Source organism: Sorex araneus, chromosome X (assembly GCF_027595985.1).
Source record: "Sorex araneus isolate mSorAra2 chromosome X, mSorAra2.pri, whole genome shotgun sequence".
NCBI lineage: Eukaryota > Metazoa > Chordata > Mammalia > Eulipotyphla > Soricidae > Sorex > Sorex araneus.
In genome coordinates, this window is record NC_073313.1 from 365835742 (window position 1) to 365907830 (window position 72089).

A 72089-nucleotide genomic window follows, 5' to 3' on the forward strand; every position below is an offset into this window, starting at 1 on the left:
GAGAAATGTGTGCCTCCCTCTGTACTCTCCAACAGGCAGTAGGGGCCAGAGACCAAGGGAGAGTTTCAAGCAGCCAGGCAAGATCAGGAAAACCATATCAGGTAATGGCAGCAATGGGATGGCTAGAAGGTCAGAGAGAAATAGGTGGGGATACTACCTAATTGTTTTGTGCATGGACCAAGAAATAGCAGATAAGGCCCGTAACAGATGGTGGTTGGAGGGTAGGAGGTACCAGAACCCCAAATGGAGTCTGTCTTATTTTACTTTGCTCTTCCAGCTACCTAGTAGACTGTTTGGCCTGGGACAGCTCCACTCAGGAGCTGCAGGGCAGCGGATGTCTGGGAACACTCAGGGTGCTGGTGCCTGGTATTGGCCAGTGTTAGTTCACTGCCTGCCTGAGGGTTTCTCCTCACCTCCCTGTGGACTTGTATTTTCTTCATCCCTTACATGGTTCCCAACCCTGAGGAGCTGAGAAATTGCAGGGAAATGAGGAGGGGAAGCTGAAAGAGGTGACTGAAAAGAAATGAATGTTAAGTCTTCTGGGTGGGAGGGGGGTGCATCAGTAGATGTCTGTGCTGTTGGGGGAAGGTAAATACCCATTTTTAGACCCAAGGATTATGTCTGACCATTCCAGGCAAGACATACAAACATTACTCACAAAAGCGGGACACTTGACTTTATTTCGATCGAATGTGAAGTCATAGCTGGTGGACTTCCAATCTACAGGTTCCAACTGGAGAGAGAGAGCGAGAGAGACAGAGAGTATAGATGAGTTCTCTTCAATGCTGGAAATGGAACCTACCCACAGGCAGGCTTACATCATTCCATGATTTGGCAAAGAAGGGGTGTAACCAGCAAAGTTCAGGATGAGGACTTAGACCAGCAGTCTGGACTAGAACTGAACCAAATTTCTATCTCACAAAGTGACAGGTCAGCAATGGATGGGAACCAGGTAAGATCCCAAGTGTGTGCATTGGACTCTTCCAGGAAGAGCCTGATTACTAAGAGATTTTGACTAGTCAGAATGTGTAGAAGTGTAGAACCTTCAAGTTCCATGCACTGCTTTCCTCGGTGTTTTCTAATTTTTTCAGTGTCACAGCCACAGAATTTTTTCAATGTTATACAGAGGTGATAATTATATGTAACAGATCCTTAGAATGCTTGGGATAGTCTATTTCAGAAAAACTCTGAAAACTTTAATTATTACCATAGCATGTTTATGACACTTGGATTGCCAACCTTGTGAAATCGGAGATTTCTTGTAAAGTTTTTAATATTTTTCTTAGTATTGAACTTGTGGCGCCCATTTTGTACTCAGATGGCCTGGGAGCTTTCCCAGTGATACAGGGCTGCAAGTTCAAGTGTGATTGTAGAGTGTTCTGCCTGGATATGTTGTGCTCTTCGGGCTCAATGATGCTGGGAGTTTTCTTGAAAGATTCTGAGAGAGCAATTAGGATTACAAGAGCACCTGAAAAACTCTAATAATGACCCAGAAGCTGCCCACTCCCTTCCCCCAGCATATAGACTTGTAGATAGAGAAGATTAGGAGATTGACCACATGCCAATTTGCAGAATTTTCTCTGAATGCTGAGGTTCTATCTTTCCTGTAATCGTCTACCTTACATAGCTTGACCTATCAGCTCCTAAACCCCAATTTCTGCCCAGGAGGGCAGGGAAAGTTGTCTGCCAGCTAATAACAGCTCTGGAACCACAATCTTGCTTTTTTCTTGTTGCAAAGAATTTTTCATCTGTCCCTTGGTGATAGTGGAAAGCAAAGTCTATTCTATGAGAGAGAACAGAATGAAATAAGCACATCATGTTTAGTCTGAGACCTGCAAAACATAAGCAGTATGGAGCAAGGCAAGAAAATTAACTGACTCAAGCAATCAGGCATGCCACCTAATACTTTCTGTTAAATAATGAGTTGCTTGGAAATCAAGAATAGGAAGAAATTAAGGCATTGGGTTAATACAATTTGGTTCAAACCTTCCAGATACTTCCAGTGATACTTTAGAAGAAATGCCAAACCTATCATTGTCAGACATTTGGTGGAAAACATAGACAAATTACAGAACAGGCTGTTTGGTTACACTGTTATTCTGTGAGTCAAGGAATCAACCGACGTGGACGGAGAGCCCATCAGTCTCTCATTTCTGTTACCATGTCCTCAGGAACAGTCCTGTTATCCCTTATAAATTATGTATCCTCTACTTCATGCCGTATCTTTTCCAGGCACTTCTGACAATTCCAGTAAGAGCTGTTGAGATTTACAACGAGCAAAGCCTGGCTGTAATTTGTGTCTCCTCTATTAATCTAATCCATCTTTAGTCTCTATTATTTGACCTAAGTTTTGATCAAGATTAATAATAGTCACCCCATTACCAGATACTATGCTTTTATTTTCTTCCTCTATCTTCTTCAACATTTCTGTCACACTTATCAAAGTCTACTCCCTGGAAACACACTCATTATCTAACTTGCTGGATACACCACTCTTAAAATTTCCCCTCTCTTTAATTAATATCAAAAATGGCAATAAGTCTATATGCTTACCAAGAGGGTAGGCTGGAAGGGAGGAAGTCAGAGATGTAAAGGGACCTGGGAACATCAGTGGAGGTTAGTTTACACTGGTGGGGGTATCAGTGTTGCAATATCATATGTCTAAAACTCCATTATAAATAATTTTGTAGGTAATGGTGCTTTAATAAAAATTTTTAAAATACTTTTTTCCTTGGATTTGTATGTGGCAAGGTTAGGATGACAGAGAAAGTGATGCCGTAAACTCACCAGAATCAAAATGAGCAGATCAGAGACAGTTCACAATGTGCAAACGATGGCAGCACAAAATGATGGTAATAAATCCCACGATCTCAATAATCTCATCAACATTAATGGCCTTAACTCACCAACCTAGAGACATAGACTGGCAGTGTGGATCAGGCAACTAAACCCCAACTTTCTTCTACCTATAAAAGATACATCTACATACTCACGGTCAATTCAGGTTCAAAGTAAAAGGCTAGAACACCATCTTAGAAGAAAACAACTGCAAAAAGGGATGGAAAGTGGGGCTGTGTGGCAATGCATATATCAAACAGCATAGATTTCAGTTAAAACAAATAGGTACTCAAAGTAAGAAGATTCTTCATTTCAAAATAAATGGTTACAAAAAGAAAAAAAAACACAGACCAGACTGGGAGAAAAACATATGCTCACCCATTCATATGAGAAAGAACTGATATTCAAGGTATATAAAGCAATTGCAAAAATTAGCAACAAAATAAAAACAAGCAATCCAATTTAAAAATTGGAAAAAGGGGGTTAGAGTTAGTACAGCACTCAGATTTTATCTCTAGCACCCCATACAGTCGCACAAGCCCTGCAAGAAGTACTTCTTGAGTGAAGAGCCATGAGTAAGTGCTGAATATATATCAGAAACAAAAATAAATAAATAAATAAATAATAAATAAATAAAGCATAAGGGACTGATGAGGGAGAAAGAAAAAAGAGATTAACAGACACCTGTTTAAAAAAAAACAGCAGTCAACAGGTATGTTGAAAAATGTGCTGTATATCACTTATAATTAAGGTCATGAAAATAAAAATAAGAATATATCATCCCACAACAGTGAGATTGAAACACATTAAAAAAAGAACAAAACAGCCAGACTTACGTGGATAGGCAAAAAAAAGTCACCGTTTTCCACTGTTGTTGGTAATGTGGACAGGTTCCGACTAAGGAGCAGAATAACAAAAGCAGAATAATGTATATAAGAAATCATCTAAGAATAGCAAAAGAAAAAATAAGCATAAGGAAAAAGAAAAAAATTTCAAGGAGCTATGGGACAGCTTTCGAGAAGTTATATCCAAATTATAGGAGGCCCATAAATTAAGAAAAAATATGGGAGGAGAGATATTTTGGTGAGAACAGTTCTAATAAAAAGAGTCCCAATTTAAAGATCAAATTAGACTTTAAAACTGAGGAAGCTCAAAGAAGTATCAATCACAATAGTCCCAAGCAGTAGAACATCAAAACACGTGGTAATTTAACTGGCAAGAGCCAAAGATAGAGATCCTGAGTGCAGCAAGAGAAAAACCTAAAAAATAAAATATATGCCGGTTCCCATAAAAATTGTAGCAGATTGTTCTAAAGAAATCCTAAAAAGAAAATAATGAATGAAATATCTAATATATAGAATAAAATAGGTTTCCAGTCAAGAATATTTCATCCAAGTTAAGTTATTATCCAATCCACCTTGTTGCCTACTCTTTCCATCTTGGTGTGCTTGATGCTCAGAGTGCTAAACAATAATCTTTCCCCTCAAATATCAGGAAGGCAGTCATGAAAAACCATCAGAGATATAATTATATTCTTTTGAAAAAGGAACCCCCTCATTGAGGACAAAAGGTTTGTCCAGGAGTCTATGGTCAATGGATCTGAGTCCTATTCCAGATACTGAGATATTTAAGAGCTCAGCTCAAAAACATTCATGGTTTATCTGTATTACATGCTGCAGGTGCAAAGATGAATGCCAAGTCATCCCTGCCCAGATTTAAGCAAGTATACTTCAGGTGACTAAAAGTCAATATGAATGATCCTGTGACCCCTCTCTAGCCCTGTATCTTAACATTTGCCCTTGGGTAATTGCATTTCCTTTCACACCACCCTATCTGAGAAAGTGCTGTCTGCTTTCTATACAATCAGGGCACCTTCTGCTCTTTCTCTTCTAAGTGAAGCTTACCCTGGTCAAGAATGAAAGGAAAACAACCCTCTTCCAAAATAGGTCCTTAAGAATTCCTTTTCTTGCTTGAATTTCTCCCCTTCTCTTTTTTAACTCTAAACAAATTATGTGCCATATTAGGATATTTATTCTCCAATTCCTTGATTTGGCTGTAAGCTCTGTAAAAGAACGGATTTTTTTTTTTTTAAAAAGTGAAAGAATTTGAATCTGCTCTTTTTCTCAATCCTAACCAACCCAAGGTTTCATTCAGTTTCAAGGACCACCATTCACCTATAGCGAATATTTGTTAATGAATTTCTCATAACTGAATCCTTTTCTGATTCCCTAGGGCTGGGATGCCACACTGATAAAATTCCCTTGCTTACTCATTGATCTCATTAATGAGTCAGTCTGAAACAGAGAGGATCTAATACTAACTCATCCCTGGAAGCTATCCAAGTGATCTTTTGTGTTATGCCCTTGCTTTCCTCAATCCATCTCTTGCAGAAGCAAGATGAAGCAGTGGGGTCAGAGCGACCTCTCTGAAGACTTCCCTGGGCATTCAGATCAGGTTTCCTGGAGGAGTTTCACCTATATGAGTGCCAAGGTGGGAGGCAGAGGGGCAGCGTATAATATTGATGATTATGTAGAGAAATGTAGAAAGGGATGTACAAGACATGGATTAGGAAGAGAAAATCCACAGTAATATAAAGTAGCCTGTATTTCACTCTCTCTCTTTTTTAAAAAATTCATTTGAAGTAAGAACATTATAATTGTAAGGAATTTTCTTGAAAGATGTAGGGAGTCAGCCTATACTTTGTGATGGCTAGGTGATATTGAACTTTGAATATGAAGATAAAAATCTCTTACTCAGCTACAGGTTGCCAGAAAACCACTGAGATGCACAATGAAGACAAACTTTGGACCTTTCATAAGAAGCAGATGTCAACCAAAGTTGCTGTTTGGAGGAGGGGGGGAATGGAAGGTTTATGTGGTTCAGATCAGTGGCAGGAGCAATAAGCAAGGCTTCACTATAATGCAGGGGTTATTAGCACAAGGTCTAGTCCAACCGTTGTTGAGTAAAGAGCATTCCTGTTAGGGATCATGGAGGGCCAGTGAAAGAAAGCACACATCTGTTTGTTGTTGCATTGTGGATGCCAAGCTGAATGTTCTCAACTTGGTCATTGTAAAGAAAGGGGAAAAGGGTTTTCCTGGACTAATTGTTACTACAGTGCCTTGCCTGCTAGGGCCCAAAAGAGCTAACAGAATTCACAAACCTTTCAATCTCTCTAAAAGATGAAGTCTGCCAGTCTAGATAACAGTAAAAACCCATGAAGAAAATTATCCAAGTTTCAGCATCTTGTTAGTTCATGTGTCCTACAAAATCTGAGTCTGCAGTAGAGTATCAGCACATCAAAAAAAAAAAAAAACAAGTGAGAGTCTGCAGGGCACCGAGCACATAGGGCATCCACATCTCGTCTCAAGGTGTGTACTTTCATATCTAATGCTGGGATGTGTGTGTGTCTCTCTCTGCCTTTGGAGAAGCCGCATTCGCTCTTAAGCACTTTATTCTCTCAGTCTCTCTCTCATTGTCTCTTCCTCCTTTCCTTTCAAGAAGTGTCCAAATAAAATCTGTTTTGCTTCACTATTGTCTACTATGAAATTCTTTTCTGTGAGGTGACATAAGAATCCAGGGTAGCAGAGGCGGATCGGGAGAAAATGACTGTCTCTTCCTCCCCACCTCATATATGCCACCCATGAAGTTCACTGAAATCAGTTCTGTGGAGATGAGGCCCAGGCACTGAGATTGATTTTAGACAATTTTCTTGGGTCAGGAGAGCTGGGGCTGTTTGGGCCACAGTCTGCATTTCTCAGGTAGAATTCCTGGTTCTACACATGAGTCACCCCAAGTTGTTCTCAGGGGCCCATACAGTGCTGGGAACTGAAATTTGGATTGCAGAAACTGTGGCCACATGCGAGAAACATGGCTTACACCCCATGCCATGACTCCTGGCAATCAAACACTGGTGCTGCACTTTATTTGAAATGGAAGCTAACACACATAGAACCACAACTTCTGATCAAAAGGATCTGGTGGGAATTTGTGATAAAGGGAACTAAAAGGCACCTAACTAGCATCAGGAAATACGTCCAGAAGAGTCCCTGACTTTGAAGTCTCGTGAGACCTGATTTCAGTATGACTCACCACAAAGGAAAATTATTTTCTTTGTTCTTTATTTTCCCTTATCCTTTGGGCCATATCCAGTTGTGCTCAGGGCTTAAGCCTGGGTCTGTCCGCAGGGATCAGACCCGGCAATGCTTGTGGCTCTATATGTGGTGCTGGAGATGGAACATTGGTTGACCAATGCATATAAGTGCCTTACTCAGAGTACTATTGCTCTAATTCCTAATTTGCATCATTTTTGAAATTTATAAATGCATGTTGTTAGGATTTCTTTGTATCTCCATACACATTTCATCAGAGGAAGGTATACAGAAAACATCCTGCTATTGGGGAACATTTTGGTTGATTTATATGAGGAATATAAAGGATATGGCCAAGACAATCATTATACACATATTTTTTTTCTTTTTTGGAGGGTCACACCAGGTGATTCTCAGGGATTACTCCTGGCTCTTCTCTCAGGAATTACCCCTAGTGGTGCTAAGGGAATCATATGAGATGCTGGGAATCGAACCCAGGTCAGCCGCGTGCAAGGCAAATGCCCTACCCACTGTACTATTGCTCTAGCCCAATATACACATATGTTTGTGAGAACAGATATCTCCTTAATGTGAATATACCTAGGAGGAAAAAGTAATGCCAGAAGGAAAACATGGATGGTCAGGTTTTACATATATCAACAGTTTTTCCAAAGAGCTTGTTGGCACCAATTGTACTTCAAATCTTATATAACTCTAATGTTTAGCTAAGGCTGAGAACTGCTACATTATATGCTATAAGTCTGAAGAGAGAGGGCCAAATAGGAAGCTAGCATCACTGGGGCCTGAGGAAACTCACATGTTTCGGGGAGGGGTGTCAACAGAAGATAAAACTGGCAATAGAAAAGGAACAAGTATCAGAAAATACAAGTAACATCTGATACTGTGGTGTTTCTAACTGGCTTAGAAAAATCTCCAGGGGCTGGAGAGATAGCACAGCGGGTAGGGCGTTTGCCTTGCACGCGGCCGACCCGGGTTCAAATCCCAGCATCCCATATGGTCCCCTGAGCACAGCCAGGGGTAATTCCTGAGTGCAGATCCAGGAGTAACCCCTGTGCATCGCCAGGTGTGACCCAAAAAGCAAAAAAAAAAAAAAAAAAATCTCCAGAGAAATTATCAATGGACAGTATGAGAGGTTCAATTGAGGTTTGGTACTCGGGAGCACATGCTCTCAGTGTAGATTGTAGCTATGGAGATGCCATAGCATTACCACGTGCTGCTCTGGAGGCACCCAAGCACTGTCAGGGTGGCTGTGGTTCTCCCCAGGAGGGTAGGTAAGGTATTTGGCAATTTCAGCTTCTGGCAGAAAGGAGTTCTGTCAACCTAACATGTGGGTCCTAATGGAAAATAGCATGGACATCTGTGGGCAGCTCCCCTGGCACTGGGGCACTCACCATGTTGTTCCAGAGTCCAATGGACATCTCGTTTTGCATAAGTGCTGAGAAGGTCAGACAATCGTCAGAGAAGTACATAGAGTCACTCTCCCCATCCTGCAAGCAAAGGGATGGTGACAACCTTCATGAGCAGAAGGTCCCATCACTGCCATATTGCAGATACCCTTTGTGTTTCCACTTTCATACTTTTCTGAGGCCCGATGTGAATGAACTGGTTCCATTGATGGGGAAACTTGCCAATTTGGAATATTTAGAAGCAGAATGGAATGGTCAGGCCCCCCAAGCCCCTAGAACATACATCCCCAAGCAATCTTTAGCATCCTGGCCACCAAATATTGTTATCTAGTCTATTATACCTTACACGGTAAACACCAGAACCCTGCCTCAGGAGGATGGGAAATGCCGATTTACTCCACATCTTTCCCAGTGAAGTATGCACTTAGATAGAGGCAGGGGTAGGTGCAGCAATGAGCTTAGAAAAGTAATAATACCATATATTACTTTGGAGATATTACTCTAACACTAGTCCTAAAGGAGCTCCAAAACATGTATTTTGGACGCAACTTACGGACTTAAAAATGGAAATAGATAAGATTCTAACTCGTAGTAGCACCAGCTCAGAGGTTAGAAATTCGTCCAGAGAGGAAAAGCTCAAGCAGGAAACCAATAACCAGAAGCTGAACCAACAAAACCTTTAAGCTCTTCCTCTTGAAAATAAACTTACAAAAGACTTCACTCATTTATATAGAAAACCCCATGTAAGGAATCGAGAGAAGTTTGGGAAAAAAGCTATACAACTGTGCAAATGGAGAGGATTAACCTCCACACTCATCTCTCAACTCAATGACCATCTGTCATTGCTTTTTTAACTTTATGTAATCTACTTAGCTTTCCCTTGGAGAAGGCCCCATTGTCTTGGCAAACTATATTTTCCTTCTTATAATCTCTAAATAAAGCTGTTTTGACCTCACTATACTATACCTTCTAAATTCTTTTCTGAGAGGAAATGAGATAGACCTATAGAGAATTATGCAATGATTAAGACTGATTTTCCTTCTCTGCAAAGAGCAATTCCTCCTTCCACCCTGGATTCTATAAGATCCCTGAGACTGTGGGTTGAAGAAATTAATTATCACCGGATGTAGATTAAATTAGATTCTGTGCAATGTGATAATTGCTAAATAGAACTGCTGAAATGCACCTTCCATTCCTCACAGGTGTTCCTGGCAGACTTGATCAGCCCTGACCCACCCAGGCACTTCCCTGAGTGACCAAGTTAGGTCAAGAAGAAAGCAGTAAACTTCACTCTCTATGCTGCTTCCTTTCTGCATGTCATTTCACATAAGCTACCTGCAATAACAGGCTATCAAAGCTCCACCAACAATCAAAATAGGAAAGAAAATAGAAGAGCAAAAGTGCAAACCCTTGAGAGACTCTTTTCAAACCATGTTCCCACCATCACATGGCCACTAACGGTGTCTACAGAGGTCCTCCCAGAACCACCTGCAACATACTGTGTTCCGTGGCAAATCAGATCTTCGGAGGAAAGGCTGCGTGACCACCACAAAGTCCTCACGTGCGTCAAATGCATCACTATAGGTATATTCGGAGAGCATTTTCTGCAAGGGGAAGAGAGGAATTCTTTGCAAGGGTGTATGGACAATCTCTGGTCCTGATTCCTGGCATGGACTGTGGCATACCAACCCCTTTTAGATGAAAGAATTCTTGTGGTATCTCCATGGGTAAACAGACCCAAAAGCACCCAGTTATGTGCTTACATTTCTGAGAAGCATTTCTTCTCACTTAGCAAAGAGATAATTTAGAATAGTAAACAAATAAAATCTTGTTTACATGGAGAATCATTTTCTCACCAGCAGCTCAGGTTCCCATGGCTTGGGGTTGCATAGACATGGTCATTATATTTATTGTGCCAGGGTAGGGACTGTAAAATAAATACATTGAATGTGCTTATCCTCAAGTAGTGGACGATTCCCATGGGACAGTAAAAGATCCGAAACTAAGAGAATCAAAATGGAAATTTCAGATAATTGTCCTATACAGAGGAGAAAGTGTGAGAGGAGATATTGGTAGGGAGTTGAGTTTGGAGAACATGATTAAAGATTAAGAATATGTACATGAGCTTATCCCTTATAGAGGGATAAGAAGTGAAGGCTCTTAAGGAAGCAGGTAAGAGTTGAGAAAAGTTCGGGTGGAGCTTAAAAGAGCAGAAGGGAACCTCATGCTCTTCTAAAGAAGGAAGACCTTCAGGGCAGTGGACACCATCACTCCTTCCTCTGTTTCAAGGGTGCTTACCTGTTCACCCCCTGAACTGACAGATGGGGTTTCTCCCAGTATCCCCACTGCAATGTCATTTGGACCCGATCCTCTCAGACCTGGTATTTGATTTCCTGGGGGAAATATTTCAGTGACTGCACCTTCGTTTAGAGAGCTGTGCAGCTGCAGTTAACCCCAGCACTACATAGAATTTGTAAACCTTTTAAAGGATGTAAGAAGGGGATATGTTGTGTCTCTCAGACTCGGCAGCAGGAATTACCTGAAGGTAGCTATTTGTTTCCTGAATATTTTTCTGTAACGCCTCACTCCTGGTTTCAAAGCAAGGACATTTCCTGTGAAATGATCAGAGAAATTTCTGCAGATTTTCTCTGGACGCAATCCCAATGAATAAATACTCACATGAATTTCTATAACCAGACTTGCTGAGTTCTGGAGACAGGCCACAGAAACATAAGTCAGAGATAGAGGATTAAATGGATACTTGTCAGTGGTGGAACTGTTGACAGCTGATGCTAGGGCTCCTTTCAGGAAGGGATAATAATGGGAAAGACAATTATGGTGGCCCTCCCTGATGAGAAGAGAACTGAAGAGAACATTTTGATTTAGAAGTTGGAAGATTTCTACAGGAGACTCCCTCAACCTGAAAGGGTTCCAGCCTTCAAACACGTTTTTATTCTGCATTTTGGAAATGTACTTCTGACTCCTGGTCTTCAGCCCCACAGTGAAAAACTATTATTAGGAGAGATGCTGCCTTGGTAAATGTACACCCCTAATTTACCCCAATGTAAGGGATAAGAAGCTAACAGAGACTTTGTGCTGGATGCAAGAGTTCACAGATCCCAAATGAAGCAACCAGAATCTGGTCCCAGGTACTGTTGAATGGAAAAACACCCTACCCGTTGAAGGGTATTTGTAAACACGTACCCTGAAAAAGTTTTTATTTTCAGTAGAATTTGCTCTGGCGCTGAATTTACTGTGACCACACTGAGCGCAGAGATATGAAGTGACTTTTACTCATAAATAAGGCTGACACATTTGCAAGGGATGTACAAACCCTGACTGATATCTGAAGTCATCTATCTGTCTAAACTTCCTACTTTGGTCTTGTCTTTTCTCAACTGGGTTCATGATTCACATCATGTATCTACTTACAGAGGCCTTTTACCACATCTCCCTCCTCGATTGTTAAAAAATGTAATCACATCCATTACTTCCACCAGGTTGATGAAAACCCTCGGAACCTGTGGGAACAGAGGGAAACTTTCTTACTTCCCACAGTGGTAGAAGGGGGCACTGATGAAAACTGGAAGGAACCTCAGTTGATTCACAGCCCAGCTCCCATTCTATTACCTTACCTCTTGACAGTGGAGAAGTTGAGAAAAAGGGAATTACCTTACCCAGAGTCTCCATGCCTGTGAATCTCTGGCAGCACATCAGATGAACCAACTCCAGAGACTGGCCACACAGAGACTGGCCATCCAGAGACTCCCCACCCAGCAATATAATCTGACTCAGAATTATTCCAGCCCCTTATAACTCTAATTTGGGGCCACAAGGCACTAACGTGGCCTCCCACCAATCAACCCTAATGGTAGTAACAGTGGAATTCAGACACTGCTTGCCTCTTACTGAACCCTGCCTGCCCAGGGTCCCCCAGTAATGCAACCTACAACAAGAAAACAGGTTTCAGGAATATATGGAGTTTAGAAACATCTTTACTCTTTCCTACCTTATTGAAAATTATCTTCAAGGTCTCATTGATATGCCGGAAAAAATCTGCAGTCATATGTGGATCCTGTGAAGGAAGAAAAGGTTTTCCTAAACTACCTAGTTCCCTTTGAGATGAGGAAAACTTGTTCAAAAGAGGAGAGGCTTAGCATCCAGGGACTTTGTAAAGTTTTGGAGGGATTTTGGAATCAGTCAGTAGTGCTCACTTTGGCAAAAAATATACTAAAATTGGAGACAGTGAGCGAATTCCAAAATACTTTCTTTCTGTTGAGAAATACAAGAATGTGTTTTATAGAGTCAAACCTGAGCCCTAGTAGACACCCCTGATCCTTGTGGTCCCATATCTAAATGCAGAGCCAGTGAGACTTGAGGGCTACATTTTTTCATTTCCATCTGTCACTGATTTCAGTCATCATGAATACACTTGAGCCCCAGTGACCATACTTGTGTTTCTATTGGTTTTGGCACATGCTGCCCACACTTTTGGAACCCTTATTCTTTCTCCATCCCCCTAACCACTACCCATAGTGATTCAGGTCTGAGACTTCTCCTGTGACCATCGTCAAAGTTTGGCCGTTTCCTAAAACGTGACCTGAGTTCATCCTGGGGTTGCTTCTACGTTCCATACACATGAAAATGATCTCATGTAACTGACAACCTCAAAAAAGGCTTTCTGTGTTAACTTCAGTTGTATTCCCAAATACTAAGTGAAAGATTAGCATTTAATCCCCATGACATTGGGTCATTTCTGTAATTAAGATCTGGGAAGGGTCAGGAGGAAGAGGAGCAAACCTTGTGGGAGAGACGTTCTGAAGTGCCTGGTGGAGTCTCAGAGCCGAAAGTAAGAAATTATATCTAAGATCCTGTTTTCTTTGTTCTCTGGGACAGATCTCTAGTCTTTATCTGACCAATAAGATGCAGGCTACCCACAATTTAGAACAAGTTATGTCATGTCCTATGTCACAATTTGTCACAGTTTACAAGTCTGGACATATTTCCTCTGATAAACATCTTTAGAAACATTCTTCCTAGACAGGAAGCCTAGACAACTTGCAAAGATTGTTAAGTCATGTGAGCAACCAATTATAGCTCGAGGACCCCTTTGTCAGTATTCAACCTCACTGATGAAATTGGTTTTGCCTTTCCCTAGTCACTATTCTCAAGAAAACAACCCCTAGTGTGTTTTGCTAGGATCCTAAACAATTAGGGATGTGAATTATATGCCCACTGACAACCAAGAATAGTATTTGTGTGGACATGGAGCCACTTCCTCAGTAGAACTGAAGGCAGAAATATCTGATATACTGGAATGAGTTCATACCATCCTTGCCTGATTGAGAATACCATATTGGAGTCCACTAACCTTCTTGATAATGACAAAGGTCAGATACACCTTTCATTAGTCACTCACTAAGTTTGTTCATGGTCCTACCTGGTTAGCACAGTAATCACACAAATCATTGATCCCAATGAAGATTGTGATCATTTTCCAGTCATTTTTAAAGTTGATCTCCTGAAGGACAGAAATCTGAATTTAGACTTAGAGCGTGGAGTTTCACATACCGGACAACCAGTCCCCCCAAAGCAATTCTGCCTTGTGCCAGCCTGGAGGCAAGAACTTCATGAAAATTCTGCCATCCTAGTGTCTGGAACAAGGAGAAACATGATAGGAGTGTGTGAGTGTGTGTGTGTGTGTGTGTGTTCATGTGTGAGTTTGAGTGACTGCATCTGCTCACTGTGAACAAGAATTTATTATTCACTTTGAACTTTTCAATGAAAACTGGGACCTGCAACTTTGTATATCAATGCAATAAAATTGTAGTATAAATTTATAGTAAACATATTACTTAAATAAATTTTTAAACTATTTTTTGCTTGGCCAGAACAATAACACAGTGGTTAGGGTCTTTGCCTTGCACAAGATTGACCCAGGTTAGAGTCCTCTGCCCCTCTCAAAGAGTTCAGCAAGTTACCGAGAGTATCTAGCCCTCATGGCTGAGCCTGGCAAGCTATCCTTAGCGTATTCATTTGCCAAAAACAGGAACAACAAGTCTCACAATGGACATGTAACTGGTGCCTGCTCAAGCAAATTGATGAACAACAGGATGACAGTTCTACAGTGATACAGTGCTCTTTTGCTTGCAAGGATTGTGGATTAACAGTTCTGTGCTGAGGGTTTACTCCTCACTCTGCACACAGGAGTCAAAATTGGCAGACAGGACCATATTTTATGCCATGAATCTAATTAGAGTTTCCGCATGCAAGGCCATTTTCTTACCCATTATTCTATCTCTCCTGGTCCTAAAACAAATTTTTAAAAAATAAAAAATGTGTCCTGAGGAAGTAAATAATAAAACTACCCCTGGAACCTAAAAAAAAAGATCTGTTTCAGAAGCAATTTCCCGGAGTCACTGTTAGCCAGAGTCCTCTGAGTCTGCATGCAGCTAGAGAGACTACAGAGAGAGCCCTCCCTAGGCTGAGGGGGGTTATCAAAGCCCTTGGAGGAGTCTGATTCAATTACCTCCCAAACCACCCAAACCAGAGTCTTTTCATGACTTAAACTCCAAGACTTGTGGAAATTAGAGATCCTGTAATGTGCTGGTTACACATATATTCAGGTCCAGTGAGCAGGAAGCTAGAAGGATTCGGAGGGAAAAACTAGTTTGATCCACCAGGGCTTCATTATAGGACTCTGGGACGTCAGAGCTAATGGAAAGTCTGAAGCTCCAGGAAATAAGACCATCAATCTTGAAACATTTCTGTGCTCCATCCTTCCCTCACAATGTATTTCTTTGTAAGAGACTCGTTGTGGTAAAATTCAGAGAGCAATTTAATCACAAATAACCATCTCTAGCTATTGTTATGCCTCTTGGAGGAAAATCTTGATCTGGGGCTAAGGGACTGAAGTAGCACTTTTGAGGTCAATCACCTAAAGACCTGGATTCTAAAGAGCATTCAGGGACTCTGAACTCACTTCATGGGTTTCTATTAGCTTCACCAATTTATAGGCTTGATCTGGAAGGTCCCTAGAATGGTAAAGAAGAGGAGATGTTAGTGTTGATTCAGAAGCAAGGGTTTAAATGAGGGAATTTGTACTTTGCTGGTAAATAGAAGAGCTATAAGAAAAATATTCAATAATGTCTCCAGAGTGTATTAAAATATTTTCTTTCTCACATTTCCAAACTTGAAGAAAAGGAGTCAAGCTAAAGTGAGACAACAGGCATCTTTCTATTTCTCTCTCTCTCGGTCCCTTCATCTTTCTATCTATCTATCTATCTATCTATCTATCTAATCTATCTATCTATCTATCTATCATCATCATCATCATTTACCAATATAGATAGATAGGTAGATAGATATTAGAGACATCCAAAAAGACCCCAGAAAACAGCTGCTTGTGCTGTAACTATTTGGAAACCAGGAAGGGATGATTGACAGATCAAAAGTGAGCTTGATGTCAGCTGGTTATGGTGAATGTAATTTACTTTCCTCTGAAGGCTCTATTGAAGGTGCTATGGGGTCTGTTTCTGTGTGAAGGTCATTCAATTTCTGAGCCACATATCTAGTTCCAGCTATATCTGTACCAGAGCTGAGTTTTTCCTAAAATTCACCATACCTTCAGGTAAGATCTATGGATCCAGAATTTCCTTGTGTTTGTACTCTCTCTATACATCTGTCTGTTGGTCCACACTTATGAAATTTCCTAACAGCTTGAAGAGCTTAATAAAATACTACTGAAAATTCTGTTTATACTATTTAGCAGACAGAAACTGAGCATTAGTCATGAGAGCACAAGTATTTCACCTTAGAACATCAATCTTTTGCTATAGCACTTATTAGGCTAGGAATCTAGGCCTAAGAGTCACAATATACGTGGAGACCATTCTATGTGGCAGACAACTAGATAGATTTGAGCTAAAGTATGAACTTTATACTTATAGTCTTTTTATTTTTTAATTTTCTTGCTTCTAATTTCTTCTTTTTTTTAAATTTTTTTAAAATTATATTGAATCACCGTGAGATAGTTAGTAGCTTTCTATAGTCTTTAAAGTCTGTTCCACCTCTCTAACACCAGAGCAATCACTGTCCAACCCAAACATTTATCATTCACTACAGCAGCAAATTCAGTGGCCAAAAATAATATTAACAGGATTATTAGGGAAGAAAACTTGTTCTTGGGCAATAGTCATAAAATCCTGCAATAGTTTTACAGCTATGTGAAACCACAGAACTGGGCAGGGGGTGGAGGAGAGAGAATGTCCGTAGCTCATAAATTTTACTGGCACACACACAAAAGAATAAGAACTACCAGTGCTGTCATGTATGGGGGAAGAAAGGGACTCTCTTCCATTGTTGCATTGTTGTTGGGAATGGAATGGTGACTGCTTCAGCAATATGGAAAAGAATAGGTATATTACTCAAAAATTGAGAAATGGAGCTCCCATTTGACCTGCAATACCACTACTGGGAATATAGCCTGGGCATACAAAAACACACAACAGAAACACCATCTACACTCCTACACTCATTGCAGCACTATTCCCAATAGCCAGAATCTGGAAACAGCCTGAGTACCTGACAACAGACGGATGTACAAAGAAACTATGGCACACCTACACAATGGAATACTACTCAGTTGTTAGGAAAAATAAAGTCATGAAATTTGCCTATAAATGAATGAGCTTGGAGAATACCGTTCTGAGTGATATGAGTCAGAAAGAAAGGAACAGACATAGAATGACTGTTTCATTTGCTGTAATATACAAATATATTATATATAATATATATACATACATATATACAATATTATAAGACATATCCATGGCCAGGGAAAATAGGGTCCACATGGCTGGTAAGTGGTTGGAATCAACCACAAGCATGTGTGGGGAAGAAAGTAGGTCTGAGCTCACAAAGCCGGAAAAAGTATCGAAGGGCAGTCAACTTGGTCTTATACTAGGTGAAGGACAGGCGAGCATTACAAATACTTTTCCCAGCTTCTGCCTCATCGTCCAACACTGCTGCTCTTCTCTCGTTGAGGTCTTCCTTTATCACTTCTCTGCACAGCTTTGTGATCTCAGACATTAGCTTGTGGTTGCCTGACGCTCATGCCAAACCTCATTGGCGAATGAGGTCGAGAGTTTCCGAAGACAAGTGGCTGTTTGTGACTTTCCCACTTTTGGCATTCTTCACGCACTCATGGAGGTGCTGAACCAGTGGATCATATTCCTCGTCAATGTTGTCAATGACGCAACTTCCCACGTTGCCGCAATAGTGCCAAAGAGCTCCCCGTTGGTGGTCATTCTGGGAGTTTTCTTCTTAAACTTTGCAGTCCTTTCTCCCCTCTCTGTGAAGTAGAATTTTACATAAAGGAGATGGTGGTCTCATCCCGTTTGGAATTTGGGGACAACAACGACATCAGTCAAGCAAAACCTTCGATTGAACATGATGTGGTCAATTTCGTTGTGGAACTGTCCACTGGGAGACTCCCATATCCAATGTTTAGATATGGCCTTTTGGAACTGTGAGTTACAGATATGGATGTTGTTGGTCAACATGATAAACTCAGACAGTCTCACACCCTGTTCGTTCCATTCTAGGCCATGGGACCCAATGTGGAGTTCTTTGGGCAATCTTCTTGTTCCTATCTTAGCATTAAAATCACAAACAATGATCTTGTGGAAGATGTGGTATTCTCTATAGAACTTCTCCAGGTCTGTGTAGAACTTTTCAATTTTTTCTTTATTGTAGCTGGATGTTGGTGCATAGGCAACGAAGATAGAAACTGCCGGCAGTGAACCACATCTATTGAAGCATAATTGTCTGATTTGGGATGTTAGGCATTTTAATGAATCAATGCTCATGGCCAAGTTTGTGTTGACAAGGACACCGATGCCACTGAGACCTCTAATGTCTCATGTTCTGAGGAAAAGTTCTCCAGTATCGAAAATGGCGTGATGTGATTGATGCCTTCTTGTTTCGGTCAGACCAATGATGTACTTGATTTTCTGCAGTTGTACCATCAGGTCCTCGATGGATGCTTCCGATGCCAGCATAAGTTCATTGAAAGTACAGACACCCACTTCCTCTTGAATAGCCCGATGAGCCACTGAGAGTACCCCACCCAGACAGCAGAGCCTGGCAAGTACCCACGGCATATTCGATATGCCAAAAACAGTAACAATGAGCCTCATTTTCCTGACACCAAAAGAGCCCCCAATACGGCAGCGTTAAGAAGTATGAGCAAGAAGAGGCTGATAAAATCTCAGGGACCAAATAGAATGCTAAAATAAAGAAAGACTGAGATTCCATATGACTCCGCAATACCACTTCTGGGAATATATCCTGAGGATGCAAAAAAGCACAGTCAAAATGACATCTGTACCTATATATTCATTGTAACACTGTTCACAATAGCCCAAAACTTGAAACAACCCAAGTGTCCTAAAAGAGATGATTGGTTAAAGAAACTTTGGTACATCTACACAATGGAATACTATACAGCTATTAGGAGAGATGAAGTCATGAAATTTGCATATAAATGGATAGACATGGAGAGTATCATGCTAAGTGAAATGAGTCAGAAAGAGAGGGACAGACATAGAATAACTGCACTCATTAGTGGCGTATAGAATAACATCACATGAAGCTGACACCCAAGGACAGTAGATACCAGGGCCAGGGGATTGCCCCATATCTTGAAGGCTCCTTCATGAGCGTAGGGGAGAAGGCAGATGCAATAGAGAGGAGATCACTAAGAAAATGATGGCTAAAGGAATCAGTTGGGATGGGAGATATGTGCCAAAAGTTGATAATGGGCCATACCTGATGACCTCTCAGTGTCTGTGTTGCAAGCCATAATGCCTCAGTGTAGAGAGAGTATGGGGAATATTATCTGCCATGAAGCCAGGGGGAGGGTGGGAAAGGGGTGAATATACTGGTGATTTTTGTGGTGGGGAATGTGCACTGGTGGAGGAATGGGTGTTTGATCATTGTGTGATTGTAACCCAAACATGAAAGCTTGTAAGTATTTCACAGTGATTGAACAAATTGTTTTCTGATTTTTTTATTCACACCTGATTATTCCCAGGGGTTATTCCTGGCTCATGCAGTCAGGAATTATACCTGGTAGTGCTCAGGGGACCATATGGGATGCTGAGAATCGAACCTGGGTCGGCCCCATGCAAGGAAAATGCCCTAACCAGCTGTGCTATCACTCCAGCACCAATTCAATAACAATTTTTAAAAGTGAACCCTATATAAAATGCTTGTGATATGGAGTGGAGGTCCTTGTCAAGACTCCACTGTCTTGGATGAGACTTTGGGCATAGCTCAGACTAGTGCTGGCTTGAGCTAGTAATAAAGTTCCTTTTGAAAAAAAATTTTTTTAAAGAAAAGACAGAATACCCTTTTCATGGCTATCATCAGAATGTGAATCTCGCAGGGCCAGTGAAGATGGGGATAAAGGAAAGGACTGGAAGTTTACATGTCACCAAATTAAGGAAAGGGTTCCAGTTTGATGACAAGGGGATTGCACAATAATAAATGATGTTTGTAACAGCAGCCACATTAGGAATAGTGAATAAATTTTGCTACCATGATCCCACAAAATGAAATCTTTCTTGCAGAAAAAATGACTATTTCATCTTGTGGTGATGTTGAGGAACTGACATGGCTTTCTGTGGTTCGGACAGTCTCAACATGAAAGTTTATTGAGCAGGACACAGGAAGAATTCTCAGCTCACTTTTCCTTGTGATTAATGTAGCATGCCTATAGAAAAGAGCATTTACCCAACACACTGTATGCAACATACTTATGAACTCTCAAGGCATTTGACCATTAATCATCAGAGTTGTTAACATCCAAAATTTAAGTGAAAAAAAATAAAACCATGTTGTTTCAGGAGACTAGCATCAAACTCCCTAGTTTCACACTACTCTTTAGTTTTGTTGATGCCAAAGAGAGAAAGTTCCAAGAAGTTAAACATTGTGAGGTGAGTTAATAGTGGGCAATCCTGTGACCACTCAATGAGATTCACAGGTTCTGAGTGTTTCCTATCACCTGGCACCTGTGATTCTGCTAGGGAGTGAGGCTTGGCCAATTGTATATTCCTCCCAGATTGGAGACGACTTTCTCTCCTCACCTAGTGACCCAGAGTTCCCCTTTCTGCTTATCTGAAATCAAAGTAAGAGCACAAAGGTCACAGTGAAAGGTATGATTGAACCTTGTGATCCCGCTTGCTTTGGTAACTTGGGACATTCAGCAACCTTCGCAAACCTCTTTTTCTCTTTGCAGTTCCTCTCCACTGAGGTGAGGTTGCATGATATGGGGCCATCCCTACAAGAGTCAATGACCAAGAACATTTTCCAGAACTGAGCCTTTGTTGTCACTTGGGTTCAGGCTCCAAGATGCCTCCAACATCCACTACCTGACCTTGATCTCAATTGCCCCTCTCATGTTCCTTTCATGACTTCTCTAGAGTATCCATGTTGACTTACCGAGCTCTGGCATGTTCCTCTGCTACATTCAGCCCTGTCAAGTCCAGCCATGATCCGACAGAGGCACCCAGGACAGAAACTTTGAAATATCTTAGAATATCTTTCAGGAAGAAGGAGACATAATCACATGAGAGGATAGTGAGCAGTCACTAGGAGACAGGGGTGATTGCAGGGAAATTTTGGGTTGCCCCAGGGCTGGTGAATTTCCTCCTGACATTTGACCTCTACTCCCTCCCTAGGGAAGGGACTGGCCACAACAAGGGGTTGGTGTAGACCTAGTTTGGTGGCTGATCTGCATGCATACTTACTGGGAATTGTAGTAAATTTCTTCACATTCTTATATGATCCAGTGCTAGGAATGAGAAAGTCCCTGAGTTAAAATACCTCAACCAATTATTCCATGGGCTAACATATTACTGATTCATAAGAAATCAATTTATTGTGAGTATTTATATCTGGACTTTCCTAAGAAGTCTTAGAACCATTCTCAGACTCTTGAGATCTAGTATTGTCTCACCAGAGAGAAAAGGCAAACCAATCACTTCTACCAATTTGAAGGTGGAACACCAATAATAGAAAATCAATTTATAACCTCACCTCCAGGAGAGTGATTTCCAGGATTGAGGTCTGGCATAGGTAAAAGGGCTGGAACCCCATGCAGTCTGTAAAAGGAAAAATAAATTTTTGCTTCTGTACTCAGCTCATTGGAGAAAGGTAACTTTTGCCTCATGTTCACATCAGGGCTTACATTTACTTTTCCTTAAAATGGTACAGAGTAATTGGTAGATTCCATACCCTTTGTTTGCCCAGTACTCACTGTGACCCAGTCACCCAGGGCCGCCACCACTTTGATATCTCCTGGTTGCAGACTGTGGACTAAATGAAATGGAAAAAGATTAGTTGTTGGACTGGGGAGATCAGGGGGATGGGGAATAATTTTCATGAGTATGACATGTCAGGAATCTATAATTCGACTCTAAGTTCTTGGTCTCCAGTGCAAATTTTAGGCCAATCTCAAGCTTCAGAGCCTTTATGACACTTAGTGTTCATTCAGAACAATCAAGACACAGATGTACAAGGGCCTACTAGATACTGTCCATCCTCGCAAGAGTCTGTTTTTTTCTGGAAAGTTCCAGTTGCAGGGCTCCTTTTAATAGGCAGTCAGATTTTCACTGTATCTACTCAGTGGGTAGAGGCCTAACTAGCTGCTCCTGAGATTACCTGAAGCTGGGAATAGGGGTTATTGGGGAGCCCCTCAGGGAACCCACCAGACTGTAGGGGAACTTCACATGGAGGCCAGGAGTTATGTGTGCATTCTCTGGGAATCAGAAAGTACCTGTGAGAGCTCCAGAGTGTGCTTGTAGGGTCTCCCACCCATTAGTACTCCCACATTAGTACTCAAATTGGGGGTGAAATTTCCACTTACCTGAGTCGCTGATGTCCTCTACCTCCTTATCATCACAAATAATATCACTACCCCACTCCTAAGTGAATAGGATAAAAGAGAGTATTTAGCAGTCTATGTGGAAGATAAATCACAGCAAATACAATTAGACAAAGGAATGTTCCATTGGAGGAAGACTGTCTCCACTAAGGAGAGTTGTGAGTGGGACAATTATTATAGGTGATATGAGAACTCAGGGGGGAGGAATGTGAGTCAGTTTGCCTCTGCATGAAGCAGATCATGTGTGAGTAGGTCCCTCAAGCACTCACAATGTTTTCACCCCAACTTCTGCACCTTGTAAAATGAATCAGTAGGCTCTCTCCAAAGCAAAGTAACAGCAGTAAGACTATTTTATGATACTCTCTAAAAGTATTATAGTTTTTGTGGCTACTGATATAACTTAGCAGGTGAGACACTGTCTTTGTGCATGAGGTCTTAGGCTTCACTATTTAATTATTCATATACACATAAGTATATGTATTTCTATGTACATACATGTATATAATTATATTCAAAGGAACATAGATCTGTACCCCAGTATAAAGATGTGGGTGTTAATTTGGTTCATTAGTCTGAGGCTGAAAGAAACTTATTTTAGTGCAACAGACCAAACAATTGGTTTAAATATTTTACAAAGTACTCTGAATATTTTTGCAATGCCAGAGGAACTAGTTTCCATACTGCATTCATGAATATGTGTGCATTTATCTGTATATTTGACTCAATAATTTGTTTGTATAGGTAAATTGCTGGGACTGGAGAAACAGCACAGTGCTAGGTCATTTGCCTTGCACACAGCTGACCCGGGTTTGATTCCTCTCAGAGAGCCCAGCAAACTACCAAGAGTATCTCACCCGCACCACAGAGCCTGGCAATACCCATGGCATATTCGGTATGCCAAAAACAGTAACAAGTCTCACAACGGAGACGTTATGGTGCCTGCTCAAGCAAGTTGATGAGCAACGGGATGACAGTGACAGTGACAGTGAGGTAAATTGCTATAAATTTGGGAGTTTTAATTAATTTTTTTGTCTCTGGAATACAAAGTACATTTTCTAGGAGGCAGGTTGGCAGTCGCACCTGAAGAAGAAATGAGCGCAGACATGAGAATTATTTGAGGAAGAAGTAGGGGAAAATATCTGTTCCTGATCCCACACATATGCATGAATTTTTTTATATTTTTATTAAATCACTGTAGTTACAGTTACAAAAATTTCATGTTTGAGTTTCAGTCATATAATGATCAAACATCCATCCCTCCCCAAGTGCACATTCTCTACCACCAATGTCCCCAATATTCTCTATATTACATAGGTCAGACATAGCAGCACCAACTCTATTTTGCCAGACAAGATACAACTGACCTTTAAATTTTAATGATTCAGTGTAAATTTTGCCTTGATTAATGCTCCATTGGGTAAACACAAGCCCCCAGATTATCCATATAGTGCCACTTGCAGGTTGAGAAGTTGCTATGTTGGGACCCTTGACTTAGCATTTCCATCTTTTAAGATGTTGCCATGTGTTAGTCTCAAGTATTAATCTTCATGTACAAGGTCTCCCCCCTCTCTCTCCCTGCTGCTCCTTTCTCAAGGCATTTCGATATTCGTTAGGCAGTACTTATAAAAGGGACAGTAGGGACCTGGGCATGATTTAGCAGCTTTATTGCAGGCAAATGGTTGCAAGATTAATCCCTGACACCACCCCATACTGCAAGTGAGGTACCAACAGTGTTGCCAGTGTGACTCTAAGCACTCAAGAATGTAATTCCTGGCGCACTAAATTCTACCACAAATTGCTCATCACAATACAAATTTAAAATAAGATGGAATAATAGAAATAATACATAGAAAACCAATTGCCCCTGATACCTCCAGTTCTCTGCTTTCCCCTCACTATCAAACTTCCATGCATATAGTCAATCAACCTTTCTTGTTTGCAGACACATCAATATAGGCCTGCAACTATGCCTTTCCACTCTGTGGTCCTACAAGCAAGCGTGGCTCTGCCTCTCCATGGATCATCCAGGCCATATTTTTTTCCACTGTGTTATACCTTGGGTCAGAATTCTTTGGGTTTAACTTGTATCTACCAAGCCCTGAGAATCCAAGTGAAGATGTGTAAACTACCTTCTTGGATCTGGGTCCTGAAACTAAGGTACCACACACAGCTAGCACCTTTCAGGATAGAAATTCATGTTATATTCACCCCCCTGCCTTTGTCTCATTGTGGGTGTGCGGCATACTCAACAAGATGTTGTAGAATTCTCAGAAAACAAATACACAGGAATGTTCTTGAGCCTGATGCTGTCATCAGGGACTCTGCACCAGGCTGTTTTCACTTGGTTCACCCCATAGGGGGACGGGTGAGAACCATCCCTGCTCAAAGGACCCAGTTCCAGCCCCTGACATCCACTAACCAACCGCTGCCACACTCCTGGCCACTTTCTGGAACGTGTGGCTGCTTTGCAGACACGCAGCACATTATAAGATACTTCCTATGCATTTTTCATAATTACCACACCATATTTGAAGGAATTCATACAGTAAGCAACAAATTATAGAGAGTAATATGCCTATCTATCAATATCTATCCATCTACCCATCTATTTTCTATCTATCTATCTATCTATCTATCTATCTATCTATCTATCTATCTATCTTTCTATCTATCTATCTATCTATTTATCTATCTATCTATCTATCTATGAACTGGAGTGATAGCACAGAGGATAGGGCAGGTTGCCTTGCACACAACTGACCCATGTTCAATTCCTTGGTCCCTCTTGGAGAGTCTGGCAAGCTGCCAAGAGTATCCTGCCTGCGTGGCAGAGCCTGGCAAGCTACCCGTGGCGTATTCAATATGCCAAAAACAGTAAGGACAGGTCTCAGACCCTGAAAGAGCCTCCAATCGTTGGGAAAGACAAGTAAGGAGAGACTGCTCCAATCTAGGGACTGGAGGAATAGACACGTTTCTGGAACCCACTCGAATAAATTGCCAAACAACAAGATAACAGTGATGCAGTGATGCTGTCATCAAGTAACTATCATTATATTACTACACTCTAAAAATTTTTGTGGTTCAAGGAAGAGGTCAAGTTATCACTATTTGCAGAGTATATGATACTACGAAAACACTAAAGACTCTATAGAAAAGCTCATAGAAACAATAGGTCAATATAGTAAAGAGGCAGTCTACAAAATCAACACCCAAAAATCCATGGCTTTCTTATATACGAATGATGAAAGAGAAGAAATAGACATTTAAAAAATCCCATTTACATTAGTTTCTCAGAAAATCAAGTACTTGGAATCAGCTTAACCAAAGAGGTGAAGGACCTATACAAGCTAAATTACAAAACACTACTTCAAGAAATAAAGGAGGACAATAGGAAATGGAGACACATCCCCTGCTCTTGGATAGGGAGAATTAACATTATCAAAACAGCAACACTGCCCAAAGCACTATACAAATTGAATGTGGTCACTATCAGGATACCCATGACATTTTTCAAAGAAATAGACAAAACAGTACTAAAATTTATATGGAACAATAAGCCCCCATGAATAGCTAAAGCAATCCTTGGGGGAAAAGTTGGGTGGCATCAACTTCCCCAACTTCAAACTCTACTACAAAGCAGTAGTAATCAAAATATCATAGTATTGGGCTAGAAACAGACCTGCCGATCAATGGAACAGAGTTGAATATTCTGTCACAGACCCCCGAATATATGGCCACTTAATCTTGGACAAAGTAGCAAGAAATGAAAAGTGGAACAAGGAAAACCTCTGCAACAAGTGGTGCTGAGAAGAAACCTGGATAGCTACATGCAAGAAAAATGAACTCTGACCTCTGTCTAACACCAGGCACAAAAGTCAGATCAAAGTGGATTAAAGACCTCAATATCAGACATGAATCAATAAGATACAGAGAGGAAAATGTAGGCAGAACTCTCCATAACATTGGAGCTAAAAGCATCTTTAAGGATGAAACAGCACTGACCATGCAAGTGGAAGCAAACATAAACAAATTGGACTACATCTAACTAAAAAGCTTCTGCACTTTAAAAGAAACAGTGACCAAAAAACAGAAAGAGCCCACAGAATGGGAAAGGATATTTACCTAATACCCATCTGATAAGGAATTAATATTTAGGATATACAATACACTAGTAGAATTGTATTAAGAAAAACTCCAACCCCAACAAAAAATGGGGAGAAGAAATGAACAGAAGTTTCCTCAAAAAAGAAATATAAATGACCAAAAGACACATGAACAACTAGTCCACATCACTAGTCATCAGGGAGATGCAAATTAAAACGACAGTGAGATATCATCTCACACCACTGAGACCCATTAAAAAGAGAAACAGCAACTAGTGCTGGCTTGGATGTGGGGAAGAAGGGATGCTCCCTCACTGTTGGTGGGAATGCAGACTAGTCCAGCCTTTTTGGAAAACAATATGGACAGTTCTTCAAAAACTAGAAATTGAGCTTCCATATGGCCCCTCAATACAACTTCTGGGAATATATTTATCCCAAGGATGCAAAAAGGCACAGTAGAAATGACATCTGTACCTATATATTCATTGCAGCACTATTTACAATAGCCAAAATCTGGAAACAACCCAAATGCCCTAAAACAGATGACTGGTTAAAGAAACTTTGGTACATCTACACAATGGAATACTATGCAGCTGTTATGAGAGATGAAGTCATGAAATTTGCTTACAAATGGATAGACATGGGGAATATCATGCTAAGTGAAATGAGTCAGAAAGAGAGGGACAGGCATAGAAGGACTGCACTCATTTGTGGATTGTAGAATAACATCACATGAAACTGACACTCAAGAAAAAGAGATACCAGAGCCAGGATGATTGCCCCATAGATTGATGACTGCTTCACAAGTGGAGGGGAGAAGGCAGATGGAATAGAGAAGGGATCACTATGAAAATGATGGCTGGAGGAATCAGTCAGAAAGGGAGATGCATGCCGAAAGTAGAAAATGGAACAAGCATGATGACCAATCAGAGTCTATGTTGCAAGCCATAATGCCCAAAAGTAGAGAGAGAGTATGTGGGATATTGTCTGCCATAGAGGCAGGGGGAGGGTGGGAAATTGGGGGTATATCGGGGATATTGGTGGTGGGGAATGTTCACTGGTGAAGGGATGGATGTTTGATCATTGTATGATTGTAACCCAAACATGAAAGCTTGTAACTACCTCACAGTGATCCAATAGTATTAAAAATAAAATAAAATAAAATTTTTTATGGTTCAAAAGGCTACTAATGTATGCACACTTTCATTTTTAAAATTGGATCATTTTAGCTAATGTGAATACTCTGAAACAAAAATATGTGCCCAAGTTTTTTCCTTACAATAAGATGAGCATCGAGCTTACCTGGTCCTTTATCAGTTTGGGGTACACATAGTTACTGTTGTTGCGGGTTCTTATGTAGGGACTAATCTAAAAAAAACATGCATAATCAATCAGAGGTGCAAGTAGACAGCATAAGAGAATGCTTCAGAAAGTTACAAATGAGAATTTTGACTCATACATATATTTTACATAATTATGCCCAGATCAAATAGAAAAAAATATTATTCCATTTATTCTGTTACGGTTCTCCTAACAATGGAAAAGATCTACAGAGTAAATGTCAGAAATTACCTTCTATATTTGTTCTACCTTCTGTACTACTATTTATCCCCATACTTCTATTGTTTATCTTCCTAACACTATTTATGGCCTGTATTTTTTCTTTGATAATTTCTTTAGCAACACACCCTAACAACTTCTGAATCAGATTAGACTAATTCTTCCAAGATAGTTTGTCATAAACATTAAAACTATTATTCTCAGATGAAGTCATGAAATTTGGTTATAAACGGATAGATATGGAGAGTATCATGCTAAGTGAAATGAGTCAGAAAGAGAACGACAGACACAGAAGGACTGCACTCATTTGTGGAGTATACAACAACATTACATGAGGCTGACACCCAAAGACAATAGATCCAAGGACCAGGAGGATTGTCACATAGCTGGAAGCCTGCTTCATGAGCAGAGAGGAGAAGGCAGATGGAATAGAGAAAGGATCACTATGAAAATGATGGCTGGAGGAATCAGTCGGGATGGGAGATGTATGACAAAAGTAGATAATGGACCAAACCTGATGACCTCTCAGTGTCTGCAAGCTATAATGCCCCAAAGTAGAGAGAGTATGGGGAATATTATCTGCCATGGAGGCTGGGGGAGGGTGGGAAAGTTGGGGTATACGCAGGATATTGTTGGTGGGGAATGTGCACTGGTGGAGGGATGGGTGTTTGATCATTGTGATTGTAACCCAAACATTAAAGCTTGTAACGATCTCATGTTGATAATTTTTTTTAAATAATTTTTTTAAAAAACCTGTTGTGTTTGTATATATGGCTATACCCTTGAGCCATATCACTAGAATAACACAAGCCCCCCCATTCCTGTTAACCCACTATTTCTTATTCTCTTCTCCCCACTCCTCAACCCTGCCTTGATTTTTTTCCTTGTCTGTCTGTCTCCTCTCTATACACTGGGGTCAAGGATGATCTAACCATACCCCTCTTACTATATTACATTTCATCCTCCAATATCCTGTATTCCACAGATAAGTGAGATCAAAGACAAACACAGGATGCATCAGTATATTTTAATTCATTGTTTTTCCTTGGTGCTTTCTTTGAACAAGCTTGCACCTGTCACATTGTTTTTATATATTTGGGTCATTTGTGGGTTCTGGAACAATCTGTATATTGCACACTCCCGTGTATGTTTTTTACAATTGGTTTGCTCAAAAGCCCCATCAAGGATCCCATCTATTGTTTTGTATGTAAAAGGCTAACTAGAATATGAGGGGGAGCAAATAGGCAATGGAGAAACAAGAAAGCAAGAAATGTACCAAAATATGTGAGATGAAATTTGCGTTACATATTGGTCCTCCTTCCAGAAACTTGCTTCAAGAAATAAAGCAAGACCAATATTAGAAAAGGGGATGCTGGTCCCAGGGGTGAGAGCATTTTCTGGGATAGCCCTGTCACCTTTTCAAGTGGTCTAGAAGGACCAGCGTCTGAAAATTGGGGGGATAAAGTGAAAATATGAACTAAAAATATATATTAGAGAATTGGTTTTGGAGGACCTCTGGGGCTGAGACTAGAGTGTCACAGCCTCAACTCTGCCAGGAGTTACATTATTTTGTCTGACTTCTCTTTGGCCTTACTATTGTGAGTCTTAGTTATTTTCAAAATGGGAAACTTCTTTAAGATTTTGCCATCTCTACAGAAATATCCTGTCATCATAGCCTGGCATCCACATCTGAAATTTTTACACTGAAGACACCTTTTTAATCAATTTCTACTGAGATATTTATGTAGTGAAGATTCTGTCCTCAAGTAATTCTAACAGCACACCCAGCACCACATTATCAACCCAACTTCCCTCCATTAAGCTCCCAAATGCCTTCCCATTCAAATCCAACACCCTTATATTGCATAAACGTAGTTCTTTGTTCCACATCTCTAGTTCTCCTGCCTTTATCCCTTTGTTGCCCCCTTCCTGGTTAGGTTTACATCCCACATATATTTGTCTCTACCCTTCTTTTTAACTCACTTTATTCCCCATGTCACCCCATTATTTACATCTATGGCATTGGAAACTGCATGAGTGTACTACGTTACAGTTTCAAATAATTCCACTGTACACATACCACACATTTTTAAAATGTTTTAACTTTAAACATTGCAGTTTTTAAAGCTTTCATAATATATTTGTTCAGGCATTCAGTGTTCCAACACCAATCCCACCACCAGTGTAACCTTCCCTCTACCATTGTCCCCAGTTTCCCTCCAATACCCCACACCTGTTCACCTAGCATGCACAAATTATTTATTTTATATTACTTGTTTCTACAGGGTGTAAAATGAAACTATCAAAAACTATTTCAGTCAAACACATTTATCAATAGCTATGTCTCACAATGGGGCTACTAAGTCATTTTCTAAGGCTTTACTGATTTCTTTGTTGATAGCTGAGTCTTCTCTGTTATTGTTTTTGTTTTGAGCCTGGTTCACTTCTATGCTACTTTCTTATTTATTTTGTTATGCTCTTACTGGGTTGACAGGATTGTAGAACTAAGAGGTTTGGTGTGGCTGCATATAAGGCTCCATGCTCCAGGAGCCCCAGTATCTCTAAAACTTGGGCAATTCTCAGTGTGTCCCCAACCCTGGGGGACCCCAAAGTTTTCAGCTTGAAGTACAATGTACCCATAAATTGCAGTAGCTTGTCATTTCTTCCAAGATTAGTTGTGAAACATTGAAACTAGGCTGTTCTTTACGTGGAGACTGCTTTGGGATATGGGTGTGGTTGCTGTGGTTTTCAGCATTTGGGGGATTTAGAGAGTTACTTGCCCCCACTTCAAAAATACCCTAAAGGTTTCAGCCTCCAATTTAGTATATCTGGGATTTACATTGGTTTGGTGTCTTTGCAGACAGGTTGGAAAACAGGGGGGTTGGACATTTGATGGTGGTAGTTATTTGGTGTGGTGTGGCTTCCAGGGCTTCAGCATGGTTAGAACCATGCCCGCTACCTCCCATAGGTGCCCCAGTGTTTTCAGCTCAAATACCAATATACTCCAGTTTCACTGGGTTCCTTGGCATCTCTTCCAATATTAGTAGTGATGCTGTGAAGCTGGGTGGATGTTTACATGTGCACTGCTGATATATACCACAAATTCTTGATACATACACCTGTATTTGAAAATGTGAATTGTTTTTTGCATCTTTTCTGTGGTATTAGAAACTCCAATCACAAAGGCATACATTTATTTATATGTAGGCATACATATATTATATACAATAAATCACTGTATCACTGTCATCCTGTCGATAATCCATTTGCTTGAGTGGGCACCAGTAGTGTCTCCATTTGTTCTAGTCCTGAGATTTTAGTTCTAGTACTAGTCCTGAATCTTTACTCATTCTTCCCAGCAGTGCTACCTTGGAGGTTCTTTCAAGATCAGGGGAATGAGACCAATAATTGTTACTGTATTTGGCATATTGAATACATCATGGAGAGCTTGCCGCATGGGCAAGATACTCTTGGTACCTTGCCAGATTCTCTGAGAGGGAGAACTAGGCGATGAGAGGTTGTGTGGCTATGAATGTGGCCGCACGCTTCTCGGAGCATTGTTTTATAGTCTCTGTATTCTGTCTGTTGATGGGATTGTATGGCACTAGGGGTAGTTTGTGGGTGTATATATGTATATATATATATATATATATATATATATATACGTGTGTGTGTGTGTGTTAATTTGAATTAGTACTTTCCTGTTGGGGTGAGATGCCAAGAAGTGGTATATCTGGGCCATATGGGGAGTTTTTCCCTAGTTTTTTGGAAGAACTATATATCGCCTTCTATAGAGTTTGAATGAGATGGAATTTTTCACCAACAGTGGATGTAGGTTCCTTTCTCACCACAATCATGACTGTAGGATTACATTGGTTTCCCCCCTCCTGCAGGGAACTTAATTTACCTTAAAGCAATGTCCTTTCTGTATGGCCACAGGAAGACAGTTAATATTATACTTGGTAACTTGGGAGTTGATTGACCCAAAAATATTTACTCCTGGGCATTTGTTTTCTCGACTCAGTTGCCCTTAGTCCCTAACACCCAAAAAGCAGGGTCACGACGAGGGATTGAATGGACCTAGGCCAACCTATGAGCTACCCTGGCATCAAAATGGGACAGGTCAAAGAGCCACAATACTCAACTATAAGTTGAGAACATGGTCATAGACAAATACTGTCATGATCCAAAAATAACGACGAGTCAAGGACCCTGCTGGGGTTAGGAAGGCAAACCTGACCCTAGGACTGTGGTCTAGAAAATAGAGTGATATATCCTCAGAAAGAACCAAACTGTAAGTTTGATACATCTCTTACTGTGCTCATACAGAATGACATTGCTAGAAATATTTGAAGTAGAATTGCTACAACTATTAAAGTAGATTACTAGCTGAGGGAGGAAGAAAGGGCACACCCTGACACACCCTTGTTTGGACACCCTTGAGCAGATCTCCTAGTAATCTGGAGTAATCTCCTTAGATGAGATTTTTGTTAATCTCCTCGAGAAATGGTCTTACCCCCTTTGTTGATTTGTTAAAGTCAACCCACCTTTGTGTCACTGCCCTATGAATGCTATATAAACTAAAACTGTGGGGAAAGAGAGGAAGACAGCAGACACAGAAGAAGAGGCAACAGGACACAGGCAGAGGCAGCAGGACACATACAGAAGAAGACACAGCAGGGAGAAGACACAGAGGTAAGACAGAAGCAGCAGAGAAGACACAGTAGTGGAGAGAGAAGACACAGGAGCAAGAGAGAAGACACAGAAGCATAGATAGAGAGAGTTCGGAAGAGACCAGAGGAGAGATTACAGAGACAGAGACAGACAGACAGAAGAGAGCACAGTGGCACACACAGAAGCGGAGCAGAAGCAGGAGCCATCTTGATCTGGACCATACACAGCAGCTCGAGAGCACCAAACATGAGCAGTGTGCGTGGGAGAGAACCACCCTGAGATCCCGGGAACAACAGAACAACGCACCACACACATCGCATCACACTCTCCCGTGCATATGCGTTCTTTGTACTTTTTTACAGTGCTATATCTGGGTCATATGGGTGTTCTATCCTAATTTTTTTTAGAGAACTACATATTGGATTCTATAGAGTTTGAATAAGATGGAATTTTCACCAACAGTGGATGAGGGCTCCTTTCTCACACAATCATGACAACACTGGATATTTGCAGATTGTTGATTTGTGTCCTTGTCAGTATTGATACCTCATTGTGGTTTTGACTTACATTTCCCTAATCACATCTGTACCCATTTCTTACATAAGTAATAATGAGCACATTGCTATACTATTATTAGACATCTCTCTTATGTGAACATGCACATGCAGCTATTTACATTCTTTTGCAATTTTTGCATGGGGTTGATGGGGATTTCATTGTTGAACTTTGAGTGCTTATAAATATGGGATATTAGATCTTTATGTGGGATGTTGTGCACAAGTATTTCTCCCATCCAGTTGAGTGTCTTTTAAATAAAAATCTTAGTTATGTCATCATGCAGAAGCTTTTAATTTGATCTAGTTCCATTTTTTTGTTCTCCTTGATTTTGTGAGCATATCATTGAAAACATCTCTTAGATCTGCTTCTTGTTGAGCTATATGTTTTATTGAATATATCCAATGGATTTCCATGGGTGCATTCAGCTCTATAAATCAGGATTGATTCTTGCCCCCCAAGGGACGAGGAGATGGCTTCTAAACATTCCCGATTGGCTCCACCCAGCTACGGTCTCTGAAAACTAAAACAAAAGGCAAGGTACATCTGGTGTGAGGGTGTCTGGATTGAACTCAGGAGCACCATTCTTCTCTGCAGGTCAGGATTTAACTCTGCCTGCAAAGACCAGGAATTTCAACACCTCTCCATAAATCACTGTAAACAAAGACATCCTAACTGTAGGTTCCTAGTCACACAACCACACACAATAAATAATTCCAAACTGCAGAGGTCACAATGGTAAAGAAATGCAGAAATGCATCACACTTAGTAAGTGAAAATGCTAGTCTGGTAAGTAATAATGAGATTAAGAAAAACTCTCCGATAAGGAATTGAAAACAGATTTGTTGAGGATGCATAAGGAGTTCAAATAAAAATGAAACACAGATCCAATAAAACACAAGAGGATATGAGAGCAGAATTGAAGAAAATGCAAATTAAAAAAATAAGCAAAAGTGACAGATCAATAGGTTCAGAGAAAGCATTTGACAAGATCCAGCTCTCATGAATTATTAAAACTCTCAAAAATCTGAGTAAAAAGAACTTTCTCAATGTAGTCAAAACTACCAACCACAAGCCCACAGTAACTATTATTCTTAATGGAAAAAAAATTACAGCCTTTCTTCTAAGATCAGGTATAAGACAAAGTAGGCCAACTCTAACACTATACTACTGGAAGTACTTGCCATAGCAGTCAGGCAAGAAAAAGATATCAAGGGTATCCAGATAAGAAAGAAGTCAAGCTTTCACTCTTTGCAGATGATGTGATACTATACTTCGAAAATTCTAAACACTCTACAAAAAAAGCTCCTAGAAACAATATGTTTGTATAGTAATGTGGAAGATTTAAAAATTGATACCCTGGGGCTGGAGTGATAGCACAGCAGGTAGGGTGTTTGCCTTGCAAGTGGCCCACCCGGGTTTGATTCCCAGCATCCCATATGGTCCACTGAGCAGCGCCAGGGGTTATTCCTGAGTGCAGAGCCAGGATTGTCCCCAGTGCATAGCCGGGTGTGACTCAAAAAGCAAAAAATTGATACCCAACAGTCTATAAATACAGATAATGTATATGAAACTTTAATATATGTAGATAATGAAAAAGAAAGACATAGTTTTAAAAGTATCCCGTTCATAATTGTACTTCAGAAAACCAAGTACCTTATAAACAGTTTAACTAAAGAGGTGAGGGACCTATACAAGAAAACTACAAAACACTTCTTCAAGAAATATGAGGACAGGAGGAAATGGACACACATCCCCTGCTCATGGACTGAGAGGATTAGCATTGTCAGAATGACAATACACCACAAATTATTATACAAATTCATTGTTGTCTCTACAAGGATATCCATGGCGTTTTTCAAAGAAATAGATAAAACACTCCTGAAATTCACTTGGAGCAAAAAACACCCATGACATGCTAAAGCAATCTTAGGGACATGTAGTAATGAATAACATGGTAATTGAATTTATTCAATTTCAGACAAATAGAACCAAGTTAATGCCATGTAATTGACCTCAAATAGATGATTACTTAATATTTAATAAAGGAGCAAGAAATACGAAGTCTAGAAGGAAAGTTCTTCAACAATTGTGGCTGGGAAAGCTGCGCATTACATGCAAAAATATGAATGCAGACCTCTTTCTAACACCAGACGCAAATGTAAGAATAAAATAAATTAAACAACTCAATATCATACCTGAATCCACAAGATTCATGGAGGAAAACGCAGGCAGAAACCTATATGACATTGAAACAAAAGACTTCTTCAAAGATGAACCACCACCGACCAAGTAGGTGAAAGTGAAGATAAACTAAAGGGAATACAGTAAAATGAGAAGGTTCCACACCTCAAAAGAAATGGCTAACAAGAAGCAAAGGAATGGAAATAGAAAACTTTATTTATCCAGTGTCCATCTGATAAGGAATATATATCAAAGACATAGAGGACACTTGAAGAACTTTACAAGAAAATATCATCCAAGCCAATGAAAACAATGGGGAGAAGAAATGAACAGAAACTTCCTCAAAGAAGAAATACAAATGGCCAAAAGACATATTGAAGAGGAGGGCAGGTTAAGGGTTAAATTTGCCTTTGTAATTGCTTGGTTGCTTTGAAAGATGTTTGTGAGACCTACCACTGTGCAGGAAACTGTAACCAAATGGGCCAACAAATTGCCCTAGGAACTGTAAGAAAACATTTGCAGGGAAACAGTTAATAGTCAACAAATGTTGAGATAAGCAAATTAAGTGACCTATGTGTGATTCCCTTTGATCTAATAAGGTTTGATTCCCTTTGATGCTGCAATATGTGTGATTCCCTTTTCTCCCCAAAAGGGCATAAAAACAGCTCGTTTTTTAAGTTCCGGGCCTTCAGCTTTGCTGTGCTATTCAGGCACAGTTGAAGGTCCCAATATTGGCTTGAATAAACCCCGGTGCATTTGCAGAAATAGTTTTCTTGGTTTTGTTCTTTTGTTTCTCTGAGCCTCCCCCGGGCAGAGATCTGCCACCCCTAACAATATCACTAATTATCATGGAGAAACAGATCAAAACAATAGTGATATATCATCTCACACCAAAGAGACTGGCACACATCTACAAGAACAACCAGTTCTGGTGCCATTGCGGGGAAGAAGCGACTATCAATGATTGCTTGTGGGAATGCCTTCTGGTACAACCTTTTTGGAAAACATGGCAATTCCTCAAAAAATTAGAAATTGAGCTTCCATATGACCCAGCAAGGTATCTTTGAGAAGGTACCTTTTTCATTTTGGAGGCGAAAAATAGACATCAGAGATGTCATGTGCACTTCTATGTTCATTGCAATACTATTATTCACAGTTGCCAGAATCTGGAAACAACCTGAGTGCCTGAGAATAGATGACTGTTTAATGAAACTGTGATACATCAACACAACGGTATACTATGCAGCCATGAGGAAAATTAAAGTGATGAAATTTTCTTATAAACAAATGGACTGGAGAATATCATTCTGAGTGAAATGAGTCAGGAGAGGTACAGACATATAATGATTGCAGTCACTTGTGGGATATAAAAGACACTATGAGACGAATAGCCAAGAACAGTAGAAACTAGGGCCAGGAGGACTCATCCATGGTTGGAAGCTTCCCCAAAGTGGTGGACAGATGGACAGTTAGGATAGACAAGAAACCACTATGATAATGTTAGTTGGAAATGATCACTCTGAAAGCAAGTAAAAGAAAAGATATGATAATCATTCATACCTGTACTGCAAATCGTAATTCTCAAAGGGAGAGAGAAAGGAGGAGGAGGAGGAAGAGGAGGAGGAAGAGGAGGAGGAAGAGGAGGAGGAGGAGGGGGGAGAGGAGGGGAAGGGAAAGAAAGAAAACTGTGCACCACAGAGGGAGGTTGGAGGAGTGGTGGGAGGGAAGTAGGGGACACTGTTGTTAGGAAATGTGTACGGTTGAAGAGATGGGTGTTGGAACATTGTATGATTGAAAACAATGAAAAGTTTTGAAACTGCATCTTATGATCGTGATTTGGTAAAAATAATTTGAACTAAAAATATATATGAAATAGACTATGGTAAAATTTTGAGGAATTTTGTTCACTTTAAATTTATTCAGTGAGTGGTGTGAGATACAGTTACAATTTTATATTTTTTAAGTGAGACTACGTTGGGGACACTGTACTGTGACAGGAATGTTTTCCCCTTTTCAGCTTCCTTCAGGAAACAATTTCAGAGGCAGTTTTCCTTTCCTCAAAGAAACCAGGCTGGTCTTTGACATGCAGATCTTAGGTGCTAGCCAGGCCTCACTTTTGACATTGTAGATTCCAGGCTCTGGCCCAGCCTAGTCTTTGGGGATTTAGATTTCAGGTGCTGCCTAGTTTTGTAATTGACCTGTAGATTTCCTGTGGCAGCCCAGCCTAGTCTTTGGGATGTAAATCCAAGTGCTTTTAGCCCAAGCAAGGTTTTGGTTTTGGTTTTGTATCTACTTTCCAGAGGCCTAGATTACTGGTCCCCAGATACAAGGAACTAATGTTGTGTCAATGTTCTTCCTGTGACATCTTTTGTTGCCTTTAATGACATCAATGTATAGTGCCCTTTAGAAGTGCCATGATCCATAAAAGGAGATGCATGAGGCCCTCTGCCTTTGCTAAGAGCCAGAGAGAGTCTTAGTCCTCCAATCAAGACATTTCTTCCATGTGCCTTATCTCAGTGCCTCTGACTGCAGGAATATTCATGCAACACTAGTTTTCAAAACACTTTCTGTTACAGAGATTGCCCTTCCTCTACACTTTATGTCTTAGATCCTTGTCACAGAATGATTGATCAAGAATCTAGGACTTTAACTCAGCAGTCTCAATTCTTTTTCATTTGACTGCAAGTTTAATTTTAATACAGTATCATGCACTTTGGATTATTATAGCTTTGCATTACAGTTCAAAATCCACAAGCACAAAACCTTCCATCTTTTCTCCTAAACATTACTTTTGTGACTTCCAGTGTTTTATGGTTCTATTAAAATGTTAGTTGAGCTTGTTGCAAGTCTTTCAAGATTTTCACTGGAATTTTAATGCTTTTTCATTGATCTATGGAATGCTTTGTGTGAGGAGGTCATATTGAAAATGATGGCTCTTCTAATCCATGACCAGGGAATGTCTTTCCATTTATTGGCATCTTCTTCTAGTCTTTTTAACAGTGATTTAAAGTTTCTGCTTTACAATATTTTACCTACTTGTTGATTCTAACCTACTTCAATTAGAATTAGACATTACTGTTTAAGGGATTGGTCTTTAAATTTCTTTCTCTCCTCATTCATCCTTTGCATATAGAAATTCCTCAAATTTTTGTGAAGTAATTTTTTATCCTGCTACTTTACTGCTTTGGTCTATTGTTCCTAAGTGCCTTTGGTGTAATATTTAGGGATTTCAGTCTATATTATTACTTATTCTACAAATAATAACATATTTTCCAACAGGGTCTCTTTGTTATCTTTTTCTTGTCTGATTGTGTCTCAAGGTCTTCCAAAACTATAGTGAGAATATTAATGACAGTCTATGTTATTATCTTTTATCTTATCTGAGGGATAAAGACTTCAGATTTTTACCACTGAGCATGATATTGGAAAACTGTCTATTGTAGATTACTACAATTATGTTGAAGATTTATTATTCTTTCTCTAAATTTTGAAAGTATTTTTAAGTCATGAATGGACATTATATCATTGAAGCTGTTAGTATAATCATGTGATCATCATATTTCCTTTCCTTGATATAGTATATCGCACAATACATTAATTAACTTGAGTATGTTGAACTATATTTGTATCACTGTGAATTCCACTTGATCATGGCTCCTATTACTGTGTGTAGCTAGAGTTTGGAAAAAAAGAATGAAAACTGAGTAGTCCTGTGCATAGAAAGTTAAGGAGAACTCTATAATATGGATAACTGCCATGGGGATATGGAGATACAAAGAATGATGAGGCATAAGCTCAAGACAGGAAGGTTGGAAAATACTAACATTGTAAGGTTAAGAATAGGAATATAGGGCTGGAGAATAGCACAGCTGGTAGGCCATTTGCCTTACATGAGGCCGACCCAGATTCGATTCCCATCATCCCATATGGTCCTCCGAGCACTGCCAGTGATAAATCCTGAGTGCAGAGCCAGGAGGAACCCCTGTGCATCGCCGGATGTGACTCAAAAAGCAAAAAAATAAAAATAAAAACAAGAATAGAAGTATATAAACACTGTTTGGTTAAGAATACCATTCTTAAGAATACCACTATGAGAAGTCACAGTGACTAAATCAATATATTCTAGAAAAGGAAATATGATGCTCATATGATTATACTAATAGCTTCAAAGAGAGAAGAATGAAGAAAATTCAAGGAAGTAGTTGTTCATACTGACCAATTATTCATTGGTGGGAAGGTGTCAAAAAAGACTAAGAACTTTTCACATCATTTCTTCAAAACATGAGTAGGATTTAGCTATCAAGGTATAGGGAGGAAAAGGGAATAGATGTAATGAAGAAAAGAAAGGGAAACCCAGCACAGTGTACAGGGCTATTAATCATAAGTCATATGTAATATCATTTGTCCAAATTCATTCAATACAGCCTATCCAAAGAGTTAACAAATACCCTAGCTAACCAGGAAATATTCCTTTGAGTGCACAAGAGATTAAGGGGAAAAAGAGGGCTGGAAACAAAAACCTAATATTACTGGCATTGCTGAAGTCACCTACTAGTCTTGCCAATTGCCATGTTCCCTCTACCCATTTGTTTTTGTCACTGTTTTTCTTTTTTTTTTTTTGGTTTGGATTTTCGGTAGTGCCCAATGATGCTCAATGATATCCCTGGCTCTGTGATTTCATGTTGCTCCAAGAAGATCTCAGAAAATGAATTCATGAAGGAATAGAACCGAGGACTCTTGCATGAAAAGTATGTGTTTAAGTTTTTTTTTTTTGCTTTTTGGGTCACACCCAGCGATGCTTAGGGGTTACTCCTAGCTTTGCACTCAGGAAATACTAATGGCAGTGCTTGGGGGACCATATGGGATGCCGGGGATCGAACCCAGGTCGGCCGCGTGCAAGGCAAACGCCCTACCCGCTGTGCTGTCGCTCTGGCCCCTGTGTTTAAGTTTTGAGTTATCTCTATGACTCATGTATATGCACACTAACCTAGAACTAAGATATGTGCAGACTGAGTGCTCACACTGAGGTGCTGGTGCTTCAAGAATGCTCCATGTGTCTGGCTGCCCTATGGGAGCCTATGGTATGGAGATTCGGGGTTGCCTAGCAGAAACTCCTCACAGGCCAGATTTCTCTTCTCCAGGAAGCTGGATCACTCTCTACGGTTCACCAGCCCAGGCCTTCTCTGGTCAGAGGCACTACGGTTTTCGATGCTCAGGAAGCAGAGTCCTTGTGGGGATACTTGCCTGGTTTTATGCAGGGGATGACACAGATCATCTATGTCTCATGGGGTCAAAGGTTTTCTGACCTGTGATTTGGCTCAAGCCTGGTTCTTTTCTTTGGCAGGGGAGGCACCTTCCAAGTGGTTCTCAGTAAGCCCAGTTGCCTTCCTAATGATTCGTGTCCAGTTGACTAAAGATTTCAAAATGCTTATCTGAGAAAGTGGTATTGCCCAGGCCCTGCATGATGTAGACAATAAGGGCCACTCAGGCAGTGTCCAGGGCCTCCAAGGCTGCAGCACACAATACTCAGAGGACCATGAGCTGCAAAGAACTGAACCTCAATTGTTTGTATGCAAGACACATGCCTTAACCCCGGAACGACACCTCTGGACCTTTCAAACTAGTTCTTAGCAAACATTTGTGGACAGAAAACTTATAGGTAAGCTCCTGGAAACCAGGAAGCACCTTGGCTATTTTCCATAAAGTTAATTAGCAGATTGGAGGGGAATTTGAAATGTGTGATATGTGAGTGGCTAAATGTTGAAACACTGCACTCCAGTAGAAGTAGTGATGCTAGAACCTCTGTTAAGAACCCAAAGTACCTGTCCCATGCCTTTGCTGAGAATCTACATAGATTCAGTTTAATTAACCCTGGTCTAGCCAAGCCTTCTGGGAATTGAAGCCCTTCCCCAGTTCATGCAATCTCCAGCTTCTGTGTGGCAGTTGTTAATCTAATCTCTTCCCTTACTTCCCATTTGACTCTTCGCTTATGTGACACTGTATCCCCAAACTGAGTCCCTGGTACTACTGCCTCCCCCTCTGCAGCCCATACTCCTAGAGTTTCTACATTTCTCATGGATTGTTGCTCCTCAAAATGAAACTGGACCACAGACGTGGGTAGGAGATCAGTAGATAGGAGCACACATCTAATCGATGGTGCCTAGGAGCAGAACTGAAATGAAACCCATTCCCACACCTCCACGCAGAAATCATTTGTAAACCACTTATATTTCCCTTCAAAAAAGGACTCTGAACTAATTCCTTGAGTTTCTTTAAGATCTCTCCACATTTCCCATCTCCACACAATGCTATCTCTCCCCTAAGCTTCTGCTCTATGAACTTCTCCCAGACGGAAACTCTCAGGCCTGTGCCACGAGAGTTTCCACAGCATCAGAACTTGCTAGGATTATCAGGACCTCTCCTCTAGTAGGTCTTTTCCATCTGCACCAAGTGCCACGGTTAAAATCAACCATCCAGCCATCCGCTGTGCTTTTTGACTCTCAGGCTTGAAGGTAACATCTGCTACTACCACCATCTCCTATAGCTTGATCCTGAGTCTTTATCTTCAGACCTTCCTTTCTGTCCAAAGAAATCAGCCCTTTCTCATGATACTCTCCCATATTTTTCCATTTCCTTTCTTCCAGCCTCCAAATCCCATGACTCCACTCAATAGACCCAGGAAAAAGAGACCACAGTGAAGCAGGGGGAGTATCCCAGTTTGGTTATAAGAAGATGAGCGAAGCAGGTTCCCCCATTACCTCTCCATCTTCTGGACATCGGATAGTATCATTCATGAAAAAGTCGAAGCTATCTGTTTTCTTTCCCAATTCTTCAAACTAGGGATACAAAGTGATATTGGTAACAATTGGTTTGTTTGTTTTCTTGATTTTTTTCGTGAAGTTCTTCTTTCTGATAGAATCCTGTAGTGGGAAAGCTTGGAACATAAATTCAGTGGCACTAATCATCACCCTTTCTTTTACCACTTGTCAACTGATTTTAAAAAAAGGCAAATCCTTTACTTCCCTAGAACTGATCACTGACAGAAATTCATGCCCCTTCTCTGACAGACCACTGAGAGATACATGAGATAAACTTGTCTAAGCTCCCTGTATGAGTCGTTGGTATTTTGGCAATGCTGACCTCATGGTGGGCATCTGTACTATCCTGAGCTTCTGTCCTCAAATGACTCTCTCCCAGCAAATAGAAGGGCAGTGAACCCTGCAATTCTATCGACTCTATAGTTTTAATTCTAGAGACATCTACCAATGGGCTATACTCCCTCATTATATATTGAGGTCCTATCAAGGGAACATGAGCACATTCTTTTCTCTTCTCCTCTGCACTAGATTATATTTCCATAGCACTATGTATAACTGGATATTTTACCATGTTGTTCCACAGGGCATAAGTGAGCTTCTCATGGCTTAGTGAACTGAGGTGTAGGCAGTCTGGAGATAAGAAATAAAGATCAGTTGAACCATTCTGCAAGAGAAAAATAAACTTCCTCAAACTCCTGTTTGTTTAGAAAGTGAAGGGGGTTGTGTAGATGACTGACTGACTCCTGGGATTGCCCACTCTACATCCTCTTCCCCATCTGTGCAATCACAGATAATAGTTCTTTTAATGCCCGATTCTCTAACTTGTGAGATCACAGAAATCCCTTAAAATCAATAGCCTTAAATGACTCCAAGACCCTGACATCCTTTCTCAACCAACTGGCCAGATATTATGAGGTTCTTGGTTGAAAGAAAGAGACCTGGCATGGGCAAAAGCATGCCACAGCAGTCTGCTACCAGGAAACAGTCCTCCTCACTTGGGTCACTCAAATGTGTTCCAAACTTCATTGATTTCTCTCTCTGAGGAAAGGTCCTTGGGGTCCTGGCTCAAGGAACATATCCAAGAGTCCTTTTTTAAAGAACCCACAGGTGTCAGGGCATGCTTTATGTGCAATATGGATAACTAGTGGCCTGCTAAATGTGCCAGGAGGGTGGAGTGAAGGTGAGACAAAAATAATGATGATTTGTCCAGGCACACTCCAATCTTGCCTTTCTGTCTCTTATCTTACTTCTTTTGTGAATTTAGGCAGGATGTAAATTTAGACAAGACCTAAATTATAAAAAATATCCTCAAAAGACAAGGTGATATGAAAACACCATGGCTTATGATGTAGCAGATGCTTAGTTGAGACCATTGTCAATAGAGATGCAAACTCCACCCATGCAACCTCTAGGAGCCTCCAGAAGCTGTGCCACCAAACTAGCATCAGGAATTTCCCAGTGGGGAACAAATTAATATGTACAAGCGGAATTTCTGCCTTGACTATCCATCTGTGAGGACACCCTTGCAGGCAGGTCCTTGGACCCCATGAAGGTGTCAGACACATACATGAAAGGCAGGATGAATGGCTCTGTTTAAGAAAGGCTGCAGCACCACAGTGAAGTCATCTCGAGTGTCATAGCGGCCCGACCAAACCAAATTAGTCAACTTGTTCTGGAACACAGAGATAAGCAAGTCTGGCATAGGCCCTACTCAGACCTGGGCACCAGTGGGGCAAGGAGAGTAGCCTCTTCCCCCAGGACAGCCAGAGTGACTCAGCCCACATCTGGAGAAGGTGAATTACCATCTCCCTGATAGGTGACTTTCTGGAGTTCTGTGGACAGTATGGGCGACACTATTATTGGATGTAGCTACCAGCTCTGATGGGCCAGGCACCAAGTCCCATGGGACCCAAACCAGGACAAGGTCTCAGGTGGCTCTTAGCTGGGGACCTGTAGCCCGTCTGGGCAGAAGGTGTGAGGGACCTCTGGAATTCAGGGTGCGGGAAGGAAAGGAACCCACTGGGATGCTTCAGGTTACCCCCACTCCTGGACAAGCACAAGATGAAGCATAAAGGCTGAGCACCTGGATTCCTCTGAGATGCCTCCAGTTGAGGAGGTAGAGGCACATTGGAGGAAAAAAATAAAGGGCCCACCTGGAATGCTGCATCACTCTGAAACCACAGAGCACCACATTTCTAGAATGTCTCGCATAAAAACCCTGAGCTGGTTTGTTAAGCAAGGGAGACGTGCTGAGTACCCAGAATGATGCTCATCTTTCTCTTACCTTATAGGCCATGGCCATTTCCTCCACCTTGGCAGCCTCAGAAGCGCCACCTTTCGGATTGTAAATGCATGGACATCTTTGACTGTACAGAGGAGTCCAGGAGGAAACAGAGAAAAGCTCTGCTCAGGGTCTGATTCTGCTACATGTGGGTGGGCTAGGTAGTGATGTTGCTGATCCCTCCCCTTTATCCCTAATTCAGGAGCAAAAGTGTCATGCATTTGACACTTGTGTTCTGAGTGAAGAATGTGAGATCCATAGAGAGGATCAGGTGTAATGACGCAAGGATTCAGACCTATAGGCGTATGAGTACATTTCTTTTCTATTTACAGACTTCTAATGCTTGCAGGACCTGTGTCTAAAATAAATTTTCACGGGGCAAGTAGAATATTAGAACAAAAATTCATGTTCCAATTTTGAAAAGTTAAATAAAGCAAGTCCTGGTTCCTTGATGGTGGCATCACCCTCACATACACTCTTGGTTTAAAATTTTAAAAAGTGGGAGGGGGACGAAGACCAGGCTGGGTAATGTCAAGGGCTCTGCATCAAACTCAGGATCCCCTTTTCTGCTCCCCAGGTTGGGAGTGGACCTCCTATGCAGAGGGGCAGGACACTAGCCATCCCAGTCTGCCTCTGCCCAGCCCTGGTCTGGACCCTAAAAACTAAAGAAAGGCCAGGCAGGCAATACACTGGGAGCTCTGAATCAAACTCTGGGTGGTAGTTTTGACTGTAATGACAGTAAATACAAACACGGGGAATACAGGTCCAAAGCTTGCCTCAAGCAGTGGGTGTAGAGGGAAGTTAGAACAGAGAAGGGGTCACTATAATAATGATAGTTGGAAATGATCACTCTAGATAAAAGGTGTGTGCTGAAAATGGGTGAAGAACAGATATGATAACTTTTCAACACCTATACTTCAAACTATAATGCTCTAAAGGAGAGAGAGCATGAGAGAGACAGAGAGAGAAACTGAGACAGAGTGAGACACAGAGACAGAGAGTAAGCAAGAATAAAAGTGGCTGGACAAGAGTAAATGGCAGACTGGACAAGGGAGGATTGTCATGAGGGAAACAGGGGGCATTGCTGATGGGAAAAGTACATTGAAGGTTGGAACATTGTGCAACTGAAACCCTATCATGAACAACTCTGTACCTGATTATCTCAAGCAACAGTCATAGAATCTATTAAATATAAAGAGGAATCTGGAAAGTACTGGAAAGAGCACCTGGGGCTGTTCTCTGAAACCAATCAGTGGGCACAGGAGGAAGGAAAGGAGAAAACACACCCTGTATGGAACAGAGGAAAGGAGACCCTCCCCACAGGGTTCCCCATGTCCCTTCCCAGTTCACAATTCATAAGGCCAGTGCTGATGATAGAGTCTTGCTCTGCTACTATGATTTAGGTACCTACTGGTTTCTTTAGCTATAGGTCAGGGCAACCATGGTGACCACCTCCCTACAAGCAGTGCTCCTTGCATAACCTAATTGTAGACTTGTTCCCATAGAGAACATGAGCCATGAAACACACTGTGGTTCAGGCTGCAGTGGCCAGAGCAGCGTGATAGCAGGGACAAGATCATAGTAGACTAGGAGAGAGTAGGAGCAAGATCAAAGGTGAGAGCAGAGTTAAAGCACAGGACAGGGCCAGGGTGAAGGCGGCATTCTAGCAAGGGTGAGAGATGTGGTGAACACTAACCCCGCCAGGGAAGTAGACCTTGCCTACCGGTAAATAGCACTGCAGGCACCTGGATGAGTGATAAATGCTTGCCGTCTGACCATGGGATCCATAAAGTACAACAGGTTTACCAGGGTTCTGGGCACCTAAAAACAAGGCTGCAAGTGAGACATACACAGTTTTGCCTTCCTTCTCAGACTCCAACGTGGAGAAATAGCACTGGAGTCCTTGGAACTACCCAGCCAGGGTTTGCTGGAGTGGATTTCTTGTGAGACCTATTCAAAGGCTCAGTCTATGGGTTCGGGAGGTCTTGAAATACTCCTGGCCCTGGAACATCCTAGGAGGCCGACGATGGCAATCAGGGTGGAAGTGTGAAAATTCAGCTCCCTTTGGTCAGCATCAGGTGATCCTTTTTACAGGCCTCGGATAAAAAAGTACTATTTCCCTCTAGCAAAACATGAAATCAGCTCTGCTAGGAAAACCTAGGACTTTGCAGTGCCAAGAGGTACTTGAGAGTCGAGAGTGGTCCTTGACCAAGCGCTTGCTTGGGGATAAAATGTTCATGGTGGAGGGTGAAAAGGATGGCTTTAGACAAAACCTGTTCAGAGTGTAATGTCCAGGCTTAAGGGCCACATAATTGTAACCAACAAACAGCTATCAGGAGGGTGGATCACTACTAATCAAAGTGCCATGTATTCTTCAATACTAGATGCTACTGGGATGGCTGATTCCAGAAGGAATGAGTCTCCTCTGAAGTTGACTCAAGCCTCTTCAACGGAATGATCTCAGTTCTGTGACTTTCTCATTCTGGAAAGGGAGACCCCTGCCATTCCTCCACATCACCAATAAATAGCTGTGTGCATCTTCCAAAGACCTACACTTACATTTTTTTGCAGGAAATCCAGGCCATCACGAATATTTTTCACAAAATTTTCTGCAGAAAGTTTCTCCTGTTCAGAGACAGGGAAAGTTCTTAGTTAGAGAAGATTGGAAGCAGCTATAGGCCTCCCAGACCTCCTGATTCTAAGAAGTTTCTCCCTTGAGAATCCTATAATAAACAATTATTCATGTTATCATTGGAAAGAATGATTGAGCACTGACTGTTGCCTAGATACAGTGCCAAGTAGACTGAGACCTCCTGCCACAACTGTATTTCCAAAGCAGACAGTGGAGTGACCTCCTCTCAGCTGCCGGACTTCAGTGCCTTCTGTTTCTCCATTCTCAGAGTAAGAGACCAAAATAGAAACACTATTCATCTGACACATCACACACACAACTTGAGACCTGATGGTGAGGTCAGCAACATGGGTGCTGTAGGGAAAGTTCTGTGTTCATGCAGCTGGTATGAATTGAGCATGACCCCACACACTGGATTATATGGTCGAGATGAAAATCGATTCTAGGAACTATAATAAGGAGACCCCAAAAGCCCCAAGATCAAAACCAGGATCTGTGAGGAGGCCTGGCCTTGCTCTCATTACCTCATTGTTGCAGACTTCACACAAATCCTGGTATCCAATCATCACTGTAATGAGCTTCCAATCTCTCGGATAATTTATTTGCTATCCAGGGAGACAAAGGGATGATTTCCCATAAACATTGAGCAAATCCACTGCTGCACCAAGAAGTCTATATAACCTTTGTTAAATAAGAATTATTTGAGAACTGAAATAATGGAAATGGAATCTCAAGACTTGATGGAATATGAATGGTTCATTTAGAAATGACGAGAGCTTAGCATCAGGAATGATTTTAAGGTAATTTTGAAGTTAACATACCATATTAATTGAAATAACTTTGACTTACCAAGCCATGAATTCTTGGTATCAGAGCCCTGCTTTGATCGGTTAAGGTCCTGAGGAGACAAATCAGCCATGTTGCAACAAGTGCACTGACTTTTACTCCTAACCTGCCCCAACTGGAATTTCAAGAACATTATAGCACATCAGGCTTGGACGTTCCCTCATCCATGAGGGAACCATCAGAGGAACCCAGGTATGTGGGACCTATGGCTGAGATCTCCAAGCCTACTTGGATCAGGACTGGGCCTGCTTCACCTAGATCCCCAGTTTTTCAGTAGCTTGACAGCCAACCCACAAACTGCCTCTAGCATAGAGGCTGCCCCAAAAGCCTCCATCCTTCTTGGAGAGCCCAGCAAGCTACTGAGGTTATACTGCCCGTACAGCAGAACCTGGCAAGCTACCAATAACGTATTCGATATTCCAGAAACAGTAACAATAACGGGTATCATTCCCCTGACCCTGAAAGAGCCCCCAGCATGGCAGCGTTGGGAACAACAAGTAAGGAAAGTCTGTTAATACTCCTCATGTTTCAGGAACAAGCAGACACCACTGGGTTATACTATAATATGACAGGGATGAATGGAGACATTGCTGGTGTCTGCTCGAGCAACTTGATGAGCAATGGGGTGACAAGTGATACAAGTGATACACCACTATTCCAGCTGGTACATATGCTGAGGCTCAGGTTTTGCCTGTTCTTCAAGGTTATTACAAGTTGTAATCTTGGGGAAAGTCAACAGACATTGTGCATAGAGGTCATGTGACATTTAAAAATTACTGCCCTCTCAAATCTCATCCTGTACACCCCTCTCCCAAATGCCATACCTACTCAGTCCTTCATTGATAGCCTGATTACACTTAGCATCACTGCTGCGTTCATCACCAGTACCAATGGAAAATCCTTTGAGATTATTGTGGTAGAAATGACGAATTATATCTGCCAATGAGACACATAGAGCTCAGGATAGAAGTGCAGGATATATTCTTTGTTTTGATTCCCCCAAGTGGAATGACCCATCCCCTGGGAGAGAGGGGACCCAGTGGCATGGAGAACTCACAACTCCAGGAGAAATGTGCCAAACAGTTGAAATCTGAGTCAAAATAACATGATAAACTGGGCTAGGTACCAAGAAGTGGTTCTCATTTACAGTTTTGTTATCCACTATGAACACACATTTACTCTCAAGATGCCGGGGGGTAAGAAAACAAGTAGATAGTCTCCAAGTCCTGGTTTTCACTTACTAGGCATCGTGCGCGCAGTGTGTACATTATTTATACCTCCAATACTGTAGGGAATAAACAATGAATGAGAAACAGAGTCAGTGTCTATGGCTTATCAGCGGGCACCCCAGACTGATATATGCCCCCATCAGAATATATCAGACCTATCCCTTAGTGTTTAGAGTATTCTGAGAAAGTTTTATTTACTAAATTTTGCAGATATGTGCCAGATATTAAACTGAAGGGCTCATATTTAAGAACCATGTACTCTCTCTCTCTGAACAATATTACTTCTAAATTCCTAGAGAAAATCCTTTTTTCTCTGAAATGTTGGTTCTTTTCCAAAAAAGAAAACAATAAAGATTTTTAGGCAAAAGGATCTGCTCTTCTCCACAAAATCAGGAAGGAGAACATATATATGAGTGGGAAACTAAGGTACATATATAAGAGTGGGAAACTAAGGTACAAAGGTTCACTTAACTTTCAAAATGAAACCACAAAAGTTTACTAAAATCAGCTCAAATAGGAGACCTCTAGGATCGGCAACCTCTTAACCTACATAATGTTCATTAATTTAAGTGGAAAGGTGAGGGGATGCCTATTACTGTCATCCAAGACTAATTTCATTTTAACTAGAATAATCTGGATTTCTGCTCTTAAATATAACCTCCAGACACACTTGAGATTTCTTTTCTTTTAAGATTTTTTTTTTTGCTTTTTGGGTCACACCAGGCAATGCACAGGGGTTACTCTTGGTTTTGCCCTCAGGAATTATTCCTGGAAGTGCTCAGGGGACCATATGGGATGCTGGGAATGGAATAAGGGTCAGCCACATGCAAGGCACATGTTCTACCCACTGTACTATTGCTCCAGTCCTCTTTCAAGCATTTTTAATGTGGTTTTGCAATTGTTTTTTAAGTCCAATAGTGTTCAGGATCTATTACTAGCTCCGTGATTAGAAGGCACCATAAAATGCTCAGGATACCATATGTGGGACTGGAAATTTGAAATGTGGTCTGACATCTTCAAATCAAGTGCCTTGTATCTTGCATGACCTCTCTGTTCAAGTATTTTAATTGAGTGTGATGTGGGAAGTATAGAGAGCATTTCAGTTTTAATTGGGCTGAGGTTCAGATTTCCTATTATTTTTTTCACTGGTTCTTTTCTTTAAACCTTAACCACATACTTTAGGCAAACAGATTTTGAGAACTTAGAGTTAACATTCACATCACCAGTAGAACTTTGCAAAAGACGAAACACCAAAGAGCATTAACATTCTTCATTTAATAAATCCTTGGATTTAGTTATCTCGGCGTAAAATACAGGTTAGATCTTATTCATCCAGTAGTTCTGAGTGGTGGAGCGTAAAGAGCTAAGTGTTATCTTTGTATAGCACTCTAGTTTTTTCCATTTAATCAGATGATTCAACTCATCTGGGTTGGTGATTGTGCATTTGCTTGATCCTCTGATTCTTTTCCAAGAAAAGGAATCGAATCTTTTGCTGCTTCTAGGTCTTCTTTCTTCCTTCCTTTCTTTTTTTCTTTCCATAATTTCTCCCCTCCCTCCCCGTCCCCCCCTCCCCTTCCCCTTCCCCATCACTCCCTCCCTCCCACCCTTCTTTCCCTCCCTCCCTCCCTCCCTTCCTTCCTTCCTTCCTTCCTTCCTTCCTTCCTTCCTTCCTTCCTTCCTTCCTTCCTTCCTTCCTTCCTTCCTTCCCTCCTTCCTTCCCTCCTTCCCTCCATCCCTCCCTCCTTTCCTCCCTCCTTCCTTCCCAGCGTCCCTCCCTCCTTCCTTCCCACCATCCCTCCCTCCCTCCCTCCCTCCCTTCCTTCCTCCCTCCCTCCCTCCCTCCCTCCCTCCCTCCCTTCCTTCCTTCCTCCCTCCCTCCCTCCCTCCCTCCCTCCCTTCCTTCCTTCCTTCCTTTCTTCCTCCCTTCCTTCCTTCCTTCCTTCCTTCCTTCCTTCCTTCCTTCCTTCCTTCCTTCCTTCTGCTTCCTTCCTTACTTCCTTCCATTTTTTTCTTCCTTCCACCATTTACACGCAGCAATGCTGCTCAAGGCTTATTTCTGGTTCTAAACTCGGGGATTACTCCAAGGGGTACTCATATGAGATATTGGAGATCCAATCTGGATCGGCTGTGTGAAATGCAAGAAACCTTGCCACTGTCCTATCACTGTGGTTCCAATTTTGAGTCTTCTTTCTTTAGAGTAAGATTACGTTATACTTAGAAGTGAGATTTTAAGTCTATTCTCTACTTTTTCTCGATCAATAAAAATATAATATATAATCAAAACTATATATAATTTTTCTCAATCAAAAATTAAGTTCTCTGTTTTCAGTCCTCTGTTTTTTTCCCAATCAATAAAAATATAATCAATAGGGGTTTGAGAGATGGTAAAGAAGGAAGGTGCTTTCCTGATCCGTGTTCAATTTCCATTATCCCATATCATCCCTGAACCACCTGAAATGATTTCTGAGCACAAAGCCAGGAGAAATCCCTGAGCATCTCCGTGTGTGACCCCAAATCAAAAAACAAAACAGGAACATAACCGACACACACACACACACATATATATATATATACATATATATATATATATATATATATCAGGGGCTGGAGTGATAGCACAGTGGGTAGGGCATTTGCCTTGCAAGCGGCCAACCTGGGTTACATTCCTCCACCCCTCTTGGAGAGCCCGGCAAGCTACCGAGAGTATCCCACACGGCAGAGCCTGGCAAGCTACCTGTGGCATATTTGATACTGTGCCAAAACAGTAACCAGTCTCACAATGGAGATGTTACTGGTGCCTGCTTGAGCAAATCGATGAACAATGGGATGACAATGACATATATATATGTATATATATATATATCAGTTATATGTATGGTACAATTTGATCTAAAAGTGTTTTGTTCTAAAAGAAGCATATTTATAAGACAAAAATCAACAGAAAACTTATCCTGAGCTAATTTTATTTGTATAATTATATAAAACAATGGGACCAAACAAACTATATCCTATAATCATAATAGAATAAACAAACATCAATAAAATACTACAAAGCCCCACATATTTAAAAAATAATAACATACTCGATTCAATGAATAAGTAATGGGCAGCTCTAGAGGTAGCTCACCGGACTCAGCACATGCCTTTTGCGTGTGGGATGCCTAGAGACGATCCCAGGGCCACATGTTCCCTGAGTACGGCCATAAGTTTTTCTCTGAACACTTTTGCTGGAAACCCCCAAACGCAAATATGAGAGTAACCTCAAATCACTGTTAGTTGTGACCACAAAATAAAAAATAATATTAATAAAATAAAAGATTAGCAAGAATAAACTAATAATATTTGGAATCCCTGAACAGAACTATGAATAACAAGAAAATTAAAATTGTAGTCAAAAGTCTGCCCCAAAACAGAAGTCCAGGAACCGATTTAATTCTTTCAAGCCTTTATTAGTTTTCTAATTCAAGATTATTCATGTAATTCCTGATTTATAGGAGTAATACTTTCTTTTATTATTGAATCACTGTGAGGGTACAGTTACAGCTTTCAAAACTTTAAAGAGGAGTAAATAGCAATACTCTCATGTTTTTCCAGAAAATTAAAAAAAAAAACAGAAACACTCTCAAATAGTTTCTCTGAGGTACATATCACCCTGATATCAAAAACAGTGACACCACAAAAAAAAAAGAAAAAGAAAAAGAATGTTCCATGTTGATATCAAAAAAAACACAGATGCAAACATCCTCAACAAAATACTAGCAAATAGTATCCAAAACTCATCAAAAAGACCATACACCGTGACCTAGTTGATTTCATTCCAGTTGAATGGTTTAACATTCACAAGTCAATGAAAATAATACACCATAACAATGAAAGATTGATAGAGCGGGGAGAAAGACCAGGAAAGTTTAAATTTAAGAAGAGAAATCCTAGAATGAACACCAACTGGGAGCTCTTTGGCACTATTGTGGCAACGGGGGAAGATGCCATCATGGACAACATCGACGAGGAATATGATTCACTGGAATATGATTCACTGGAATATGATTCATCTCCATGACTGTGCAAAGAATCCCGAGAGTGGGAAAGCCACAAACAGACGCCTGTCTTCGGAAACTTTCAAGCTCATTCACCAACGTGGTTTGGCAAGGGCTTCAGACAACCACAAGCTAACGTCCAAGCTTGCAAAGTTGTGCAGAGAAGCAATAAAGGAAGACTTCTAAGAGAGAAGTGCAGCAGTGTTGGCCAGTGTGGCAGAAGCCAGAAAAAGTATTCGCAACACTCGCCTGACCTTCGCCAACTACAAGACCAAGATGAATGCCCTCCGATGTCCGGATGGATCTATCACATCATCCAGAAGGGCATTGGAGAGGATTATTCACAACTTCTACTCAGATCTCTTTCACAGCCACATCCACCTGCCCACATACCAAATTCCACAGGATGAATATGTCCTTCCCAACGTCCTCCCTTCTGAAATCTGATACACCATTTCATCTGTAAAGATGCATAGAGCACCTGGTCCAGAAAAGGTCAGACCCCAATAAGGGAAGAATCTGCTGCCAGTATTTGTCAATACACTGGCTCAGCTCTTCACATGTTACCTGTCCGAATGCAAGCTTTCATCCCAATGGAAAACCAGCAGAACCGTTCTGTTGTACAAGAAGGAAGATATCCATGATACCGGCAACTATCACTCAATCTACCTGTTATCCGTCATCTACAAGTTGTTCACACGAGTCATCCTGAATAGAATAGGCTGAACACTAGACGAAGGATAACATGCGAGCAAGCCGGATTCCAAAAAGGATTCAGCACCATCGACCATATCCACACAGTGACCAAGCTCATCGAAGTTTTGCAAGAGTTCAAGATGCCACTATGTCTAATGTTTATCGATTTAAAGAAGGCCTTTGATTCTGTTGAGACTGAAATGGTCATTGAAGCCCTAGCCAAAGTGGGTGTTCAAACTCAGTACATCAAGATCCTCCATGAGCTTTATTACAGATTTACCACCAGAATCTCACCATTGTATAAGGAAGTAATCATTTATGTAAAGAGAGTGGTTCTGCAGGGTGACAACATTTCACCGAAACTCTTCAGTGCCACCTTTGAGAACATCATGCGATGACTGGAATGGGAAGCAATGGGAGTGAAGATAGACACTCGGCAACTCTACCACCTCCACTTTGCTGATGACATCGTTCTCATAACACCAAATATTCGCTAAGCGTCACAAATGCTGGCTAACTTCGACTACAAGTGTGGAAAGGTTGGACTGCAGCTGAATCTCAGCAAAACAATGTTCATGAAAAATGGACTAGTCCCTGGCATTCCATTGGCTCTCAATAGAACGAAATTCTCTGAGTGCAGCAACTATGTGTACCTGGGTCAAGAACTCAGCATGAGGAATGACTTGGCACCAGAACTGCTCAGGAAGAAGAGAATAGCGTGAAATGCCTTTAAGAGTGTCAAAGAAGTGGTTAAGAGAACAAAGAATCTCTGGCTCTGGGCGCATATTTTCGACTCCACCGTTCTCCCTGCTCTAACATATTCCTCAGAGACCTGGGCCCTATTCAAACAGGATGAAAATACTATTTGGGTATCCCAAAGAGGAATGGAAAGAGCAATGGTTGGAGTATCACGTTTCACTCAAGTGAGAGAAGGAATCCGCAGTTCTGACCTCCTTAGACGGTCAAGAATCAGGAGTGCTGTCTGATTTCCCAAGGCATCAAAAATCAGATGGGCTGGACACGTAATGCGATTTAGAGATGTATGTTGGACTAGAGCTGTTACCGACCTGGACTAGAGCTGTTACCGACTGGATTCCACGGGATGACAAAAGACCAAGTGGCTGGAACATATGCTGCCTGAGCCCATGTGCTGCTTGCACCCATGTGGCTGAGCACATGCGGTGCCTGAGCACATGTGTCACCCTCATCTCCCCTCTTGAGACATGTACTTTCATGCTTTTGTGTCTAAAGCTCGGATGTGTGTGGAGCTCTCTCCACCCTTGGAGAAGCCCGCGTTCTCTCTTGAGCACGGTACTCTTACTATTCTCTCTTCCACTTATTCCTCCCTCCTTCCCTCAAAAAGCCTCTAAATAAAATCTGTTAACTTAAAAAAGAAAAGCCTGAGTGGCTGCCCACCAAGAAGATGGTCAGACTTCTTCATCAAACCCTGAATGAATGATTTGAGTCTCTTCCTGATCCTGGAGTGAGCAGATATCACTGGGCTACACTAGAATATGACAGGGACAAATGGCACCCGCTCAAGTAAATCAAATATCAACAGGATGACAAGTAATACAAATGATTAATTAAAGAAAAATATTGATATAAAAAGATTGATATTGATATAATAATATCTGTAGATGCAGAGAAATCATTTGTCAAGATTCAGCACCAAATTATGATAAAAACTGTCAGCAAAATTGGAGTTGAAGGAACTTTCTACAGTGTTGTCAAAGCTATTTACACAACCCCACAGAATGAATTATTCTCAGTGAGCAAAAACTAAAACACTTTCCTCTATTATAAGGCACAAGACAAGGTTGCCAACTTTAGCCACTCACAGTTAATAGAGGGGAGGGCTGGAAATACTTTTTATAGACGTCAAGCAAAATAAAGATATCAAGTGTATCCAGGTAGGAAACAAGAAGTCAAGCTTTCATTATTTGCAGATGACATGTTACTATACTTAAAAATTCTTGAAGACTACAAAAATACTCTTAGAAACAATAGACTTGTATAGTAAAATGACAGTTTACAAAATTAATACCCAAAAGTTCATGGCTTTCCTATATACAATGAATGAAAGAGAAGGAAGTGATACAAAAAAACATTCCATTCTAAATTGTACCTCAGGAAATCAAATGCCTTGGAGTCAGCATAACTAAAGAGGTGAGGGATGGGGATGTATACTAAGAAAACTACTTCAAGAAATAAAAGAGGACATGAGGAAATGGAGACACATACTCTGATCATGAATCGGGGAACTGATATTGCTATAATGGATATTGTTAGAACTGATATTGTTTGACACCCCAAATCATTATACAGGTTCAGTGAAATTCTTATGAGTATATCCATTACATTATTCAAAGAAAGGGATCGAGCACTCCTAGAATTCATATGGAATAATTAACCCCAGAAATAGGTAATTAATTCTTGTGAAAAAGATTATGCCAAGTATCACCTTCCCTAAACTTTAGTACAATGTTGTAATAATTAAAACAGCATGGCATTGGAATAAAGACAGACCCGTAGATCAATGTAATACAGTTGGATATCATGACACAGACCCTCAAGTGTATGATCACTTAATCTTTAATAATGTAGAAAGAAATATGAAGTGAAGCAAGGAAATCCTCTTCAACAAGTGGTGCTGGTAAAACAGGGCAACAACATGCAAAAAATGAACTCTTTTTTAACATCATGCACAAAAATCAGACCAAAATAGACTAAAGACCGCCATATTAGACCCACATAAATGAGATACAAAGAGCAAACATGGGCAGAACTCTCCATGACATTAACCTAAAAGTGTCTTCATAGATGAAACACCACTGAATATGGAATTGGAAGCAAACATATATAAATGGGATGACATTAAACTCAGCTTCTGTGCCTCAAAGGAAATGGTGACCAAGATACAATGATAGTCTGAAGAATTTGAAAATCATTCATCCAATATTCACTTAAAAGACATTTATATCATAGCTATATGACGAATGGAGAGACCTTTACAAGAAAAAGAATACAACACCATCAAAAAAATGGGGAGAATAAATGAACAGAAACTTCCTCAAAGAAGAAATTAAATTGGCCAATGGTCACATGAAAAAATGTTCCACATTACTAATCATTAGGGAGCTGCAAATTAAAAGAACAAGGAGATATTATTTCACACCACAGAGATTGTCACACACTAAAAAGAACAAGAACAATGAGTTCTGGAGCAGATGTGGGAGAAAGGGAATCTCACTCACTGTGAGAGTTGGCAGGAATGCTGAGTAGTCTGCCTTTTTTGGAAAACAATATGAGCACTCCTCAAAAAACTAAACTAAATAAGCTTCCATATGATCCAGTAATACTAGTCTGGGAATATACCATAGGGACCCAAAAGAACAATGCAGAAAAGCCATCTGTAATTTTCTGTTCATTGTAGCACCATTCACAATTGCCAGTCTGAAAAGCACCTGAGTGCCTGAGAACAGAACACTGGATAAAGAATCTATGATACATCAACACAACAGAATACTACACAGTCACTAGGAAATATTAAGTCATGAATTTTTCTTTAAAATGATAGACATTGAGAGTATCTTGCTAAGTGAAATGAGTCAGAAGCTGAGGAACAGACTGATTGCATTCATCTGTGGAGTATTAAAAAAAACATAATATGTGACTAATACCTAAGGACAGTAGAAATGATGGTAGGAAGACAAGTGCTTGGTTGTACGTTTGCCACAAGTTGTTGGGTTTGGTGAGGAGGGGACAGTTAAGACAGAGAATGGGTCACTGAGGATGGTAAATGGTAGTTGGAAATGATTGATCTGGACAAGAAGTGCTGAGAAGTGGTAAAGGGAAATATGTGATAACCATTCAATACCTGAATTGCAAACAATAATGCCCAAACTGAAAGAGAGAGAGATAGACAGAAAAAAAGACAGAAACAGAGAAACAATTTATCCTATGGAATATTTACAGCAAGCTTGTCTTCACTGGCAGTGATTCCTGGAGATTGGAAATGATAGTAACTGATTTAAACCTACTGGCAGCAGTTACTGTGAGCCTCTCTCTAGGTCTGCTAAGAAAATGTTAATTCTCTCCCACATAGCTAGGAGAACTGGTTATGTTCATAATAGCTGGAATAATTGATCAATGGACTGTGTGTTTGTGTGTGTGTGTGTGTGTGGTAGACACTTCTTTGTTGTAAAAATGTTCATCTGTGTGTAGAACACTGGAATGTTAAAATCAAGTTAAAATCAGTAGAAGAAATGATCATGTAGAAATCTGGGCTACTCAGTTTATAAATGAGGTATGCTGGGGCTGGAGCAATAGCACAGCGGGCAGGGCGTCTGCCTTGCACGCGGCTGACCCAAGTTTGATTCCCAGCATCCCATATGGTCCTCTGAGCACCGCCAGGGGTAATTTCTGAGAGCATGAGCCAGGAGTAACCCCTGTGCATTGCTGGGTGTGACCCAAAAAGAAAAAAATAAATAAATGAGGTATACTCTATATTCAGAAGAGGTCAGTGATAATGTGACCCAATATGTGATTGGAGATCCTGCGCGGGAAGGGAGATGCATGCTGAAAGTAGACTAGAGACTGAACAGGATGACCACTCAATACCCCTATTTCAAACCACAACACCCAAAAGGAAAGTGAGATATCAAATTGGAATGCCCCGCCACAGAGGCGGGGTGGGGTGGGGGGATGGGACTGGGGGGTGGGTGGGAGGGATACTGGGTTCATTGGTGGTAGAGAATGGACACTGGTGTAGGGATGGGCTCTCAAACATTGTATGAGGGAATAACAAGAACAAAAATGTGTGAATCTGTAACTGTACCCTCACTGTGACTCACTAATTAAGAAAAAAAATTTTAAAAACTGTAAAAAAATAAAAATAAAATGTCTAGATGCTTTACTTATTTACTATGAACTCGTTACACCAAAAGTAAGAGGAAAGTCTTCTAAACTGGCTATTGAGCCTCTGAAGAGATGGAAATACTTTTATTGAATCGCTGTGAGATGCAGTTACAAAAATTTCATGTTTGAGTTTCAGTCATACAATGATTGAACACCCATCCCTCCATCAGTATATATTTTCCACCACCATTGTCCCCAGTATCCCTTCCCACCCCCTTCTTGATCTAAATATCCTATTGTAAAAAATAAATATGATATAAAAATGAAGATTAGAACAGTGTATACAGAAGGGCAAAAGATAGCATTACCAAAATGAATATCCCCGATATTCAGAACTGAGTTCTAATGTATCAGGTCTTGTAGCACGAGCTCCTGTGGCTGCCTAAAAAAGGAAAAAAATCCACAGTTCAGTTAGCAAGTAAGAGGCACTGAGTAGGCTATGACTCCCTGCACACTAAATGTTACACCCTAACTTTATTTAAACAACACTTGTATTCTCCTGTGTCCTGGGGAATAAAGCTCTTCATCCTAGTCCACAGGAGTGTTAAGGCTAAAACTACTGCTTTCGAGGCTTGAAGACTCCTAAAACTGGGGTTTAAAACAGACGTAACTTCATCTTCCATTTCATTCTCTTTCCCTCTGGGACATACTGTTAGGTCTCTCCGAGACATAGATATGTCAGAATTTAGAGATTAAGTTGGCAAGCCAGTCATATTCTTGGGAGTTAGGAGCTATGTGGAATCATGAATGTTAATAGAGGATGATTCTATGATTTGCTCCCAGTGTTGGTCATGAGAAAACTAGTCTGTCAGTTTCAGCTGCGCTAAAGCATCAGTCCAAAGGGAAAAGGGCACTCAAGTAGGCAGGTAGGGATACTTTGATTCATAAAAGAATTTCTTAGATTTTCAAAACCTCTATTCTCTGAATCAGGTCAGTGTGTTTCTGCTTTGCATGAACCTCTGAGTAAAGGACTTCCCAATGCTATAGTAGCCAATTCTCTCAGAGTGGAGAGATGGGGCAGCCTGATGTTTAGGAGTGAGCCCTGCAGTAGAAAGGTATGGGTGCCTTTATATCAACTCTCTACCCTCCCCCACTTCAACCCTGGGCCCCAGGTATTTACAACATCAGTATCTCCAAGAGCAGCGATAATGTCGATATCTCCAGGTCTCAGCTCATGCACTGGAATGACATAACATTACACTTGAGTTTGAGGGAGGGAAACTATAGTCACAGTCTTGTGTATTTTTCTCTAAGAGAACCAGAACACATTCTCCCTCTAGGAACAGTCAGACTCTGGATGAAAACTCTTGAACCAGGAACAATGAGCTTCTCCTTCCCACCAACTCTAAGCCCTAGATCAGAGATTAATATCATTTGATGTAAGTTCTACTTCTCCAAACCTGAAATCATGTGAACACTTTAGCATCCATGCAAGATTCTTTTTTTAAATTAATTTATTTTGTTTTTGTTGTTGTTTTTCTGCTTTTTTGGTCACATCAAACATGCTCAGGAGATACTCCTGGCTCTGTGCTCAGGAATTACTACTGGCAGTGCTTGGGGGACCATACGAGATGCCAGACATTGAACCCAGATCAGCAGCAAATCAGGCTATCACCCTATCCCCCATATTATCGCTCCAACCCCACAAGATTATTTCTGAGTGCCCTCACTATATTGTAGACAGTTGAATGTAACAACCATACTTCACTGATCTAATACCTTCTATCTTAGTCAACTAAACAGAGAGACTAGGTCAAAACCTATTTATCATACTCTAATGGCACTTCATCTAAAGGAAATAATATGAACAACAGAGGTATTATCAGTAACACTCTGGTATAAAAAGAACTGAGCAGATCAGTTCCCTAGTAACTGGAAATTTAATCCTCCATCATAATCTCACAAAAAGTGCTCAAATCATGGAAAGGTTAAGGGACACAATTCCTGTGTCAGATAGACATAAAAACTCAGGCTAATCTTCAAGTCCATTAAAACCTTCAAATCATGTTGCTCAGTACCTTAAATCAACATTCAGTATATTGGCTACATAAGCAACTGACATTAAGCAAGCACTGGCCAGTTAAATTAAGCAAGCACTACATGGGAAATTTGACCAACTCACAAAAGGGCTGATTCTGAGGATAATACATTCTATACATTATGAATTGAAGAAATGGAAGCAAACACCCACAAGCCATAGAAGCAGAATTGCACAGGTGAAAAAACGTAAGAACATCTTACTGACAAATCACAAGCAAGCATTGATAAGGAAGCAGAGTGATAAGGTAATTGTAGAATGTAAGGTAATTAGAATAAGTTAATAGAATGTAAGGTAATTAGTGGATAAGAGCGAAAGGAATAATCTATGAATTATAGGAATACCAGGAGAGGAAAAAGGCAAAGGGGAAGAAGAAGTGGTGGGAGAGAGTATAGATGAGAATTTCCTCACGCTCTGGAGGGACGCTCATGTACATATTCAAGAGCCCAAAAAGTATTAAGTAAACTAAACCTAAACAGAACAATGTCGATATATATAGTAAACAAAATGGCAAAATCCAAAGAGAGAGAGAGAGAGAATTTTTAAAGCTTCTAGGGAGAAGAACTTTTAGGGAACAATGTAATAATAACAACAATTCTCATGTGAAACTGTACAGTAGAGAAAATTGCATAATGGTATATTAATATTACTCACTGAAAATAGAACAGGAAAATAAAAGAACTTTTCAAACTTGAACTCCAGGCTCAACAAAACCCGGAAACAACATCCTCTGGCAGCCTTCTCCAATCTCCAACGCCCCGCCCCTGGGATCAAACCCAGATGACCCACCCTAATGGAGCCAGATAAACACCTCCCCAGCAGACCTCCACCACCTCCACTACCCAGTCACCTCCAGGCTTCAGGCCTCTGTCCAGACCGCGCTGCTGCTTTATGGCACTGCATAAAACTGAATACCCAATTTCCATAATTTCAGCACTATATCTGAAGGGCTTCAAATATGCTGTGAACCATGGGAACACCTGTAAGGGCGATTGGAGGTCGCCATAAAAGCCTCCGTCCCTCTTGAAGAGTCTGGCAAACTACCGAGAGTACCCTGCCCGCACGGCAGAGACCGGAAAGCTACCTTTGGCGTATTCCATATGCCAAAAACAGTAACAACAATGAGCCTCATTTGACTGACATCAAAGAGCCCCCAATATGGTATCTTAAGAAAGATGAGATTTTATCAGCATAAAATCTCAGGAACAAACTAGACTGCAAAAACGAAGAAAGACTAAAATACAGCGTATTTTCAACACATGTACACTGGCATTGGAAGCATCCATCGAGAACCTGATGGTGAAAGCCCAGAAGATCAAGTACTAAATCATTGGTCTGACCAAAAGGAGAAGGCATCAATCATATCACATCATTTTCTTTTTTTTTTAAATTTTTTTTATTAGTTTATTTTTAATTAGAGAGTCATCATGAGGGTACAGTTACAGATTCATACATCTTTGTGCTCATGTTTACCCCATACAAAATTCAATCACCCATCCCTTCACCAGTGCCCATTCTCCACCACCAGTAAACCCAACATCCCTCCCCCCCTCCCCAGTCCCGTCTCCCCCCACCCCACCCTGCCACTATGGCAGGGTATTCCCTTTTGTTCTCTCTCTCTGATTAGGTGTTGTGGTTTGCAATAAAGGTGTTGAGTGGCCATTGACATCACATTATTTTCAACACTGGAGAAGAACTGGTCCTTGGAACATGCAACAACAGAGTCATTGGTGGTGTCAGTGTCCTTCTCTACACGAACTTGTCCATGACATTGATTCATTCGAATGCCTAACAACCCAAATCAAATCGAATGATTATGCTTCAATAGATGTGACTCACTGCCCGAAGTTCCTATCTTCATTGTCTACGCACCAACATCTAACTACAATGGAAAAGAAATTGAGAAGTACTACATGCAGCTGGACAAGTTCTATAAAGAAGACCACACCTTCTCAAGATCATTTGTCCCTCTCAGAGAGCCCAGCAACCTGCCGAGAATATCTTGCTTATCTGGCGGAGCCCGGCAAGCTACTTGTGGCATATTCAATATGCCAAAAACAGTAACAAAAATCTCACAATGGAGACGTGACTGGTGCCTGCTCGAGCAAATCTATGAACACCGGGATGACAGTGATAGTGACAGTGATCCATCTGATACTCTGTGTCTCATGACAGAGTTCACGCAACTGATATTCAGAGAAATTATTGATATAAAGGGCAGTGATGCCATTTTACAATGTGTGGTTCTTTATTCTACAACTTGCTTGTTGTTTTCTATAAATTGTCTTTCAGTATTTCATTTAGGATGAGCTTAACAAATGCTGTCAGCTCTTGTTTGTCTGAGAATATTTACACTCACCTCTCTCATAAAAATGTGAGTGTTGCTGAACTCAGTGAAATGAATGTCTCACCAAGAATACTTTACCCAGCTAGAATGTCATTCAGATGTAAAGGCGCAACACACAATTTCACATATAAATAACTCAGTAAATTTATAGACTCAAAACAATTTTTGCAAGAGGAACTAAATGGAATATGTTATGATAGGACAACCCCTTCTCAAAAAAAACCCACCAAACTCCTCCAGAAAGATGTCACAAAATGCCATCACAATAATATTTGTCAATGTCAATTGACTAAATGCACCACCCATTAAGAAATACGGAGTGGCATTATAGATTAGAAAATTGAAGTCAACACTCTCTGCTGCCTGCAAGAAACACATTTGAAAAGTCAGAGCAAATGCAACTCAAAGTCAAAGGCTGGAAAACAATTCTTCAAGCAAAAAACCCACTCAAAACAGGTGGAGGAGTAATACTATGACACTTGTATCACTTGTTGTACCACTTGTTGTCGCGTTGATCTTCGATTTGCTCAAGCATGCACCAGTAACGTCTCCATTTGTCCCTGTCATGCGCTAGTGTAGCCCAATGATACCTGCTTGCTCCAGGGACAGGAAGTGCCTCAAATCGTTCATTCAGGGATTTGACAAAGAAATCTGACCATCTAGTGGGTTGTCGGTCAAGAAGTCTTCTGACGTCATGTGGAATCCAGTCAGCAACAGCTCTAGTCCAGCAGTCATCTCTGAATTGAATTACATTACCGGACAATCAAATTTTTGATGCCTTGGCAAACGAGACAGCGTCCCTGATTCTTAACTGTCGATGGAGGTCAGAACTCCGGATTCCTTCTCTCACTTGAGTGAGACATGATACTCCTAGCATAGCTCTTTTGATTCCTCTTTGGGATACCCTAATAGCATTCTTATCCTGTGTTTGTATAGGGCCCAGATCTCTGAGGCATATGTTAGTGCAGGAAGAATGGTGGAGTCGAAAAGATGTGCCCGAAGTTGGAGGTTCTTCATTCTCTTAACCACTTCTTCGACGCTCTTGAAGGCATTCCACGCTGCTCTCTTCCTTCTGCACAGTTCTGCACCAAGTCGTCCTCATGTTGATTTCTCAACCCAGGTACACATAGCTGCTGCATATGGAGATGTTTGTGCCTATGAGAGCAAATAGAGCTTCAGGGACCAGTTCATTTTTCATTCACATCGTCTTGTTGAGATTCAGCTGCAATCCGACCTTTCCACATTCTTGGTCGAAGTCGGCCAACATTTGTGCCACTTGGCTAATGTTTGGTGTTATGAGAATAATGTCATCAGCAAAGTAGAGGTGGTGTAATTGCCGACCGTCTATCTTCACTCCCATTCCTTCCCATTCCAGTCGTCGAGTGTTGTTCTCAAGGGAAGCAGCACTGAATAGTTTTGGTGAAATTGTATCACCCTGCCGCACACTCCTCTTTACATCAATGATCTCTTCCTTGTAGAATGATGAGATCCTGGTGGTGAATCCACAGTACAGCTCATGGAGGATTTTGATATACTGAGTTTGAACGCCCTGTTTGGCCAGGGCTTCGATGACTGCCTCAGTCTCAACAGACTCGAAGGCCTTCTTTAAGTCGATATGAAGAGTCATGGAGGTGCTGAACCAGTCAATCATATTCCTCATCAATGTTGTCAATCACGGCATCTTCCCACATTGCTGCAATAGTGCCAAGGAGCTCCCAGTTGGGGGTCATTCTGGGAGTTGCCTTCTTAGACTTAAATTTTGCAGGCTTTTCTCCCCGCTCTGTGAAGTAGAATTTTGCACGAAGTAGATGGTGGTCTGATTCTGTTTGGAAATTTGGGACAACAGCGACATCGGTCAGGCAAAACCTTCGATGGAATATGATATGGTCACTTTCATTGTGGGAACTGTCCACCGGGAGACTCCCATGTCCAGCATTTATATTTGGCCTTCTGGAACTGTGAGTTACTATGGATGGTATTGGTCGACATGATGAATTCTGACAGTCTCTCACCCTGATCGTTCCATTCTAGGCCATGTGTCCCAATGTGGAGTTGTTCAGTCGACCTTCTTGGAACTATCTTGGCATTAAAACCACCAACAATGATCTTGTAGAAGGTGTGGTCTTCTTTATAGAATGTCTCCAGTTCCATGTAGAACCTCTCAATTTCTTCTTCATCGTAGTTGGAAGTTGGTGCGTAGACGACGAAGATAGAAACTGCAGGCAGTGAGCCACATCTATTTAAGCGTAATCATTCAATTCGGGTTGTTAGGCATTCACTATCCAGCCACCGCCACGCTCCAGGCCGCTCTCCGGACACTTGGGCCGAACCTCACGCACGAGTGAAGCCCCGCAAATCCAGGTAAGCAGAACTTTGCGACCTTGAACTCTAGGTTCAACGAGACCTGGAAACAAGATCCTCTGTCTGCCTCTTCCAATCTCCGGCATCTGAGGGACGGGTCAAACCCAGAGTCCCCAACCTACCCAAGCCAGATAAATACCTCACTAGCCTACCCCTACTACATCCACTACCCAGCCACTGCCACGCTCCGTGCCACTCTCCGGACCATGCGACACACCATAAGACACCTAATACCCATTATTCCCGCACCATATTTGATAAGTTTAAATTTGGTATGAACCATGGTAACAACTCTAAGGGCTTTTGGAGGCCGCCCTAAAAGCTTTTGTCCATCTCGGAGAGCCCGACAAGCTACTGAGAGTATCCCAGCCACACGGCAGAGCCTAGCAAGCTACCTATCTATGGCTTATTCGATATGCCAATAACAATAACAACAATTGGCCCATTCGCCTGTCACCGAAAGAGCTCCCTATACAGCTGCTAAAACGAAGTGAAATTCATTAGTTATACAGTAGGGGGTAGGGGGTGGGGGTGGGGGGTATACTGGGGTTTCTGGTGGTGGAATATGGGCACTGGTGAAGGGATGGGTGTTTGAATATTGTATAACTGACATATAAACCTGAGAACTTTGTAACTTTCCACATGGTGATTTAATAAAAATTAAAAAAAAAAATTATTATAACACCAAAAAAAAAAAAAAAAAAAAAAAAAAAAAAAAAAAAAAAAAAGAAAGATGAGCAAGGAGAACCTGAAAAAAACTCGGGGATGAACTAGACTGCCAAAATGAAGAAAGACTAAAATGATTGTCTGTACTTTCAACACACATACGCTGGCATCAAAAGCACCCATCATGTACCTGATAGTGCAAGCACAGAAGATCAAGTATGACATCATTGGTCTGACCGAAACGATAAGACATCAACCACATCACGCCACTTTTGACACTGGAGAATAATTGTTCCTTGGAACATGTGACAACAGAGGTGTTGGTGGCGTTGGTGACCTTGTCAACAAACTTGGCCATGAGCATTGATTCATTTGAATCATATGACAAAGCCTTCAAATTGAGGAAGGTTTTAAGAGACAGTGAAGGCCATTTCTTAATGATCAAGTGATCATATATTAGGAAGAAGTCACATTCCTGAATGTATATGCACTTAATGAAGGAACAGCAAGACTTAAAACAACTAGAAGAACTCATATAGCAAAATCGCAGGCTATAAAATCAAAAGTCTATGACTTTCCTATATGCAAATAATGAGAGAGAAAAAAGTGATATGAAAAAGTAACCCCATTCACCATCATGCCTCAGAAAATCAAGTAACTCGGAATCAACTTAACTAAAGCGGTGAAGGACCTGTACAGAGAAAATTTAAAAAAAACGTTACTTCATGAAATAAAAGAGGACACGAGGAAATGGAAGCACATCCCCTGTTCATGAATTGGGAGAATTAACATGGTCAAAATGGCAGTACTTCCCAAAGCATTATACAGATTCAATGCGATCCCTATAAGGATACCTATGACATATGACATTTTTCAAGGAAGTGGACCAAACACTCCTAAAATTCATATGGAACAACAAACCCCCATGAATAGCTAAAGCAATCTTTGGGGAAAATAAGATGGGAAGCATTTCGTTCCCCAACCTCAAGCTCTACTACAAAGTGGTAATAAGTAAAACTGCATGGGACTGGGACAAAGGCAGAACAGTAGACGAATGGAACAGGTTAGAATACCCTTACACAAAACCTCAAATATATGATCATCTAATCTTTTATAAGGGAGCAAGATATGTAAAATGGAGCAAAGAAAGCCTCTTTATCAAATGGTGCTGGCAACACTGTACAGCTACATGAAAAAAAATGGGCTCAGACTTGTATCTAACAGCATGCACAAAAGTCATATCAAAATGGATTAAAAACCTCAACATTAGACCAGAATCTATAAGGTACATTGAAGACAAGGACGACAAAACCCTCCACGACATTGAAGCTACAGGTATCTTCAAAGAGGACTCACCACTGACCAAGTGGAAATAGAGATAAACAAATGGGACTATCTTAAACTGAGAAGCTTCTGTACCTCAAAAGATACAGCGACCAGAATATAAAGACAGTCTACAGAATGGGAAAGGATATTCACCCAATTCCCATCGGATAAGGGGTTGATATCAAGGATTTACAAGGCACTGGTTAAACTTCACAAGAAGAAAACATCCAACCCCATCAGAAAATGGGGCGATGAAATGAACAGAAACTTTCTGAAGGAAGAAATCTGAATGGCTAGAAGACACATGAAAACATGCTCCTCATCACTAATCATCAGGGAGGTGCAGATCAAAACAACAATGAGATACCATCTCACATCTCAGAGACTGGCCCACATCCAAAAGAACAAAAGCGAACCAGTGTTGGCGAGGATGTGGGGAAAAAGACTCTCCTTCACTGCTGGTGGGAATTCCGACTGGTTCAGCCCTTTTGGAAACTAGTATGGACCCTTCTCAAAAAATTAGAAATTGAGCTCCCATTTCACCCAGCAATACAACTTCTGGGAATATATCCCAGAGATGCAAAAAAGTATAGTAAAAGTGACATCTGCACCTATATGTTCGTTGACGCACTGTTTACAATAGCCAGAATCTGGAAAATACCCAAGTTCCTGAGATCAGATGACTGGCTAAAGAAACTTTGATACATCTACACAATGAAATGCTATGCAGCTGTTAGAAAAGATGAAGTCATGAAATTTGCATATAGGTGGATCTACATGGAAAGTGTCATGTTAAGTGAAATGAGTCAGAAAGATAGGGACATACATAGAAAGATTGCACTAATTTGTGGAATACAAAGTAACAGAATGAGAGACTAATACCCAAGAATAGCAGAGGTAAGTATCAAGAGGAGTCTTACACATCGTCGAAGCTGATCTCACATGCTAGGTGAAGAAGTAGCTCTGATAGAGAAGGGATCACCAAGCAAAGGGTGCTAGGCGGGCCCACTAGGGATGGGAGATACAGCCTGAAAATAGACTATAGACCGAACAAGATGCCTACTTAATACCTCTGTAGCATACTACCCAAAAAAAGAGAGTGAGCAAAGGGTAATGCCCAGTTACAGAGGCAGGGTGGCGTGAAGGGGACAGGGTGGGGATGGTGGGAGTGATGCTGGGACCATTGGTGGTGGAAAAATGGGCAATGGTGGAGGGATGGGCACTCGACCATTGTATGACTGAAATGTAAGCATGAAGATCTGTAAGTCTGTAACTTTGTCTCACAGTGATTCACTAATAAAATAAAAAAAAATTAAAAAATAACTAGTAGACATGAAGAACGACATTGACACCAATATAATATCACTTGAAGATTTCAACATCACTTTGTCATCTCTTGATAGATCAGCTAAACAAAGGTTCAGCAAGGAAATACCTTAGTTGGCATAACAAATGAAAGAGATGAAGTTTGTGTTTATATGTTGAATGAGATTGCATTCAATATATAAGAATTTGTAATCAGGTTTTCAGTGATGAATACATACACACACACAAGCACATACACATACACACACATGTTTTCTTCCCCAAGATACTTTGGACATTATCAAGATATAGCACATGTTGGGACACAAAGTATACCTTTATAAAATCAAGAGAGAGAAACTGAAATTTTATCACCTTTCTTTTCAAACCTATGATACACTGAATATAAAAGTTTATCAGACACAGAAACAAAGAATAAAATCAAACACCTGGAAATTAAACAGCTCCTACTGAGCAACAAGTGGCTTAGAGAGTAAATCAAGATTCCTGGAAATAAAACAAGGGTGGGGGGGAGAGACAGTGACAGAGATAGACAGAGACAGACAGACAGAGAAAGAGATAGAAGAAAAGTGCCTGTGTCATAGAGGCAGGTGGGGGTGAGGTGGATGGGAAGAGGTTCTCATCTTCATTTTTATCTCATATTTATTTTTTCCAATAGGATATTTAGATCAAAAAGTGGTTGGGGAGGGATACTGGGAACACTGGTGCTGGGAAATGTACACTGGTGGAGGGATGTGATTTGGAACACTGCATGACTGAAACCTAATAATGAACAGGTTTGTAAGGTTCTATGTCAAAGTGATTCCATTAAAAATATTGAATAAAGCAAAAAAAAGTTTCCTGGAATACAATGAGAATGAGGACATGAGGATCCTCCAGACCCTGTGCCCATCCCCATGCCTTTCTGCTCGCTCCCCTACAGGTCCTCCCTGTCCTTCAGGTAATCTGCCCACTGGGAACTCCTCTTACTCAGCTTCGGATGGCTCCAAGGCGGGCCCTGCGCCCCCTTGCGGCTCTCCCAGGACCCTCAGACCCTGTGCCCATCCCCATGCCTCTCTGCTCGCTCCCCAACTGAGTCGCCCCTGTAGTGTACTGAGCACTGCCAGTGTCCTAAGTGGTTACCGTGGGCGTGGCCTATATCTAGGGGGCGTGGTCTCAAAAGGGGCGTGGTTTATGGCCAGAACAGCGGCTGCTTACGCGGCCACAGTTATTATTATTTTTAACATAATCTGTATAACAGGTTTCTTTGTAAAATACCCTGGCCATCCCAGTCACTCTATGTCAGTAGTATATTAGCTTATTCTACCTTCACAAAAACTATCTGTGAACAATAGAAACTTTGCAAGGAGAGCATAGACTTAAACGTTCACTAGAGGCCCCACATAAATCTTGACGAATGCCTGAGAGTAAGGAAGAATTATAGAATAAGTGCAAGGCTACCATTATCAGTTTAGTGCAAACAGACCCCCTCCTCCCCCAGCAAGAGGGAATAGGGATAAACAACTAGAAGGTTCTAACTCTATACTTCCATACCAATATGAAGAAACAGCAAAAATACCCTTCATGAAGAGAGGATGAAGAAAAGATTCCTAAAGCCTCAACAGGGGCTACCCACCTATACGACCTTTCAGAAAAAGAATTCAGAGAGGAAATCTTGAGGAGAGTCAATGTACTACAAGCAACCATGGAACAGACATCCAACAAACTAAGAGAGGATATAAATGAAGCATTGGAGTGGTCCACCAAGAAAATACTGGAAGAAATGAGAGCAGAAATTTCAAAGCTATGAAAGGAAGTCACAAATTAAGGAATCGGTAGATGAATTAAAAATCTCAGTAGGAGCCCTCAACAGTAGAATGACTACAGCTGAGGACAGAATCAGCGAGCTCGAAGATGAACTGCACAAAGCTTGCAGGCAACAACAAATAATGGCAAAAGACATCAAAATGGCCCTAGAGCAAATCTGAGTCCTAGGGAATGACCTCAAGAGGAACAACATAAGAATCATTGTAGTATCGGAAGCACAGGGAAGTAACCCCAATGAAAAAAGCACAGTGAAAGACATTATTGCTAAGAAATCCCCAAAGCTGGTGGAGGCAGGCATCCAAATCCAAAGAGCCCGAATAGTACCAGCAAAAAGAGACCTGAATAAAAAGACTCCAAGGCACATCATAGTCAGAATGATGGATGCTGTGGATAGAGACACAATACTGCAAGCAGCAAGGTCAAAGAAGGAAATCACATACAAAGGAGCATCCCTTAGATTTACAGCAGACCTATCAGAGGAAACACTCCAAGCCCGAAAACAATGGTGGGACATAGTGAAAAAACTCAAAGAAGTGAACATATCACCAAGAATACTTTATCCAGCTAAACTCTCACCCAAACTCGAAGGAACCATACACTATTTCTCGGATAAACAACAGCTCAGGAACTTCATAGACTCAAAACCAAACTTAAAAGAAGGACTAAAGGGGCTATTGTAAGACAAGGAAGAACCCCACAAGAACAACAAACCCCAAAGAAAGATGACACAAAACCCCATGACAATAATCTCTCTCAATCTCAACGGCCTAAATGCACCAATTAAGAGATACAGAGTGGCAAAATGGATCCAGAAACTAAACCCAACATTCTGCTGCCTGGAAGAAACACATTTGAACAATCAGAACAAACACAGACTCAAAGTGAAAGGATGGAAAACAATCCTGCAGGCAAATAACTCCCTCATAAAAGCTGGGGTAGCCATTCTAGTATCTGGCAACATAGATTTCAGGTTGAAAAATATTAGAAGGGAGAGGGAAGATCATTTTCTATTTATCAAGGGGTATGTACAACAGGAAGAAATCACACTCTTAACCGTATACACACCTAATGAACGACCGGCTAAATGCTTAAAACAACTCCTAACAGACTTTAAAGAGGACATCGCTAGCAGCACAATAATAGTTGGAGACTTCAACACTGCCTTATCACCTCTAGATAGATCGACAAGAACAAAACTCAGCAAGGAAAGACTGACTCTGAATTAAGAAATGTAAGAGAGAGGCCTAATAGACTTATACAGGGCTTTACCCCCCAAAAAGAAAGAATACTTGTTCTTTTCCAGTGCACATGGAACATTCTCCAAGATAGATCATGCATGGGCCACAAAAATTACCTCAATAGAATCAGAAAAATAGAAATTGT